The 72,089-nt window shown below is 36.3% G+C and overlaps 1 long non-coding RNA gene across 1 annotated transcript; it reads right to left on the reverse strand.

The window, feature by feature from the left end:
- Window positions 1–10,572: 10,572 nt before the first annotated feature.
- Window positions 10,573–46,349, reverse strand: LOC129524336 (uncharacterized). Its single transcript, XR_008668122.2, has 3 exons — window positions 46,195–46,349; window positions 23,724–23,931; window positions 10,573–10,673 (listed from the first exon to the last, which is right to left on the reverse strand). It is a non-coding gene; the product is annotated as an uncharacterized lncRNA (long non-coding RNA).
- Between the last annotated feature and the right edge of the window lie 25,740 nt (window positions 46,350–72,089).

Genomic DNA, 72,089 nt, shown 5'->3' on the forward strand with positions numbered 1-72,089 from the left:
TGAAAATAGCTTCACATGTTTAGTTTGTTCAATGTTAAATGTATTATATGTTATTTATATATTATGATATTTACATTAATAAACTTAGTTAATGATGTTTGATGATTATACACACAGCAGCATTAAAATATATATGGTGGTGGTTATTAAAGTGGATGTAATATAATCTGAATCCAGTAGAATGAAATGAAATAAAATGAAACTAACAAAGAAAAAAAATGTATGGAGGACAAAAGGATTTAACCTTTCCTTAGAATCAGTTAAATGTGAAGAATTAAAAAAGAATGTCTACATGAAAAAGGACGTCTTTCCTGCTGCTGAATATGTTTCTCAGTTCAGAGGGGGTGGCATTTCATCCTACATCCTAGCTCTACCACAATCTGTTCCTGACAGGACCCTCCATCTGTTTAGCCTGAACAACCCTGCAGTTGCTTATGTGCTTATTCACAGATGTAAGTAGGAGGTTGACTACAGGTTTTTTGACTTATACTTGAATCCAAGCTAATGTGACACATTTGCAAGCATAGCTGCACATGTTCTGGTTTAATTGGGAAATCTCTCCTTTGACTTTCAGGATAGCACAGAAGCAGAGACTTTAAGTCTAAACAGACCTAGATTCAGAGCCGACCCGATGCTGCTTGAAGAAGGCTGGAGGTATGTTAAGGAGACAAGGGCTGTCAAGAAGCAGGGATGTCTCTGGAAAGGGTGAGCAGCTGACGTCCTTTGTAAGTTCTCTGGGCAGCATTGATGGGAGGTGAAAACCTTGGGAAGAGTCTTGGTTTAACGTGGACTCTAAATGGTACAAAGTAATTAGGGCCTCCTTTGTTTCCATAAACTATCATAGACACTCTTCTAAAATTTCTGTGTTATCCTAGCTGCTTTTCTATGATATTTTTGGACCCCTGACTTATTTACACAAATGGAATGATAGCTTTTGGTTGGAAATTTTAAATGTCTAAGGCACAAATTAGACATGGGACTTCATTCACACTTTTCCTCTAGATCTTAATCAAGACACCCTACAAGCTACATTGGACATTGCACGTTTACAAGTGCAAAATGTACGGAACATGTGTCAAGCATTTTTAAAATTTGCCATTGTGGAGCAGTGCTCCAGCATGATTTGTAATAGTGCATTCTGCCTTCCAAAATGTTTTGACTACTGGTGGTAATTGCTTTACAAGTGAAAATTAGCCTCCTCAGTTTTCAGAATACTTGTAATCCGAGCAAATCACACCTCCACATTTTGCTTGTGATGCTCTCTCTGTACCTTTTATCTTCTTAGGCTGTTGAAATAGTTCAGGTTTCAGCTCAACTGTCATCTACTCCATGAAGCCTTCCTTGATCCTCTCATTCAATACTGATCACTTAATGCCTTTGTATTCCCATAACAAATGCCTTTGTTTCCATCTGTTGATATTAGGCGGCACAATCTGAATTGAGTCATTGTTGTGTACTTGTTTATATTTTCTAGTGGATTGTGACATTTATATTTGGGTGACTCTGTTTCTTAGTAAAGGATCTTAAAGAAAGTATGCTCTCAATAAATGCTTATTCAGTTGAATTTTGGGTATTAATAAAATGCAAATTCCAGTAGAGCCTTTGTATAATTATATCCAGATAGTTTAATTTTAAAAACTAGTAGAGCTCTTATAATTCTTATAATACTTTATATTTCCTTATCCCTTTATGGTTTGAAAATACTTATATAATAAATATGTATGTGCACATGTAAGAGTCCAGTAAAAAAATTCAAGCTGCTACAGCTAGAGTGGGTGAAAAGTGGGTGGTGCAATGTAACTTGGAAAAAAAAAACAAAAAGTAAAAATCTTCTAAGAAATGGGAAAACATTATTTTTTATGGAGTACTTGGAATATAAGTTGTTCTCTTCCTGACAGAGAGAGAGAGAGAGGGTGAGAGAGAGAGAGAAAGAGAGAAAGATAATTCACTTTACAATAACAAAGAGGAGACAGTATTCTCATTCCCACAAACCTTAGCAAGCCTTTCTGCTGAGTTTATATTAGAGGAGGCTCACATCTCAGAAGGTCCTGCATGTTTACAAAGATGTGAAGTAACAAGGAGCATCAGAAATAGAGCACTTATTTCCAAATCATCTTCTGAGCAGTAAGCTCTATGGTTTCCTAAGATGTACTTCAGCATTTCCCCCAAGGGAAAGCAAGATGAAAAGGTAGGATTCCAGATGAGACACACACACACACACACACACACATTGTTACTTCAATTTAGCAGCTCTTCCTATACTTAAGCACGTTGCTTTCCTTCTTAGAATGTATTTGAAGAAATGCTTCCTTCACCAAAAAAATACAATTTTGAAAATCACTGACCTAAGGACACTAAAAATAAAATTAACAAATTCTTAAGGAATTTTAAGTGTTATTACAGCTTTCTGGAAAGCCAAGAATAAGATACTAAAGATTTTCTTGTGAGAATGTTTAGGGCAAAAAAAAAAATCAAGACTAGAGATGCTAAGAAAGATGCAAAACAATGAGAAGCATGACTCCTAACTTCACAAGGAGCTACAAAAAGGCAAAGCAGGTCACTCAGCAGGGTGATCACTTGTTTAGTGGAACTCCAGATTTCTGGAAGAGCAAATGGCAGAAGAATTTACTGACCATCTCTCTCCCTACACATATTTTACAGATTAAGTTTCATCCCACAGGGAGTTTAGTCACTGCAGCTTCAAGCTGCATCTGACTTTCTTCCAAGTCTAGAAATGAAGAGGTCATCCAGAAGAAGTGGAGCTTCAACCAGGAAGAATTAAGGTGAAGGCAGTTGAGGGAGTTTGGAAAGGTGTATGAGACCTACATCCAATGCAAGTATAATTTTTTAGAAACTTTGAGTTGTAATAGTGAAGAGTTTTACTTGAATAAATATGATCAGCAGAAAACTTAGACTCACACCATAGAGATGGAAGTTTTGGAATAAATACAGGTGAAGGAAAAAGCATAATGAAAGACAGACCTATAAGAATATTACACTAAAAGTTTGGTTTGTCTGAAGTATAAAATGTATTATTTTTAGTTATACCTTCTTTTTATTGGACAGTATCTAGGAAAAAGATAAGCATTGAATCTGTATTATGAAATTATAAGTTACATATAATGTTAGCACAAAGGCATTCCCTTAACCATTCCTGTCTGGGTTTACCTAAATATCTCATTGAAAAGAGAATAATTTTTGATATTAAAACAAGATTCAACAATATAGCAAGCACCACACCAAGTATGAGGAACTCATATTCCTTATCATTATTTTTAAAGCACTAAGGGATACGTGATAGTTTACAGAGAAATATACCTGCTGCTATATACTCAGTCTGAATCATAGTGGCTATTAGTGGTTTAAAGACAGGTCAACCTGAATCCAATTTGGGATTCTTTCATTTTGAGTGTACTACTTAACATCCTGAAATATGGTACTTTTCTTTTGTTTTGTTTCATTTTAGTCAGCAAAATGGTGATAAGAATATCTCAAGCATAGGTTGTAGAGAATAAATTAATAATCCATAGTACTGTTCTATCATGGTGCCTAATGAATGATAGATATTATTACTTGATGTTACTTAATATCATTATCATCCTTATTTTTATAACTACTTATATACTTGTTAAATATTTAGTAATCTGTGTACAGTTAATTCCCAGTAGAAGTTATATTTTTCTCAACTAATAGCTTATACTGTTCTTGTGAAATGAAGGGATATGAAAACTAAGTTACTGGGTATTGTTAAGGATTAATTTCTGAACTGGGTGGACCCCAGCAACAATAAAGTCACAATCCTTGTGCTCCTGGTATGGGTTGATCAGTTACTAACATTTGACATAGACTAGAGACTAGAAAGTGAACAAAGTTTCTTCATGCCTTCCAGAGTTTCTTTTCACATTCATCAATTATTGTGATTGTTACAAGATTATGTGAAGAGGGTAGACCAGTTATTGTTACTTCCTTTTAATAGAGAACTGAGACTCAAAGAAACTGTGACTTGGCAAACTCCTCTTTCAAAACCACTGTTTAGAGCTCAAAGTATACTACGCTTCATCACAAGACTCAAATGGATGAATATATTACATGTAAATATATAATATAATTAACATCTTTGGAATTATTGAGCGGTTGCTGTTCTAGACAGAGAAAAAAAGGTAGCATTTCATTAAAATGTTGGTGTTAGAGAACCAGAATTACAATGCCATTCAGTATTACATAATAGGCCTATTCTGACCTGCCATTTTGTGGACTAGATGATATAGGGAAGTAATCTAAAGTAAAATTTTACTGTAAATAAACTCTTCAGTAATCCAGGAAAGCATTTTATGAACTAGTGCTCCAAATTCAGTAAATTAAATTCTGATGTAATGACCTGTCTGGTTCCTTGTTCCCAAATCCATCAAATGAAGCTCTACCTGCAGGCCCAGACAGTTCTGGCCCAGGCTTGGGATTCAATCTGATTTCCTAATCAAGGGAATAAAAAACAAAACAAAACAGCAGATTCAATAATGCAATGATTTAGCTGAATTATTTTTTTTTCCTATGTGGCTCTGAACTTATACTGCACTTAAATTACTATGTTCTGATGTTCACTAACAGCTCATTTCAATTAAATCATTAAAGGAAATGACAAATTTTCTGTTGTGTTCTAATACCCATTCCTAAATTCCAAGACTTTCCTCTTAGAATTCTGTGGGTCCTTCCCCTGAGACCTGGTTACCAAAACTTTCTTCTATAATTTAGATATAAATTTTAGTAAGATTGCTAAATGTTATTCCATTGCTATTTTAATCTACCAATCTGCTAGCATGTTAATTCTTGTTATTGACTATTGAACTTCTTTGATTTTAGTGGTCTGTCTACTGGAACTATTAGATTATTTTCTATCATAGTTGTCTGATACTACACAATATTTTAAAATTCTGTTGTATTCTCTTTTTGTATACTTTAATTGCCAAATTGTAAAAGCTACATTTTCTGGGCAAATTTAAACCTAACAAAAATAAAGTTGAGAGCTGATTCTGTGACCACATCAGAAGTATATTGTTGCATAAATAAATGGGAGGAAGTTTCAAGACCACCTGGGAGCATAGAAGATATGCTTATCAAAGGTGTGCCTAATCCAAAGTTAGAAGATATAGTAGTTATTTTCAATAATTACATTACATTGAAGAATAATCTTAATAGATTGTCATGATGGGGATGACTAAAGCTTTCTTGGGATAAATATATGGCTTAAGTAATTTATAAAGAAAAAATAAAAAATTATAGTTATCTCATCACTAGAATGTTTAAACAGATGGTTGTTTGGCAGGAATATAGTAGAAAGCACTCCTTCATTGATTTATGGATGACCTCTTATGGGCCCTCCACCAGTCTAATCTTTCAGTTTATAATTCACAGGAGTCTCATACTAGCCTAATGTTGACCAGTATTGTAGTCAGCAGCCCAGTGAGACTATAACATGTGTTGTCTCATCATCCCATCTCTTTTCCTGTAGCAATTATTTTTATTTATCTGCATTCATAAGATCAAATACTCTCCCTGGAGGACAGTAAACTCATTGCTATCTCAAATGGAAAACATCACATACTGTTCCTAGTAAACCAATTGAATTTACTTTAAATAGAAGACAGGACACACACAATCATGACAATAAAAAGACTGTTATGATATTATGCACTTAAAAAATTTTAGTTTTTCACACCTAGTTAGTCCTGCGGAAATGTTAGGTATTCTTTAAACCATCATATTCTTACTTGAATTTATATTCTTAGTCATTTTATTTCTAGCAAGATAGATAAATGCAATTGTTATAGGTTGGAAGTCTTGAATGTGGACAATGTTTATTTAAGATGATGTTCTATAAGAAACTTTGAAAAATAAAATCCAAAAAGAACAAATTAAATAATATGAGCTTATTGAATTAGTGATATATAACATGGTGAGAAAACACAATAAATATCCTCAAAGATCAAATGCCACCTGCTGTGATTCTCTTGGCAGAAGACCCATTGGATAGTCATTGATCTCTTCCATGTGGTGTAAAAGAAATTCTAACCAAGGGCCATTTCCCCAGTGGCTATACAGCTTTTCCAATAAAGCTTTTTCTTTATAGCCACAGAGAGATAATGCATTTCCATTGGGAAGTGAGTGTATGAGAATATAAATCACCTGGGAATCTTTGAGCGAAGGATTTTTCTCTAAATTCACTACAGCCATCTTCACTTTTGCCACTTTCTGAAGCCTGGGTTCTCCTAGGAATTTTAACTAACTTTTTCCAATAGAAGGTGGATATATTGTAATCTAAGTAATCTTCCCAACTAGCTTTTTGGAAGAGATGTCTTAAGAGATACAAGAAAAATTCTTAGCAAAAATCACTATTTTTATCAAGCGGTCAATATTTTTCACTTCTGTCTTCTACTGTGGTGAAAATGCAAGCTTTCAATTACCCTCTTATGCACACTCATCATTTGATGCCCAGTACTTCTTCTGTCTGATTTTTATTTCCCCACCACTCTGCTCTAAAACTTGTATATAGCTTCATGATCTAAATTAACTATTTCCTTCTTCCTTTGCCTTCACTAAGACTCAGTTTTCCCTCAGAGAGCAATTAGCCCTGTTACCTTCTGGAGTGGAAATGGCTCAGCCTCCCACTCTAATGTATTACAGGCCAGGGAGAAATACCGGTACCAATGGCATTAAATCAACACCATTGTTTTTTTAATTGAAAGAGAACCCATTTATTCAGACTCATGAAATTTAGCACTAATCAATTTGAAAACTTCCTTTACTATCATATTGTTAGGTCTTTCTGCTCCTTAGCTTAGCTATGTCTGAGTTCTTGTCTCACAACCAGGAAGAATTAGGTGAGTGGACATGGGAGAGTGAGTGGAGTAGAATTTATTAAGTGAAAGGTAAGCTCTCAGCAAAGAGGTGACACAGAGGCTGTTTTCCCTACATGAGGGTGGGAATGTCCCCTATGTGGCTGGGTCTGAGCCCTTTTATGGCCTCAGAATGGGAAGTATGTGCTGATTGGTTTGTGAGTATGCAAAAAGGTTAAAGTTAACAAACCACTCAAAGGTGAGCACAACAGTGTAGAAAACCAATTAGGAAAGGGTGGGGATCAATCAGAGGAAAGTACACCAAACAGGAAGAAAAGTTCTTCATCTGTTCCATGGATTTAACTTGCAGGTTGGCTTTCAGGTTTTAAACTGTCTTTGGCTTGGAGGTGGGGTTTCACTGGGGACCCACCCCTATCTGTCTAGGCATTTGCCTGCCTCCTACTGCTCCTAATATTTAATCTCCCAATTATTATATTTTCCCCAAGTATTAGAGAGAGAAATGAGTCCCAGCTTATAATCTTTATGATGTTAGTTCTAACTGTCATCAGGGAAATAGTCTAACATTCATGTGGTAAACATGCCCAACAATATAGTTCTAAAGAGCTATCCAATTTCAGCACTAGCCTGAAGACTCCAATCCACAGCTTACTACATGGACATATTCTGGAACTTAGATGTGCTATGACTCTTCCATTTTTTTCTCTCATAATCTCTAAAGTTGAAAATAGATGTATTTTTTCCAGCTGACTTTTCAAATCATATTGCAGCTGAATACTGCTCCAGGAAATAATAATGGCTTATAAACTAGTGACAGCTCAAATCATGGTCTCTAAGCTACCTTATCCATCAGTACCCCCAAGGCAATCAAACATTTTCTGAGATCTTAGCCAGCTTTTTCTTTCCAAAATACTTATCCCAAACCTTTCAACTCCTAAGTCTCTTTATTCATCTGCTTAATTCTGTCTCTTAACATGGCCTGGCATACATTATGGAAAATATTGATATCTTTAGGAGTAAAAAGTGTGCAATTTTCTAAAGCTAGAAACCATAGAAATGGAGTCCCACCAGAAATCAAGGAACACTTACCTGAGGAAATGCTGGATTATGCAGAATGCTTTGAAGAATGTGGTAGATGGTTAAACATGACTTGAATATAATTCAAATCCGACAGGAGATGTGGGTGGAAGGATAGGTTGGAAGCAAACAGAGCAAATTTTAACTTGATGTTTTCGCCATACATGTCTTTCACAAAGATAAATATTATCCTTTTGAACTTCCAGCTATCCATAGGAGTAAATTTATACAAATCCACAGAAGACTGGATGAATAGCATGAACATTTTAGTAGCAGGAAACATTGGGAGATGTCAGAACAAAAATGATCAGTTTAAAGAGACAGAAGAAAAGGAGGTAATTCATCAGTTATATTATTTGAGGCCATTTCAGAGTAGTTATTCATTCAAAAGGTCAGTTTGTAGATTTGCTTTGCAAATGGAACAAATTAAGAAAATGATAGGCTGAGAGGTGATTACACACTGAATGTTAGCACGGTGTTCCTGCCAGCAGGGCACTGATGAGCCTTTGAATAGAATGGGATTAGGAAGTGATTTTTCAACTGTTAAATGGTATCAGAGCAGGTAAACATATAAGGTTGTGTGGTTTGGAACAAAGCATCATGAATAGCTTTTTAAATTATTAATGATTTCTCCTTTTGTTAGTGCTCTGTTAGCAAGGCCTGCACTGTTATTTAGTAATTCCTTTTAATTAGGCTTCTCAAAGCTGCTTTTAAGTTATATTCCATTTGAAATGAAAATAATTGACTACATAAAAGAATTAGAAACCACCGTATTAAAACCACATGTTTAAGTACAACTGTTTTGTTCCTTTTTTGCTTTCAAAGTATATTCTTCCTGTTAAGAAATAAAACTAACAGAAAAGCAATAAATTAACCAGGTTATTTAATATACAATAGCTAACAAAATTAATTTGCAACAGTGCAATCCAAGAATACTTTAATCCAGTAAGGAAGTACAGAATGCTGTGCAATATGATATGTGATAAGAAAGAAGAGTAATTAAGCCATGTTGCTGTTATACAGTATCTTAGAAGCTGATAAAGAGAGGTTTATTTAACAGAATACATTTTTAGCTAAAATGACACTAGCCAGATTTGCAATAGGATGTCTTGTCTTACATTCTCTAGTAATGATTGTTTTTTTGTTTTGTTTTGTTTTGTTTTGTTTGAGATGGAGCCTCGCTGTGATGCCCAGGCTGGAGTGCAATGGCATGTCTCAGCTCACTGCAACCTCTGCTTCCCAGGCTCAAGCAATTTTCCTGCCTCAGCCTCCCAAGTAGCTGGGACTACAGGCATGTGCTACCACACCTGGCTAACTTTTGTATTTTTAGTAGAGATGGGGTTTCACCATATTGGCCAGGCTGGTCTCAAACTCCTGACCTGAAGTGATCTGCCCACCTCGGCCTCCCAAAGTGCTGGGATTACAGGTGTGAGCAACTGTGCCTGGCCTCTAGCAACGATAATAAATATCTAATGTCTAGTGTTTTTATTTTTCAGATGGTTTAGTAGACATCTGTTAATTTGTCTGCCTGGCATTCATTCATCTTCCTCATAGTAGGTGTACCCCAATTTTCCTTGAGAAACCAGACCTCATCAACTATTAGCCTATGAGGTCTAGATGGCATTGATTCCAGGGATGATCACACAGTCTAGGGATGGTTTATTAGAACATATCATTCTTTCAGCCATAGTGATTGGATCAAAGATGGATAGAAGATAATGTTATGTGATTCAGAACCAATAACATTCCGTTTATGGACTGACATGGTATGGACAGCAAGATCCATTCATGCCTGAAGTAAGAAAATGTAAGCCAAATACTACTTTGATTGAGCCGTTTTGAGCTGAGTTGCTGTCTTTTATAAAAGGAAGTGACTGAACTGAAACAAATGGCTTCTTGGAGAAATCCCTAAATTACTATGATGTTTTAAATTCTTATACTCTTAAAGTGGCACGGGCCCATCCCCACTCACCTTTTTCCCTGGTAACACTCTTTTCTGTTCTGATCGTATAAAAGAGATAATGGTCACTTGCTTTTTATAATTTTCCTTTATGAAGTTGAATGAAATTTACAAGTAAAAGGATAATAATATCTCAACCAAATGTTACTGATTCTAAAACTAATCACTCGGTGCAATTAATCTGTGCTTATTGTAATGTTTGTTTGTACCTCCTCCTCCCACACCAAGTCTATTTACTTTGTTTACTTACCAACATGGATCAAAATACAATCAAAGCCTTCAAAAACAATTACAACAGATGTGTGTCAAATTATACTATAAAATTTATCAAGTCATTCCTAAGGTTACATTAAATAAATAATAGAAAATCTTACCTTTGCTCATGATTGAACTGAAAAAAGAAATAGTCAATACATGATATACAATATGGAACTAACTTACAGAATCAAATCACAGGTAATGTTCTTACTACAGGCAAATAAATTAAACAAAGGAATAAACAAACAAAGCTGTAATATTTGTAAAATATTTGAGGGTAGAGTTCAATATAATTAACATAAAGTAATTAATTTCACCCTAATGAGACGTCTAAATTGGATCTTAAATATTAGCTCATTGCTTTGAGTAATGACAAGGAGAAACAGAAAAATATAGGGTCCACAATGAAACTGACTTTCAACTACTTGAGCAATATTTAATGTAATTTTAAACCTCTTTCATACCCTTAAAAAGATGGAAATTGATCCCTCCTTGGAATAAACTTGGTCTTCAGACAAAGCTTGATTTTTCTACAAGAAATAAAATGGCAAAAAGAAACCTTGTAAAAAAGACTACTCAGCCTGTACTTCATCTTTTTTCAGTTAGAGAAAAAAACTCATGCTGTATATCCATTAAAACATACTTGATAGACAGTAAGCTTCCTGCTAAATCCTTAACAATTGAACTGTTTAAGAATCAGACCTGAAATTCTCCTCTTGTAATGCTCTACATATCTTTTCTTTCAACTTTGTTATCACCATCATCATAACATCATTAGTGATAGAATTTAATTTTATAATACTCATTAATATTAATATGTCCTATTCAATATGATATCCTCCATATTCAATTTAATTAGATGATACCATAGACTCAGCATTGTGTTTAGTACTATGTATATTTAAAATAAATATTAGCTGTAATTATTATTGCTATTTTTCTTACTCTTTTGGTCTTTTTTGAGTAGTATAGTAAAGTAAGATATAATATATATGATTTAGTAAAAATTGAATATGAGACTGGGGTCCTGACTCACTTGTACCTGAATTCTGGCTGTAACTTTGGATAAGTTAACAGATTTTTTTTAGTCTTATTTCCCTCAACTTAAGATGGGAAAATTGATATTAGTATTTACGTAGTACAATGACATTATTCGCCCAAAGAATTTAGCAAAGTGTTTGGTCTTAGTAAGCATCAATAATAATTAAATTAACAATAATATATTTTAGGCTCTTTTGTTTTAATGAATGTAAATGTTTTGACAGACATTGACTTTGTACCTCACACTTCTTAAGGTTTTTTTTTTTAACTTATAAAATTTAATTATCTTTTTAACATAAGATATAAAATCTTCAATCTTTTTTTTAACCTCTTTTCGTTTCCTTGGGTCTAATCTAGGAACCAAAGAAAGGTCTACTTTCTATATCAAAATAGAAATATAATGTAGACTATATTATCATTTCTTCACATATACAAAGTTTTTTGTACTGAAGAAATACTCTCCATAATCTCAGAATGCATTACAAATATTGATATTATTATATTATATTATTGATACTAATGCTATTAAAGCACTAGGTGAACAATTTATTGGGGAGTGAAAGGAAATGCTCGATATGCTATGTATCAAAATGCTATGCTATGTATTAAAATGAACCCTGCAGTACTCTATTTGAGGTTAGGGTGACAAAAAACAACCTAAACTCATGCATTGTATTTAACTGTATACCTACTGGAAGATTTTCCTCTTAGTATGCTCTAATTCATATGAGCTATTAACAATTGAATATGTGACTGACATTGTTTTCATATTTTTCTGCAAAATATTTGCATGTGTTATTATTGTCCCCTTCTTGCACATGATAGTTTTAGAACATGAAACATATAACTATTACTTGCCTACCTAATGCTCATTGCATTGCAATATCTTTGAAGAGAGGGAACAATACTATATCTCACCACCTTTGTTTTTCGTAAACACTTTCATGATTTGTCATACCAGTTTTAGGGAGGTATAATTTACATGGCATGATATCTAACTGCGCAATTGAGTGCTTTTTAGTACTGTATATTCATTCTGGGAAAGGTGATCATGTGGCCTAAAGACACTTGCATACTTGCACAGGAACATGTATCACACCTGGAATATTTCTTTAGTGGAGATAAGAAGCTGAAATATACCCAACATGTGGGTATATTACCTTGTTTAGCAATATCATTTCCTCTTCCAGGTTTGATGTGTACTTCTTTGTTCTACTCAAGTGTGTGTGTCATATGACACCTGACCAACCCCACTGCTATATCTGTTACTAATAGGCAGAAAATGGGGTCCTTCACCTGCCGTATAAGAAGGATTATGTGCAAACAATTTTCCATGATGACCATCAGGTGACACCCAATGGCCACTGGAGACCAATGCTCACTGTTGAAGCTGATTTTTCTCTGTCTCATCTTTATGTGGGTAAAGTGCTATTCCTTCCAGTGCCTCTGTGAGCCATGTCTTTTTTGGCAGCCCCAACACCTACCTGCAAACTATGCAATGGGTTGACATCCTGGGACTGCCGCTCCTGTCGGCTGGCATTGTTATGATCTTTGCTATCCCCCATGCAGTAAGATTTCTTCTCTGGAGAGTTATTTTATTGGTGTCATTTTACTGACAATTCACAATGTTATGTAACTAATCCTACTATCTAATTGTGGAATATTTTCATCATCCCCAAAAGAAACCCCATGTTCTTTAGCAGTCACTTTTTACTCCTTTCTCCCCACAGCTCCTGGCAACTACTAATCTACTTTCTGTATCTATAGATTTGCCTATACTGCTTACATCATATAATTGGAATAATACAATGTGTGTTTTTTATGACTTCTTTAACTTAGCATGTTTTCAGGGTTCATGCATGTTGTAGCATATATTAATACCTCATTTCTTTTTATGGCCAAATAATGTTGCATTGTATGGATATTTGATTTATCCATTCATCAGTGGATGGACATTTGGGTTGTTTCTACTTTTTATCAATTATAAATAATGCTTATATAAACATTCATGTGTAAGTTTTTGTGTTAACCTAAGTTTTCATTTCTTGTGGGTATATACCTAGGATTGGAATTGTTGTATCATATAGTATTCTATGTCTACCATTTTGAGGAACTGCCAGACTTGTTTTCAAAGAAGCTGCACCAACTTAGGACAGTTCCACAATCAATCAATATATGAGAATTCCAATTTCTCTACATCTTCACCAACACTAATTATTGTCTATCTTTTTTATTATAGCCATCTTAGTTTTTGCGAAGTGGGACCTTGTTTTGGTTTTGATTTCCATTTCCTTTATAGCTAATACTGGTGAGCAACTTTTCATGTGCTTATTGACCATTTCTATATCCTCTTTGGAGAAATGACTATTCAAGATCCTTTGTCCATTTTTAAATTGGGCTATTTGTCTTTTAATGTTCAGTTGTAGAAGTTCTTTATTCTGGATACAAGTCTCATCTGATCTTTGATTAGCAAGTATTTTCTCTACATTTGTGGATTACCCTAAGCATCTGGCAATATGCACATTGCAGATCCCCAATATTTTTTGTTGAATTGATGTTCGATACATTCCCTTTTCAGTAATGAATTCACAACCTGGTGTAAACTCCGTGACTCCTGTGATGGTTAATTTTAGTTGTCAATGTGACTGGGCCATGGAGTGTCTGCACATTTAATCAAACAATTTCTTCTGCATGTCTGTAAGGGTGATTCTGGATGTATTTGAGTCAGCAGACTGAGTAAAGTGGATTTCCCTTCCTAATGTGGATGGACCTCATCCAATTACTTGAAGACCTGTGTAGAACAAAAAGGCAGAGTAGGACGGAACTACACACGTATGACTGCTAGAGCTAAGTATCCATCAGACCAGAATTTACGCCATCAGCTCTCCTAGGTTTCTAGCTTGCTAAGTGCAGATCTTAGGACTTCTCAGCCTTCATAATCAGTGGCTCAATTCCTTATAGTAAATCTATGTATGTATGTATGTATGTATGTATGTATGCATGTATCTATCCATCTAATCTATCTACTTACCTAATATATACAGACAAATTCAGGGAACATGTGTGGGACTGGATACTAAGAGTATGCAATAATGGTGGTAGAGACATAAAATTGGATCAGGCTGAATTCATTGATATGGATTCACTAAGCAGAGATTCTGCATTTAATATTACAGTTGGAGGAGTTAGAAAAGGCTTAGACAGTTTGATTGCTTTACTGAAACATGGACCAACAGGTGGCCCACAATAAATATGTTAAAATGCTGAACCTGGCTTGATTTATCATAGAGGAAAGGATTTAGAGGATTAGAGAGATTGGGATGTTAGCATGGATTTGTCATTTAAGACCTACTCACCTGTGCTGGGAGGGTCCAGAAGACATACCTATTACCACCACTGTGAGAAATAAACTCGTGAGTGGAGGCTTGGCATCCTAGAAAGCTCTGTGATCTTCTCTGCAGGCCACATCTTACAGTGGGAACTGCAGTCACTAAACTGGGAAACCTAATAGCAATGGAGTAATCGGATCCTGGGATGGCAGGGCTGAGTAATAACACTCAACCATCAAAGGCAAGGTGGCTGTGGTTACCGTAATGGACAGAAAGTCAAGACAACAGTAAGAATAATTTGAGTTTTTAGAACTATGGTGTTTGCTGGTTGATCATAGGGTGATTCTAGAAGTGAAAGACAGGAAGCTGACTAAAATCTTACTTGACCTATATAAGCAGAAAAGTTCTAGGTCAATGAATAAAAGTTCAACCCGAGGCCAGGTGCAGGGGCTCATGCCTGTAATCCAGCACTTTGGGAGGTGGAGGCAGGTGGATCACTTGAGGCCAGGAGTTCGAGATCAGCCTGGCCAACATGGGGAAACCCTATCTGTAGTAGAAATAAAAAAAAACTAGCTGGGCATGGTGGCACATGCCTGTAATTCCAGCTAGTCAGGAGGCTGAGACATGAGAATCACATGAACCTGAAAGACAGAGGTTGCATTGAGCTGAGATCACGCAACTGTACTCCAGCCTGGGCGACAGAGAGTCAGACTCTGTCTCAAAAAAAAAAAAAAAAAAAAATAGGAAAAGAAAAAGAAAAAAAAAGTTCAACCCAAATTATAAAAACAGAAAGTCATGTTCCCTCAAGCAATTTGCATAATTAAGCCTTTGTAGACTGAGAACTCCTTGAATGGAGAGGCTAGATCTCCTCAATGAAAAACCCAAGTATACTAAGTAAAATTTATACTATTAAATGTTTCTTTCGGCCTTCCCCAAAGGGACCCATGGCCTTTTATTAGGGTTACTAACTGTACACTGGGGAAAAGGAAATAATCACATGTTTCAGAGACTGCAGGGAGTTGTGGCCCTCCAGTTACAGTAAGGAATTATGGGGATCAGGTGATCAATAGAGTGTTTAGCTCAGGTATGTTTCACAGTGGGGCCAGTGCATCCCTGAACGCATCTTATGGTTATTTCCTTAATTCCAGAGTTCTTAACTGAAATAAACACACTTAGTAACTGACAGAATCCTCACATTGGTTCTATAACCTATGAATTGAGGGTTATTACGGTAGAAAAGGCCCAATGGAAGCTACTAGAACTGCTTCTATCGAGGAAAACAGTAAATCAAAAGAAAAACTCTATCCCTGGGGAGATTACAGAGACTAATGACATCTTCAAGGATCTGAAAGATGCAGGAGTGGTGATTCCCACTACATCTCCATTCAACACTCCTATCTTGCCTGTGCAGAAGACAGATGGATCTTGGAGAATGACAGTGAATTATCATAAGCTTACCAGTCATAACTTCAATTACAGCTACTGTAATAAATGTGGTTTCATTGCTTGAGCAAATTAATACATTCCCTAGTATTTGGTATCCAGCGATTGATCTGGCTAATGCTCCACCTCCCACCCTCATCTGTCAATAAGTACCACCAGAAGCAGTTTTCTTTCAGCTGGCAAGGCCAGCAATGCACCTTCACAGTCCTATCCTAGTTGTATAACAACTCTCCAGCCCTATGCCATAATTTAGTCTCTACAGGGATCTTGATCACCTTTCCCTTCCACAAGGTATCACAGTGGTCCAATGCATTGATGACATTATGCTAATTTGGCCTAGTGAGTGAGAAGTAGCAACTACTCTACATTTATTGGTAAAATACTTGTGTGTCAGAGGATAGGACAACTCTTATCAAAAAAATATTCAGAGTCTTTCTACCTCAGTGAAATATCTGGGGGTCTAATGGTATGGGACATGTTGTGATAATCTTTCTAATGTGAAGGATAAGTTGTTGCATCTGCCTCCACCTCCCATAACCAAAAAAAGAGGAACAACACCTAGTGGGCTTCTTTGGATTTGGGAGGCAATGCATGCCTTATTTGGGTGTGTTACTCCAAACCATATATGGAATGACTTGAAAAGCTGCTGATTTTGAGTAAGACCTGGAACAAGAAAAGGCTCCATAACAGATCCAAGCTGCTGTGAAATCTGTTCTATCACTTAGGCCATATGATCCAGCCTATCCAATGGTTCTATCACTTAGGCCACATGATCCAGCCTATCCAATGGTAGATTGTCAGTGGTAGATAGAAATGCTGTTTGGAGACTTTAGCAAGCCTCTATAGATTAATTGAACTCTAGGCCCTTAGGATTTTGGGGCAACACTTTGCCATCCTTTAAAGTTAACTACTTCCCTTTTGAGAAACAGCTCTTGGACTGTTATTAAGTAGAACTGAAAACTTAACCATGGCCACCAAGTTACCATGAGGCCTGAGCCTGTCATGAACTGCATGTCATCTCACCCAGCAAATCATAAAATTTGGCATGCACTGCAGCACTTTATTGTTAAATGAAAGTGGTATATACAAGAACAGGTCTGACCAGGCCCTGAAGGGACAAGTAAGTTACATGAAATAGGGGCCCAAATGCCAATGGCCCCCACTCCTGTTATACTACGCGCTCTCTCCCAGCCTGCATCTATGATTTCACAGGAGTTTCATCATGATAAATAATCAGTTTATAGAGGAATAGAAGTCTTGGGTTTATAGGTGATTCCAAACACTATGCAGGCACCATCTAAAAGTGGACAGAGGCAGCACTAAAGCCTATTTCTGAGCTATCACTGATGAATAGTAATGAAGAAAAATCCCCTCCAGTGGGCAGGACACTAAGTGAACTTCAAGCACTACACTTAGTTGTCCATTTTGCATGGAAAGAGAAATGAGAAGATATTTGATTATACACCAACTCATGGGCATGTCCAATGGTTTCTTTGGATGATCAAGGACTTGGAGAAAACATAATTGGAAAATTGGTGACAAGTAAGTCTGGGGAAGAGGTATATTGATAGGCTTATCTAAATGGGTAAAAAACAAAGATATTTGTTTTCCATGTGAATAAGTAACAAAGGGTGGTGTCCACAGAACAGAATTTCATTAATCAAGTGGATAGAATGGCCCAGTTATAAATACCAGTTAGCCTCTTTTCTCAGCCACCTCTGTCATCACCCAAATGGGCTCATGATGAAACTGCCTTTGCAAAATTATGACAGAGACAGAGAAAGAGATCTAATTTAACCGACTCCATCTTGCTTCTAACCTCCAAGCTGTCCTTGTTCATTCCTGGGTATAGGATGAGCTAACTTTGGAAGAAACTATTATAGTTTATAGTTTAAAACAAAGAAGATAATAGCCCGTTCCTAAGGCAGACCTCCTTCTTGCCTGGAGACTAGATTGCTTTTGTAGGACTAACATTAGCAACAAGATTAGAAATTATGGTTTAGGAGTCATGCAGCTGGAGACTACAAGATTCTGACCCTCCCTAAACTGCTCCTAAGACCAGTGCTTGAGGTATTTTGCAGATCCCGTACTTGATGGGTCAGCTGGCACCACCCAGATCGAAAAACTGGCTCATTGAATCTTGTGACCCCCACCCAGGAACTGACTCAGCACAAGAAGACAGATTTGACTCCTTATTATTTCATCCCTGACCAATCAGCACTCCTGGCCTACTGGCATCCCCCACCCACCAAGTTGTCTTTAAAAACTCTGCTCCCCATATGCTGGGGGAGACTGATTTGAGTAATAATAAAATTCCAGTCTCCCATACAGCTGGCTCTGCATGAATTACTCTTTCTCTATTGCAGTTCTCCTGTCTTGAGAAATCGGCTCTGTCTAGGCAGCAGGCAAGGTAACCATTGGGTGGTTATAATGAATGAAATGGTCATGGTGGCAAGGATGGAGATTATGTCTGGGCTCAGCAACATGGACTTCCACTCTCAAGGCTGACCTGGCTACTGCTACGCTAGATGCCCAGTCTACCAATAGTAGAGATGAAGATTGAGTCCTCTCTGGGGTGATAAGCCTGCTACGTAGTAGCAGGTTGATTAGATTGGACCACTCCTATATGGGATATGCAGCATTTTGTTCTTATTGGAATAGATATGTACTCTGGATGTGAATTTGCTTCCCATGCATGCAATGCTTTTGCCAAAACTATCATCCATGGACTTATGGAATGCCCTATCCAAAATCATGTCATTCCACACAGCATTGCTTCTGATCAGTGAACTCATTTCACAGCCAAAAAAATGCAGCAATGGGATCATGCTTATGGAAGACACCAGACTTATTATGTTCTACATCATTCTGAAGCAGCTGACTTGATAGAATGGTGGAATGGCCTTTTGAAGACTGAGTTACAGCACCAGCTACATGGCAATACCTTCCAAGGAAGAGGAAAGGTTCTTCAGAAGGCTGCATATGCTCCAAATCAGCATTCAATATGTGGTGCTCTTTCTCCCATAGCTAAGATTCATGGATCTGTGAGTTGGGGAGTGGAGATAAGGGTGGAACCACTCCCTATGTTCTCTATGACACGTTAGCAAAAATTTTGTTTCCTGTTCCCATGAACTTATGCTGGCTTAGAGGTCTCGTTCTAAAGGAGACTGCTTCTGCTAGAAGACAAAACAATGATTGCATTGACCTGGAAGTTTAGACTGCTGTTCAGCCACTTTGGACTCCTTATGTCTCTGAGTCACTAGATAATGAATGGAGTTACTGAGCTGGTTCGAGTGATTGAGCCTAACTACTGAGTGGAAGTTGGCCTGCTATTTCACAATGGAGTTAAGGGAGAATGTAGTTGAAATACAAGAGATTTCCTGGGGTGTCTCTAAGTATTATCATACCCTGTGATTAAACTCAATGGAAAACTACAACAACCCAATCCAGGCAGGTTGACAAATGGCCCAGATCCTTCAGGAATACAGACTTGGACTATCCTGCCAGATAAAGAACCATAGCCAACTGAGGACCTTGTTGAATGCAGAGAGAATACAGAATTGTGATGGACGAAGATAGTTATAAATACCCATTATGACCACATGATGAGTAACAGATATAAAGATTAATATTCTTGAGTGTTTCCTATTTGTTTTGTTATGAATATGTTTGTGAGGGCTAATTTTAAAATGTCAACTTGATTGGGCCATTGGGTGCACAGACAGTTCGTCAAATATTATTCTGGGTGTGTCTGTGAGGGTGTTTCTGGATATAATTAATATTTAAATCAGTAGACTGAGTAAAGCAGATTGCTGTCCCTAATGTGGGTAAGCCTCCTTCAATTACTTGAAGATATCAGTAGAACAAAAAGGCAAAGTAAAAAGAAATTTCACCTGTGTGACTTCTTGAGCTGAGACACCAGTCTTCTCTTGCTGTTGGACTAGAACTTAAACCATCAGCTCTCCTGCTTCTCACATCTTCAAACTCAGACTAGAACTTGCACTATTAGCTCTCCTGGTTTTCAGATCTTTGGATTTGGACTGGAACTACTACATCACTAACTCTCCTGAATCTCCAGATTGCTGACTGTACATTTTGGGACTGCTCAGCCTCCATAATTGTATGAGCCAATTCCTTATAATATCTATCTATCTATCTATCTATCTATCTATCTATCTATCTATCTACCTACCTACCTATCATCTATGTATGTATATATGTATGTATGTATCTATCATCTATCTATCTATCATCTATCTACATCTCTAGCTTTTTGATAGAAAAGATAGATGATAGATAAATAGATAGATTATATGTATAATATTGGTTCTATTTCTCTGGAAAACCTTAATATAGCATCTATTTTCGGGGTTTTATTTACCTCCTAAGAACCATTGTATGTTTTCTTCCCTAAGATTTTAAAAAAGATAAATTTTAGGGAGCATATTGCCTACATTTATAAAAGAAACTTTCAGCTTCCTTTGTAATACTAGTTGACCAAGTTACTGTGATTGATATGTGAATGAAGGTACTATGTAGAACTTCTGAGAACCTTGAGATAGCTGGCACTCTAGCAGCCATCTTATGGCAGGGTAATCAAGGCTATAACCTAGAGTTTGCAGAGAGATGGACTGGAAGATAACTTGGTCGCTGATGCTGATGTCTTCATGGAGCTATGAAACCAATCTAACCACCCTACTTAAGTATTTATTTCACTTCAGAAAAAAATTCTAGTCATGCTTAAGTCACTGTTTTGAGGGGGTCTATATTACTTTTATCACTGAGTCAGCATCTGAGAAAATGCATCCAATACTCTTCTCTTATTTCTAGTAAAAAAAGGTTTTGACTAGTTAAAGGTTAAGTAGCAAAAGGGCAGTTTTTACTGATTTTACTCAAAGTTCAAGACTTATCATATAATTCTTCATTTAGTCCTTGTTGGGTAGCAGCACACTGTATTTAGTTTTGTATTGATTCTTAATAGACAAAGTGAAGCTTTGTCTATTAAGGAGTAAAATGGGGGAGGTAGTAAAGGGGTAGAATGAGAGAAACAATGAGAAAGCTTTCATCAGGTGAATTAAGATAAAATGAAGTCCAATTTTCTTATCTTAAAAGGTCTCCTGAAAATAAAAAAAAAAAATGGTCCCTGGCAGTAAGTTTTAGTTTAACAAGATGCAAAAATCAATATTGCATCTAAGTTTGAAAATTGGGCAATGTGAGGGATTTGTCTTTTCCTCAGTGTTCATGTAATCAAGATTTTCTTTGGTTACTGTACTTATTTTATATAAATGACATCCACTTTTGTAAGCTTTGTGTATGTTATACTTTGATTATCTTAAGAACTCTGAGAATTAAGAATTGATTTATCACAAAGGTGCCAAGAACATACATTGGGGAAAAGACAGCCTTTGAATAAATGGTTCTGGGAAAACAGTATATCCATATGCAAAAGAATAAAACTAGATCCTCATCTTTCAACATATACAAAAATCAGCTCAAAGTGGATTAAATATTTAAATGTAAGACCTTAAACTATGACACTACTAAAGAAAACTTTGGGGAAGTACTAAGGACATTGGTCTGGACACAGATATTTTTGGGAAGACCTCAAAAAGCACAGACAACAAAAGCAAAAACAGGCAAATGGAATTACATCAAGGTAAAAGCCTTCTTCACAGCAAAGGAGACACCATTTAAAAAGTGAAGAGATAACCTACAGAATGGGAGAAAATATTTGCAAACCATCCATTCAGAAAGGGATTAATAACCAGAATAATAAGCGACTGAAACAACTCAATAACAAATAATCCAGTTAAAAAATGGACAAAAGACCTGAATAGACATTTCTCACAAGAAGATACAAAAATGGCCAACAGATATATTTAAAAATGCTCAAGTCACTAATCATCAAGGAAATGCAAATCAAAAACACAATTAGTTATCATCTCATCCCGGTTTGAAGACCTATTACCAAAAACACAAAAAATAACAAATGCCAGTGAGGATGCAGAGAAAGGGAATGTTTATGCACCACTGGTGAAAATGTAAAGTAGTGCAGCCAGTATGAAAAGAACTGTGGAGGTTCCTCAAAAAAACTAAAAATATGATCCAGCAGTTCTGCTTCTAGGTATATATCCAAAGGAAAGAAAATTAGTATATCAAAGAGATATTTGCACTCCCATGTTTACTGAGCACTATTCACAATAGCCAAAATATGAAATCAACCTGAGGGTCCATCAACAGATAAATGGATAAAGAAAACATGGTGTGTGTGTTTGTGTGTGTGTACATGTATATATATATAAAATACACATGTGTATTATATATATACACATGTGTATTATATATATACACATGTGTATTATATATATACACAACTCAACTGTAGAAAACTCAATATATATGAATATATATAAACTCAATATATAATATATAAAATCACTGTAGTATATATGATATATATAAAATCAATATATATAAAAATTAACTCAATATATATATCATATATATATATACACACATATGATGAAATATTATTTGGCCATAAGAAAAATGGAATCCTGTCATTTGTAGCAACATGGAGGGAGGTCATTAGAGGTCATTATGTTAAGTGAAATAAGCCAGGGAAAGAAAGACAAATATTGCATGTTCTCATTATTGCATGTTCTCATTATATATGGGAGCTAAAAAAGTGGATCTCTTGAAGGTAGTGAGTAGGATGATGGTTACCAGAGGCTAGGAAGGGAAGGTGAGTAGGGAAGGAATAAAGAGAAGTTAATGGTAAAAATGCAAAATTAGAAGATGTGAGTTCTACCCTTAGAGATGGAGATTTAGTTTAATTCTTCTTCACGTAGATATTTAATAGTACAATAAGAATATTACAGGTAAAAATAATTTGTTATATATTCAAAATAGCTAGAAGAGAAGAATTGTGATGTTCTCAACACAAAAAAAAGATAAATGAGGTAATGGGTATCCTAATTATCCTGATTTGATCATTAAACATTATACACATGTATGAAAATATCACATGTACCTCCAAAATATGTACAACTATGATATATCAATAAAAAACAATTTATTGTCCCAGTCTTATCAATGTCTTGAAACTAATTTGCTAAGCTCTAAGATGCATTGATTGCATATCCATTACAAAAGTTAGAACTGGACAATAAATATTAAAACCATTCTGAACATGTTATATATATGTTAATTGTGAGATTGAATTTAAAGATGCTGCTTTTATTATTTAGTAAACTTTTTTGTAATTAACTATTTCTTGAGTGTCTCCAGTATGCTGGATGCTGTTAAAGCAATTAAAAAAACAGACAATATTGTTAGCCTATATACCATGCATCGTTTATTTTCTTTTGAGTGACTTTTTTTTCTAACTTTTTGTCTTGAAGTAATTATAGATTCACAGAAAGTTGCAAAGAAGGCTACAGGGAGGTCCCATGCATGCAGACCCCCTAGTAAGGAAGACTTACCAGCCTCCCCTATTGTTAAATTAGCATCTTGCCTATGTATAGCGCAATACCAAAACAAGAAAACTGACATTGGTAAAACTACAGAACTTATTCATAATTCACGGGTATAGATACAGTGATTATTATAAATGTATATATTTCTTTGAAATTTTATCACATGTGTAGCTTCATGTAACTTACCATATTTAAGATAGAGACTGTCCTATCATCAAATGGCTCCTTTGTTCTACCCAACTTTAGCCGTCCTTACACACACCCGTCTTAACCCCTGATAACCACTAACCTCTTTTCCATTTCTATGGTCTTGGCATTTCGAGAATGTTACGTAAATGAAATCATTCACTAGGTAATCATTGTAGGTTGGCTTTTTCCACTGAGGATAATTGCTCTGAGGTTCATCCAAGTTGTTTTATGTATCAGTAGTCTGTTCCTTTATATTTCTAAGTGGTATTCTGTGGTTTGGTTGTATCACAGCTTGTATAGCCATTCACCTGTGAAATGAAATCTGGATTATTTCCAGGTCTTGGATATTAAATATAAAACTGCTATGAGGATTCATGTACAAGTTTCCGTGTGAACATAAATGTCATTTCTCTGGGATAAATTTCTAAGAGTGCAATTTTTGGGTCTTATTTTCGGTCATTTTTTGTTTTAAAAGAAACTGACAAACTGTTTTCCAGAGTGGCTGTATCATTTTACATTCTCTCTGGTGATATATGAGTGATTTAGTGTCTCTGCTTTGCCAGCATTGGGAGTTTTCACAAGCATTTATTTTCGTCATTAATACAGGTGTGTAGTACTATCTCATTTTAGTTTTAATTTGCATTTCCCTGGTGGCTAATGATATAGAAAATCCTTTTATGTGCTTATTTGCCATCTGTATATCTTTTTAAGTGAAACATCTGTCATGTATTTTTCTCATTTTTCTAATTTAATTTGTGTTGTTGTTTACATGGTTTAAAGCCTTCTTTTTATATTCTAAATATGTGTTAGATGTATGATTTACAAATATTTATTATCTCCCAATCTGTAATTTACCTTCTCTTTTCATGGTGTTTCTAAAGAACAAAGGTTTTTAAAATTCATTTCAATGAAGTCAATTTATACTCTTAATTAGCTGCTAATTTAATAAGATTGACTTGGGTATTTCTTATATAGTTTAGTGAGAAACTTATACTGTACTTACTATTTCATCAGACTGCTTTTTCAGCAATATTTCTATTATAGAATGAGCAAAAATTTTATTCATTAAAAGAAACAATTTTGGCTATATCATAACTTCTCTTAGAAAATATGCCACCCTTTCTATATCACTTTTCAATAACACTTATATTTTAATCCTTGGAAATTCCAGTTTTTACACATGGGAAGTATTAAAACATTGTTTTATTTTCTAAAATAGAATGATTATCATTGATTTTGTTGCCCTTTGGTTTTGCCTCACCTATCAGTATCGGTAACTTGTGTACTACTGAAGTATTTTACTATTAACTCATAGTTAATATCTAAAAACCCTCAGGCCATTGAAGATGAATTATGTAAAACTCACTTATATGTCCTGAAAAATGTCATACCAAAGCTAATGGTCTGTAGTTAGATTTGTGCTTCATTTAACAAACATATATTGAAGGCCACAAAGGGCCAGATACTGTTTTAGGACCCAGTGAACATATTGGTATTACACATAGATAATAAAAATGGTTTGCAAAACATAATTTGAAGCATATTTTTAAATAAATTTAAATGGAATGCATCAATAGATACTAAGTTCTGCCGTTGGCTTAATCTGTAAATGATATCCTGTTATGGACAACTTCAGGTTTTATTTTTAATTACCTAGGTTACATGTCTGTCTCCATATAATCTCCAGCATTTTCTAAGGTATTTATTTAGAGATTTTGTTATTTTGTTTTCAGAGATGCATTTGCACTGAGTCATGATTTTTTCCCTAATGTGTTTATTACTATTCTTCAGAGCAAGTATGTATTAATATGATACCAAAAAGTAAGCTACTAATTTTAGGGATCCCCTCATCTGGCTGAGACGTCATCAGAGGAAGCCAAAGGGTAATATAATGATCACCTGTAGGCAACTTCACAATATTCTGAAATCATTTCTGGTAATATGATATGATATGTATTATATTGTCCTTATTGGAAAAATACTACTTCATGAAAGAATGACGTAATGCAAAAAGTGACACTTATGGTCAGAAAAACAGTCTTCTAGTATCACCTCGTTGCTGTCCTCTTAAAATAATAAAGAAAACTACAGGAATCAAAGGTTTCTACATTTCTTTGACAGGTCAATTTCCTCAACACACAAGTCTGATTTTTAAAATATGTAATAAAATAATGCCTTGCACCAAATATCTTTCCTTCTTCAGATTCATCAAATGAACATTTTCCAACATGTATAACCAAACATGCAGTGCCCTTTGCTGTAAGCAAATGTGTTTGGTCAATGTTTCCTGTTTTCCCCAAAAGCATGTAGAGTTCTGAGAAGGCTTGTAGCCAAGAACTTTATCTTTTACCTGAAGTTTCTTAAACTTGCTAGATGACTTAATTTTCCTTTAGACGGAAAAATTTCAGTTTCAAATTATGTATTAACAGAATGTGTTGTTTTTCCAGTATCTACATCAATATGGTGAATAATGATGTATTTATTTTCACATATTTGCCATAGAAAATGTAATAATACTGGAATATAAACAGCTCAAATTTGCTGTGTGCCAAGGATTATGTCAAGTGCTTTTTAAATATAATGTTAGTATGTGTTCATACCAATTTTATGTCATAGGTGTTCTTAAAATCCCCATTTCATGTTATTGGAACTGTAGCTCAGCATGTTAGGCTCCTTGATTAAAGTTATACCGTTCATAAATGTAAACTCAAACCAAAGTAATCTGATTCTAGGCAAAGTACAATTAAAAGGATATTGAAAGCTAAAATATGTGAGTTAATTACTAGGAAATATAAAATATTGCAATATTCACCAAAATAAAACAACTCCTAAATGTCTTTCTCCCATGTTGATGCAGTTTCTATTTTTAAACAGAAGCTACCCAATGAGTGTGATCAAACTCACTTTCCGAATTTAAAAACATATTCCAGGAAAAAGCACAAATTGGAAGTTTTGTATGGAAAGCAGAAAAAATGTTTGGGGTAAAACTCAAATCAGCAATAAGAAGGATGACTAATACAGAGTCTATCCAGGAAACTAAAAGAAAAGTGTAAGGGAGGCTAAGGGGGGTATCTTATGCATAAGATAGAGTGCACACCCTTATATAAGCGTCTAAGATAGAATATGCAGAGATGGGGAAAAATAAGCAAGAATCTTTGTGGGAAAAAATGAACTATGATAAAACTTGAATATTTACTAAAAAATTCAAAAAAATGAGATTTATAGTGTGTCTCCTAAGTAGAGATAAAAAAAAAAAGTCAGTAGAAAAATTTACTGTCAACAGCAACTTTGCACAACCTCAGTGTGCATCATTTAATCTGGACTGTGCAATGTGGTGTGATAAAAAGCTTTCAGCAACTGAAAAAAATATGTATTTGAGGGCATAGATTTTATTAGAAAAGTATAATTAGTTAATTCTAGGGGAAATAAATTGCTAGTTATATATAAAATAACAAAGGAAAACATCCAGTGTATAGAAGAAAAAGTTGTTCTTGCTGTTAGGCAAAACCACGTATTAGTTCATAAATATCAAAAAGAATATTATAGAAATTACATGTAGTGAAATATTGAAGAAAGACTCAAATGAAATCGTGATGTTAAAATAGGAGATCATAATAATAACAATAAAAAAGGTAAGTGAAGATAGAGTAGTGTTATATACACTTAGATGCATTGTTCAGTAACTGCTTAAAGCCTGATGAAATCTAGTATGAGATTGTAAAAGTGGAAAATGGTTTGTTTAAATACAGTGGATGAATAAAAAAGAGTATTATCTAATATTTCCCATGTTATGTGTAGAAAATTAATGGCATTTAAAATAGAATGTGAGTGGAGTCTTGTGAAAAATAATGGGTCACAAAAATTCTAGATCTAGGAGCTAAAAAGCACTAACTATTGAATAAAATGATTAAGTAGAAAGATTATTCTTTATTCTGGGAAACTAGATGATTATATGATGATATACTTGTGACCTGCAGCAGAAAATCAAAGCAAATCGATATGAAGTATTCTATGTCTTATATGGTTTCTCATATCTGGCCTATGGTCCTTCAATTTTTTTCATTCCCATTAAGTATTTATATGAAGGCTCAGGCTCAGTAAGGAATTTTAACTTGTTAGAACCATAAAATATTGTTTTACCAAGCTCCTTTGACCTATCATTTTAAAAGATCTGTCTGTGGGAAAGAAATTATTCTAACTTATCCAGGGCACTGTTCTTCTAGTGTTGGACAGGAGACAAGCATTTTAGCAATTAGGCTGTGTATATTTTAAAATAAAATGTCATCAAAGGTTGGTACGACCAGCCCTGCCCTGCTTTGAACTGCACTGCAACTTCCTGAGTTTTCCTGCACTGATCTTTTAAGACCTAGCACCCTGTGTGTTTTCCATCATATTAAAGTCATTTAAAAAACATATCTGTTCCTTCAGCTTCACCAAAAGCCTCAAAGGAAGTAACAAGTTTTTGTTCATCTCTGTATATACAAAGCCTATAAAATAGCATTGAAAAAGTATCTGAGTTGAGTTGACCTAACTGGATGATCCTGAGGTCAAAGCACTGAAGCGCTTGTGTTTTGGGTGGAGGCTTGTCTGAGAAGATAATAAGAGCTAAGCCAGGGCATGCAATGAAATAGAAGAATTTGTTCTACTGTTGCAGAAGTAGTGTCACCCAGAGTAAGTCTTGTAGGATTTGGGGCTATAAATTGCTTTGCGGGAGTTATTGTTCATCTGAAAACTGTCATTCTTAAAGCCCTGAACTCATTAGGTAGATACAACACTTCCTTCTAAATATTTTGGATACATGAAAGTGATAACCCGCCTTTTATCTAGGCAAAAGTGTATAAGCAGCAGAAGAGTTTTCCCTCATACGTGATTTGCATCACTTCTTTGGAAGGGAATACCACATCTGCCATGCTGAGGATTTTATGAGGGTGCTGTGGCTTCAAAATTTCTGAAAGTCTAAAAACCCTAGAAGAAAACCTAGGCAATACCATTCAGGACATAGGCATGGGCAAGGACTTCATGTCTAAAACACCAAAAGCAATGGCAACAAAAGACAAAATTCACAAATGGGATCTAATTAAAGAGCTTCTGCGCAGCAAAAGAAACTACCATCAGAGTGAACAGGCAACCTACAGAATGGGAGAAAATTTTTGCAATCTACTCACTGACAAAGGGCTAATATTCAGAATCTACAATGAACCGAAACAAATTTACAAGAAAAAAACAAACAAGCCCATCAAAAAGTGGGCGAAGGATATGAACAGACACTTCTCAAAAGAAGACATTTATGCAGCCAAAAGACTCATGAAAAAATGCTTATCATCAGTGACCATCAGAGAAATGCAAATCAAAACCACAATGAGATACCATCTCACACCAGTTAGAATGGCAATCATTAAAAAGTCAGGAAACAACAGATGCTGGAGAGGATGTGGAGAAATAGGAACACTTTTACACTATTGGTGGGACTGTAAACTAGTTCAACCATTGTGGAAGACAGTGTGGCAATTCCTGAGGGATCTAGAACTGGAAATACCGTTTGACCCAGCCATCCCATTACTGGGTATATACCCAAAGGATTATAAGTCATGCTGCTATAAAGACACATGCACACGTATGTTTATTGTGGCACTATTCACAATAGCAAAGACTTGGAACCAACCCAAATGTCCATCAATGATAGACTGGATTAAGAAAATGTGGCACATATACACCATGGGATACTATGCAGCCACAAAAAAGGTTGAGTTCATGTCCTTTGTAGGGACATGGATGAAGCTGGAAACCATCATTCTCAGCAAACTATCGCAAGGACAAAAAACCAAACACTGCATGTTCTCACTCATAGGTGGGAATTGAACAATGAGAACACATGGACACAGGAAGGGGAACATCACACTCCGGGGCCTGTTGTGGGGTGGGGGGAGTGGAGAGGGATAGCATTAGGAGATATACCTAATGTAAATGATGAGTTAATGGGTGCAGCACATCAACATGGCAGATGTATACATATGTAACAGACCTGCACGTTGTGCACGTGTACCCTAGAACTTAAAGTACAATAAAATACATACATATATATGTGTGTATATATATGTGTGTGTGTGTATATATATATATATGTATATATATATAAAAGAAATCTGAAAAAGAAAATTTTTTGTGAGTCATCCAGAGGGTTCCTCTGGGGAGTCTGATTTTCTGGAGGGAGAGATAGGTTTGATCCTAGTCTAGAATCTGATAATAAAATGCATCCTTTTGTTCTTTGCATAGTGTTAATAGGCTTATGGAAAACTGCATGAACTTTATTTTTAAGTATACAACACTATTCACTACTATTGCATGGATAAATCCATTTTCTTTATTCTATTTTAAAAGTCAGATTTTTCTTAAAATGTCTGCACCCAAAAAGACATTTTAAAGTATTTAAGTGTGATTAGAGACTAAGCATGTTATAAATAAGTTAAAATAGGATATCCAACTATTCTATTATTCTCTTTCTTCCTTTCTTGAGTCTTACTCTGTCACTCAGGCTGGAGTGCAGTGGCGTGATCTCGGCTCCTCCATATCCCGAGCTCAAGTGATTCTCATGCTTCAGCCGCTTGAGTATCTGGGACTACAGGTGACGCCACCACACCTGGCTAGTCGTTGTATTTTTAGTAGAGACAGTGTTTCATCATGTTGACCAGGATAGTCTCGAACTCCTGTCCACAAGTAATCCGCCCACCTTGGCCTCCCAAAGTTCTGGGATCACAAGCATGAGCCATGATGCCCAGCCTATTTTATTCTTTTCTTTAGAGAGCAAATATTGCTACTTACTCATACAGCTCCTGTGCATTTAACATTTACACAGTGCGGTGAAATTTCTCTTTAAAATTGTCTAGTAAAACATAGCCACCTCCTAAAAACCAGCTTGTACTGTTCTCCACTGTCACCATGGTAGTCTCATTGGATCTCAAAATTTCTCATCTAGATCACTTTCATTTTCTGCCTGCTCTAACTCTACTGCCAAAAAGATTGCTCTTAGAATTTTACCTTCCATGAGATCTTCTTTTCATTTTAATCTCCAGCAATACCAACCTATTTGTTATGGTCTGAATGAATCCTGAAACTTCTTGTCCACATACTTTCACTTGCTGCTTCCTCTGCCTGGACTGCCTTGCCCCACTTGTCTGTCTGAGGTCAAGTTTACTATAATTTTTAAAATTCTATTTCCTGTATTCAAAACAAATTATTTCCCTTTTATCAGTCTTGAAGTTTCGTATGCATTATATTGTAAAATATAATTGTATTATCACCTATTGATACAAGTTATAATTATGATTTATACCTGTGTCTATGCCACCCAGATACGACTTACTATGTTCCCATTTTGTGGAACATATTGATTGATGCCAATAAAGGTATATTGAAGGGGCTTTAATATGTTTTCCATCTGTCCACACATCCATCACATTCAGTGTCTTCAGCAGGTTGCCAAACTTCAGCCAACAGGGCTGAGTCCCATTACCAGAACTTAGTTTGAACCACGTCAGGGTAGTAAAAGTGCGCATTATTGCTCCTACTTAAAACATTCTCTTTCCTCTTCTTCACTTGACAAAATCCTCGTGCTTTAAATACCACATTAAATGTTACCTCTTCTACTTACATTTTCCACAATCCTTATGTAGAATTAGTCCTTTCACTCATGTTTGCTTCACGTAGAACACGAACACTGGTAAAAATTTTTACCTACTTTGCTAACATGTAATCTCAGAAGACACAGAATTTTTAAATTGCTTTTTAAACATCTACAATGCACCTTAGTAATGTCTAGTAAGTTCTTGATAATAGTGGAAGAGACAGACAATTAGGTCTTATCATGTTCTGACATTTCTCAAACTCTCTTGCAGTTAGGATAGGACAATACCTAGTTTTTTTCCAATGAACTATGATTAAATGTGATGTGGGTTCCTTTGAGTCAAGTCAGTTAAAAGCTGTTGTGCCTCTTGCAATTCCCTTGTCGTCTCAACAACCTTAGAAGACATGTTCAGATGGTTGTATCACAGAATGGAGGGAGCTAAAATCCTTCAGTAACTTAATAGGGAAGTTTCCACCAAGTGGCTTAGAACTTTCTGTAAGAAATACTCAAGCATCAACTATGATTAGGCACACTTATAATTTGAAAAAATAAATGAATACATTAATAAACTTAATAAAATTTTGGAGCCACTGCCTTCAGAGGTAATGTAAACAATAATGAGCTATAAACATGATATCAAACTTTACTTTGAAATAGAGGCCATCAGATGGAGCCAAGATGGCTGAATAGGAATAGCTCCAGTCTAGAGCTCCCAGCATGAGCGATGCAGAAGATGGGTGATTTCTGCATTTCCAACTGAGGTACTGGGCTCATCTCACTGGGGAGTGTTGGAAAGTGGGTGCAGGACAGTGGGTGCAGTGCATCCAGCATGAGCCGAAGCAGGGTGAGGCATTGCCTCACCTGGGAAGTGCAAGGGGTCAGGGAATTCCCTTCCTAGTCAAAGAAAGGGGTGACAGATGGCATCTGGAAAATCGGGTCACTCCCACCCTAATACTGCGCTTTTCCAATGGTCTTAGCAAATGGCACATCAGGAGATTATATCCTGAGCATGGCTCGGAGGGTACTATGCCAACGGAGCCTCACTCATTGCTAGCACAGCAGTCTGAGATCAAACTGCAATGCAGCAGCGAGGCTAGGGGAGGGGTGCCCGCCATTGCCAAGGCTTGAGTAGGTAAACAAAGCAGCTGAGAAGCTCGAACTGAGTGGAACCCACCACAGCTCAAGGAGGCCTGCCCGCCTCTGTAGGCTCCACCTCTGGTGGCAGGGAATAGCCAAACAAAAGGCAGCAGAATCCTCTGCAGACTTAAATGTCCCTGTCTGACAGCTTTGAAGAGAGTAGTGGTTCTCCCAGCACACAGCTGGAGATCTGAGAATGGACAGACTGCCTCCTCAAGTGAATCCCTGACCCCCAAGTAGCCTAACTGGGAGGCACCCCCAAATAGGGGCAGACTGACACCTCACACGGCCAGGTACTCCTCTGAGACGAAACTTCCAGAGGAATGATCAGGCAGCAACATTTGCTGCTCACCAATATCCGCTGTTCTGCAGCCTCCGCTGCTGATACCCAGGCAAACAGGGTCTGGAGTGGACCTCTAGCAAACTCCAACAGACCTGCAGCTGAGGGTCCTGACTGTTAGAAGGAAAACTAACAAACAGAAAGGACATCCACACCAAAACCCCATCTGTACATCACCATCATCAAAGACCAAAGGTAGATAAAACCACAAAGATGGGGAAAAAACAGAGCAGAAAAACTGCAAACTCTAAAAATCAGAGCAGTTCTCCTCCTCCAAAGGAACGCAGCTCCTCACCAGCAATGGAACAAAGCTGGATAGAGAATGACTTTGACGAGTTGGGAGAAGAAGGCTTCAGATGATCAAACTACTCTGAGCTAAAGGAGGAAGTTTGAACCCATGGCAAAGAAGTTAAAAACCTTGAAAAAATATTAGACAAATGGCTAACTAGAATAACCAATGCAGAGTAGTCCTTAAAGGACCTGATGGAGCTGAAAACCAAGGCACAAGAACTACGTGATGAATGCACAAGCCTCAGTAGCCGATTTGATCAACCTCAGTAGCCGATTTGATCAACTGGAAGAAAGGGTATCAGTGATGGAAGATCAAATGAATGAAATAAAGCAAGAAGAGAAGTTTAGAGAAACAAGAATAAAAAGAAATGAACAGGCCTCCAAGAAATATGGGACTATGTGAAAAGACCAACTCTACGTCTGATTGGTGTACCTGAAAGTGATGGGGAGAATGGAACCAAGTTGGAAAACACTCTGCAGGATATTATCCAGGAGAACTTCCCCAATCTAGCAAGGCAGGCCAACATTCAAATTCAGGAAATACAGAGAATGCCACAAAGATACTCCTCAAGAAGAGCAACTCCAAGACATATAATTGTCAGATTCCCCAAAGTTGAAATGAAGGAAAAAATGTTAAGGGCAGCCAGAGAGAAAGATCAGGTTACCCACAAACAGAAGCCCATCAGATTAACAGCTGATCTCTTGGCAGAAACTCTATAATCCAGAAGAGAGTGGGGGCCAATATTCAACATTCTTAAAGAAAAGAATTTTCAACCCAGAAATTCATATCCAGCCAAACTAAGCTTCGTAAGTGAAGGAGAAATAAAATCCTTTACAGACAAGCAAATGCTGAGAGATTTTGTCACCACCAGGCCTGCCCTAAAAGACCTCCTGAAGGAAGCACTAAACATGGAAAGGAACAACTGGTACCAGCCACTGCAAAACATTCCAAATTGTAAAGACCATCGAGGCTAAGAAGAAACTGCATCAACTAATGAGCAAAATAACCAGCTAACATTATAATGACAGGATCAAATTCACACATAACAATATTAACCTTAAATGTAAATGGGCTAAATGCTCCAATTAAAAGACACAGACTGGCAAATTGGATAGAGTCAAGACCCATCAGTGTGCTGTATTCAGGAAACCCATCTCACGTGCAGAGACACACATAGGCTCAAAATAAAGGGATGGAGGAAGATCTACCAAGCCAATGGAAAACAAAAAAAAGGCAGGGGTTGCAATCCTAGTCTATGATAAAACAGACTTTAAACCAACAAAGATCAAAAGAGACAAAGAAGGCCATTACATAATGGTAAAGAGGTCAATTCAAGAAGAGCTAACTATCCTAAATATATATGCACCCAATACAGGAGCATCCAGATTCATAAAGCAAGTCCTTAGAGACCTGCAAAGAGACTTAGACTCCCACACAATAATAATGGGAAATTTTAACACTCCACTGTGAACATTAGACAGATCGATGAGACAGAAAGTTAACAAGGATATCCAGGAATTGAATTCAGCTCTGCACCAAGCAGACCTAATAGACATCTACAGAACTCTCCACCCCAAATCAACAGAATATACATTCCTCTCATCACCACATCGCACTTATTCCAAAATTGACCACATAGTTGGAAGTAAAGCACTCCTCAGCAAATGTAAAAGAACAGAAATTACAACAAACTGTCTCTCAGACCACAGTGCAATCAAACTAGAACTCAGGATTAAGAAACTCACTCAAAACCACTCAACTACATGGAAACTGAACAACCTGCTCCTGAATGACTACTGGGTACATAACGAAATGAAGGCAGAAATAAAGATGTTCTTTGAAACCAATGAGAACAAAGACACAACATACCAGAATCTCTGGGACACATTCAAAGCAGTGGGTAGAGGGAAATTTATAGCACTAAATGCCCACGAGAGAAAGCAGGGAAGATCTAAAATTGACACCCTAATATCACAATTAAAAGAACTAGAGAAGCAAGAGCAAACACATTCACAAGCTAGCAGAAGGCAAGAAACAACTAAGATCAGAGCAGAACTGAAGGAAATAGAGACACAAAAAACCCTTCAAAAAATCAGTGAATCCAGGAGCTGGTTTTTTGAAAAGATCAACAAAATTGATAGACCACTAGCAAGACTAATAAAGAAGAAAAGAGAGAAGAGTCAAATAGATGCAATAAAAAATGATAAAGGGGATATCACCACCGATCCAACAGAAATACAAACTACCATCAGAGAACGCTATAAACACCTCTATGCAAATAAACTAGAAAATCTAGAAGAAATGGATAAATTCCTCGACACATACACCATCCCAAGACTAAACCAGGAAGAAGTTTAATCTCTGAATAGACCAATAACAGGATCTGAAATTGTGGCAATAATCAATAGCTTACCAACCAAAAAGAGTCCAGGACCAGATGGATTCACAGCCGAATTCTACCAGAGGTACAAGAAGGAGCTGGTACCATTCCTTTTGAAACTATTCCAATCAATAGAAAAAGAGGGAATCCTCCCTAACTCATTTTATGAGGCCAGCATCATCCTGATACCAAAGCCTGGCAGAGACACAACAAAAAAAGAGAATTTTAGACCAATATCCCTGATGAACATCGATGCAAAAATCCTCAATGAACTACTGGCAAACCAAATCCAGCAGCACATCGAAAAGCTTATCCACCATGATCAAGTGGGCTTCATCCCTGGGAGGCAAGGCTGGTTCAACATGTGCAAATCAATAAACGTAATCCAGCATATAAACAGAACCGATGACAAAAACCATATGATTGTCTCAATAGATGCAGAAAAGGTCTTTGACAAAATTCAGCAACGCTTCATGCTAAAAACTCTCAATAAATTAGGTATTGATGGGACGTATCTCAAAATAATAAGAGATATCTATGACAAACCCCCAGCCAATATCATACCGAATGGGAAAAAACTGGAAGCATTCCCTTTGAAAACTGGCACAAGACAGGGATGCCCTCTCTCACCACTCCTATTCAACATAGTGTTGGAAGTTCTGGCCAGGGCAATCACACAGGAGAAGGAAATAAAAGGTATTCAATTAGGAAAAGAGGAAGTCAAATTGTCCCTGTTTGCAGATGACATGATTGTATATCTAGAAAACCCCATCATCTCAGCCCAAAATCTCCTTAAGCTGATAGGCAACTTCAGCAAAGTCTCAGGATACAAAATCAATGTGCAAAAATCACAAGCATTCTTAAACACCAATAACAGACAAACAGAGAGCCAAATCATGGGTGAACTCCCATTCACAATTGCTTCAAAGAGAATAAAATACCTAGGAATCCACCTTACAAGGGATGTGAAGGAACTTTTCAAGGAGAACTACAAACCACTGCTCAATGAAATAAAAGAGGATACAAAGAAATGGAAGAACATTCCATGCTCATGGGTAGGAAGAATCAACATCGTGAAAATGGCCATACTGCCCCAGGTCATTTATAGATTCAATGCCATCCCCATCAAGCTACCAATGACTTTCTTCACAGAATTGGAAAAAACTAAAGTTCATATGGAACCAAAAAGAGCCCACATTGCCAAGTCAATCCTAAGCCAAAAGAACAAAGCTGGAGGCATCACACTACCTGACTTCAAACTATACTACAAGGCTACAGTAACCGAAACAGCATGATACTGGTACCAAAACAGAGATATAGATCAATGGAACAGAACACAGCCCTCAGAAATAGTGCCACATATCTACAACCATCTGATCTTTGACAAACCTGAGAAAAACAAGAAATAGGGAAAGGATTCCCTATTTAATAAATGGTGCTGGGAAAACTGGCTAGCCGTATGTAGAAAGCTGAAACTGGACCCCTTCCTTACACCTTATACAAAAATTAATTCAAGATGGATTAAAGACTTAAATGTTAGACCTGAAACCATAAAATCCCTAGAGGAAAACCTAGGCAATACCATTCAGGACATAGGCATGGGCAAGGACTTCATGTCTAAAACACCAAAAGCAATGGCAACAAAAGCCAAAATTGACAAATGGGATCTAATTAAACTAAAGAGCTTCCGCACCTCAAAAGAAACTACCATCAGAGTGAACAGGCAACCTACAGAATGGGAGAAAATTTTTGCAATCTACTCATCTGACAAAGGGCTAATGTCCAGAATCTACAATGAACCGAAACAAATTTATAAGAAAAAAAAAACAAGCCCATCAACAAATGGGCAAAGGATATGAACAGACACTTCTCAAAAGAAGACATTTATGCAGCCAAAAGACACATGAAAAAATGCTCATCATCAGTGGCCATCAGAGAAATGCAAATCAATACCACAATGAGATACCATCTCACACCAGTTAGAATGGTGGTCATTAAAAAGTCAGGAAACAACAGATGCTGGAGAGGATGTGGAGAAATAGGAACACTTTTACACTGTTGATGGGACTGTAAACTAGTTCAACCATTGTGGAAGACAGTGTGGCGATTCCTGAGGGATCGAGAACTAGAAATACCGTTTGACCCAGCCATCCCATTACTGGGTATATACTCAAAGGATTATAAATCATGCTGTTATAAAGACACATGCACACGTATGTTTATTGTGGCACTATTCACAATAGCAAAGACTTGGAACCAAGCCAAATGTCCTACAATGATAGACTGGATTAAGAAAATGTGGCATGTATACACCATGGAATACTATGCAGCCATGAAAAATGATGAGTTCATGTCCTTTGTAGGGACATGGATGAAGCTGGAAACCATCATTCTCAGCAAACTATCGCAAGGACAGAAAACCAAACACTGCATGTTCTCACTCATAGGTGGGAATTGAACAATGAGAACACATGGACACAGGAAGGGGAACATCACACACCGGGGCCTGTTGTGGGGTCGGGGGAGTGGGGAGGGATAGCATTAGGAGATATACCTAATGTTAAATGATGAGTTAATGGGTGCAGCACACCAACATGGCACATGTATACATATGTAACTAACCTGCACGTTGTGCACATGTACCCTAAAACTTAAAGTATTAAAAAAAAACAAAAAAGAAATAGGGGCCATCATATATAGTGATTGTGGCTGTAAAGATTTTTATGAAAAATATGGTAGTTGATATTTAAAAGGTTTTTAAGTATTCAACCCCACGATAACAAATTAATAATCGAAACTTTATATTTTTTGGAAAGGACAATGTATGGTATGTATTTTTGTTGTTTTTTCATTATGTTTCAATAACATCATTGCTTATTTTAATAGTCAACATTTAAACAAGGTTATACTAGAAAATTATAAGTAATGTATGATGAAAATTTATAGCATTGTTCAAAGTGCAGCAGTTAGAGGGATAATCAGGTTGCTAGAGTTTGAGAACAATTGGATTTGTTAGTTTTATTATTTATGTAAGCATAGTATAAAATGGTATTTAATTAATTTACTTCTATTTTATTGTATTTCAAAATTTCCTATACAAATAAAGTACAGTGACCTGTATGTCCTCAGGAACTCTTAGTTTGTAGAGATGTAATTCTCTATTAAGATTTGCATTTCCTATTTTGGAAACATATATTTTAAAGGTCACCTTTACTGAAAGCGTGAGTTCAAAACGTTATATAAAATCTACCAAGGGAGAATATTATATATGCAGAAAAATATTAACATAATAAGAAAGTAATAGTCATTTTAAGAGACATGCCCAAGTAGAAGGAATTTATTGTGGTAGGAAATCTTGCTTGCCACCACACTGACATAAATTTTGTATATATATATATATATATATGTAAAAGACATTTAAATCACATTTTAAATAATAAGAATATGAATGTAGATATTTTGTTTTGCAGTATGACCCATGGCTAATCGTTTTAATTAAAAATGAGTCTTCCTTATAGTGTAAGGAAATATTTCCAAAATACAAATGTACAGTTATACATTTATTATATATAAGGTTTTTCAAAGGCAATGCTTCCAGCTTTGCCCTTTCAGTATGATATGGGCTGTGGGTTTTTCATAAATAGCTCTTATTATCTTGAGGTATGTTCCATCAATACCTAGTTTATTAAGAGTTTTTAACATGAATGGATGTTGAATTTTATCAGAGGCCTTTCCTTCATCTATTGAGATAATCATGTGGTTTTTGTCATTGGTTCTGTTTATGTGACGGATAACGTTTATTGATTTTCATGTTGAACCAGCCTTGCATCCCAAAGATGAAGCCAACTTGATCGTGGTGGATAAGCTTTTTGATGTGCTGCTGGATTCAGTTTGCCACTAGTTTATTGAAGATTTTTGCCTCAATGTTCATCAGGGATATTGGTCTGAAGTTTTCTTTTTTTGTTGTGTCTCTGCCAGGTTTTGCTATCAGGATGATGCTGGCATCATAAAATGAGTTACAGAGGAATCACTCCTTTTCAATTGTGTGAAATAGTTTCTGAATGAATGGTACCAGCTCCTCTTTGTACCTCTAGTAAAATTTGGCTGTGAATCCATTTGGTCCTGGGCTTTTTTTTGTTGGTAGGTTATTTATTACTGCCTCAATTTCAGATCTTGTTATTGGTCTATTCAGGGATTGGACTTCTTCCTGGTTTAGTCTTGGGAGAGTGTATGTGTCCAGGAAGTTACCCATTTCTTCTAGCATTTCTACTTTATTTGCATAGAGGTGTTTATACTATTCTCTGATGGTAGTTTGTATTTCTGTGGGGTCAGTGGTGATATCCCTTTTATCATTTTTATTGTGTCTATTTGATTCTGTTCTCTTTTCTTCTTTATTAGTCTAGGTAGTGGTATATTTATTTTATCAATTTTTTCAAAAATCAGCTTCTTGATTTATTGAAGGGTTTTTTTGTGTCTCTATCTACTTTAGTTCCACTCTGTCTTCTGGTAGCTTTTGGATTTATTTCCTCTTGCTTCTCTAGTGATTTTAATTTTGATGTAGGGTGGTGATTTGAGATGTTTCTGACTTTCCGATGTGGGCATTTAGTGCTATAAATTTTTCTCTTAACATGGCTTTAGCTGCATCTCAGAGATTCTGGTATATTTTCTTTGTTCTCATTGGTTTCAAAGAACTTCTTGATATCGCCTTAATTTCATTATTTACCCAGGAGTAATTCAGGAGCAAGTTGTTCAATTTCCATGTAGTTGTGTGGTTTTGAGTGAGTTTCTTAATCCTGAGTTCTAATTTCATTGCCCTGTGGTCTGAGAGATTGCTTGTTATGATTTCATTTTTCTTTGCATTCGCTTAGCAGTGTTTTACTTTTAACTGTGTGGTTGATTTTAGAATAAGTGTCATGTGGCACTGAGAAGAATGTATATTCTGTTGAGTTGGGATGGAGAGTTCTGTAGATGTCTATTAAGGTCCACTTGATCCAGAGCTGAGTTCCAGTCCTGAATATCCTTGTTAATTTTCTGTCTCATTGATCTAATATTGGCATTGGTGTGCTAAAATTTCCCAATAATATTGTGTGGGAGTGGAAGTCTCTCTGTTAGTTTCTAAGAACTTATTTTATGAATCTGTGTGCTCCTGTATTGGGTGCATGTATATTTAGGATTGTTAGCTCTTCTTGTTGAATTGATCCCTTTACTATTTCATAATGTCCTTCTTTGTCTTTTTTGATCTTTGATGGTTTAAGGTCTGTTCTGTTACAGACTAGGATTGCAACCCCTGCTTTTTTCTGCTTTCCATTTGCTTGGTAAATTTTCCTCCGTCCCTTTATTTTGAGTCTGTGTGTGTCTTTGCACAGGAGATGGGTCTCTTGAATAGAGCATACTGATGGATCTTGACTCTATCCAATTTGCCAGTTGGTGTCTTTTAATTGGAGACATTTAGCACATTTACATTTAAGGTTCATATTGTTATGTGTGAATTTGATCCTGTCCTCATGATGCTAGCTGGTTATTTTCACAGTAGTTGATGCCATTTCTTCATAGAGTCATTGGTCTTTATACTTTCATGTGTTTTGCAGTGGCAAGAACAGGTTTTTCCTTTTCATATTCAGTGTTTCCTTCAGGAGCTCTTGCAAGGCAGGCCTGGTGGTGACAAATTCCCTCAGCATTTGCTTGTCTGAAAAGGATTTTATTTTTTCTTTGCTTATGAAGCTTAGTTTGGCTGGATATGAAATTCTGGGTTGCAAATTCTTTTCTTTAAGAATGTTGAATATTGGCCCCCACTTTCATCTGGCTTGTAGAGTTTCTGCTGAGAGATCCACTGTTAGTCTGATGGGCTTCTCTTGTAGGTGACCTTGCCTTTCTCTCTGACTGTCCTTAACATTTCTTCTTTCATTTCGATCTTGGAGAATCTGATGATTATCTGTCTTAGGGTTGATCTTCTTGTGGAGTATCTTAGTAGGGTTCTCTGTATTTCCTAAATTTGAATGTTGGTCTGTCTTGCTAGGTTGGGGAAGTTCTCCTGGATAATATCCTGAAGTGTGTTTTCCAACTTGGTTCCATTCTCCCCATCTCTTTCAGGTACTCCAATCAGTCGTAGGTACAGACTTTCCACATAGTCCCATATTTCTTGTAGGTTTTGTTCATTTGCTTTCATTCTTTTTTTCTCTATTCTTGTCTGTCTACCTTCTTTCAGCAAGATTGTCTTCCATCTCTGATATTCTTTTTCCAGTTGATCGATTTGGCTACTAATAATTGTGTATGCCTCATGAAGTTCTTGTGCTGTGTTTTTCAGCTCCATCAAGTCATTTATGTTTTTCTCTACACTGATTATTTTAGTTAGCAGCTCTGGTAACCTTTTATCAAGGTTCTCAGTTTGTTTGCATTGGGTTAGAAGATGTTCCTTTACCTCAGCAAAGTTTGTTATTACCCATCTTCTGAATCCTACTTCTGTCAATTCGTCTATCTCATCCTCCATCCAGTTCTGCACCCTTGCTGGAGAGGTGGTATGATCATTTGGAGAAGAGACACTCTGGCCTTATGGGTTTTCAGTGTTTTTTTCATTGATTCCTTATGTTCATGAGTTTGTCTAGTTTTGATCTTTGAGCCTGATGACCCTTGAATGGCGTTTTTGTGGGGACTTTTTTTGTTGATACCGTTGTTGCTTTCTGTTTGTTTTTCTTTCAGTAGTCAGGTCCCTCTTCTGTAGGGCTGCTGCAGTTTTCTGGGGGTTCACTTCAGGCCCTATTCATCAGATTTTCTCCTACACCTTGAGATGTCACTTGAGGAGGCTGGAGAACAGCAAAGATGGGTGCCTGCTTCTTCCTCTGGGATCTATAACCTCATGGGGCATCAACCTGGTAACAGTAGGAACACTCCTGTATAGAGTGTCTGACAACACCTGTTGGGGTGTCTCATCCAGTTGGGTGGCATGGGAAGCAAGCCCCATTTAATGAAGCATTTTGGCTGTCCCTTGGTGGAGAGGGTGTGCTGTGCTGGAGGGAAACTCTCTTATCTAGGCTGCTCAGATTCCTCAGAGCTAGCAGGAAGAAAGACTAAGTCTGCTGGACCATGGAGACTATGGCCACCCCTCTCCCTAGGGGCTCAGGCCCAGGGAGATCAGAGTTCTGTTCCTAAGCCCCTGGCTGGAGTTGTTGGTGTTCCTTCAAGGAGGCCCTGCAACTACAGTGTTTGCTGCTGCTCCTCCTGCAAGGAGTTTAGCCAGCCTAGATAGCAGACAGTGATGATGGCTACCCTCCCCGCCGGGAACTCGGCAGGCTTAGGCAGATTCTAGCCCAGTGACCCTGGTGGTGTGAGCTCACAAGTGGGATATTCCGATCTGTGGGTTGAACAGTTTCATAGAAAAAGCATGGTTTCCCAGGCTGGGTAGCATGCTCACTCATGGCCTCCCTTGGCTAGAGATGGGGCCTCCCCTCCCCCATGTGGCTTTCAGGTGGGCTGCCGCACCACACTGCTGTTCCTTTCTTTCTGTGGTCCACACAAGCTGCCTAGTCAGTTCTAATGACAGAACCTGAATATCTCAGTTGCTGGTGTAGGATTAGCATGAGTTTTGGATCTTATCAATGGGAGTCTCTGATTGCTGCTGCTTCCAGTCAGCCATCTTGTCCTCAGTGTTTTATACTTTTGATAACAGAGATCCTTGATTTATTTGGTTAAGTTAATTCTTAGGTATTTAATTGTATGTGTGACTATTATAAATGGGATTACGTTTTTTTCTTTTTCACGTTGTTTACTATTGACATATATAAATGCTACTAATTTTTGTATGTTGGTTTTGTAACTTGCAACTTTCCTGAATTTGTTTATCAGTTTTAATAGTTTTTTTTTTGTGTGTGTGTGGAGTCTTTAGGATTTTCCAAATATAACATCATATCAGAAGTCACCAAGCATAATTTAACTTCTTCCTTTCCAATTTGGATGCCCTTTATTTTTTTCTCTTGTCTGATTGCTCTAGCGAGGACTTCCAGTACTATGTTGAATAACAGTGGTAACAGTGGGCATCCTTGTCGTGCTCCAGATCTTAGAGGAAAGGCTTTCAGTTTTTCCACATTCAGTATAATACTAGCTGTTGGTCTGTCGTATATGGCTTTTATTATGTTCAGGTATGTTCCTTCTATCAAAATAATTATTTTTAATGAATAGAATTGATTTACATTTTAGTGAACAAACGAGTCCTTAAAATCTCAACAATAAGATTGTATAGTTCCAATATAGTTTTTCTCTACTTTTGACTTTCTAAAGTTGATTTTTTCCTCTCCTGATAAAAGTTATGTTATTGACTCTTTTGATGGTGAAAAAAATCAAACAAAATAATCACAAGACACATCTTGGAATAGTTTTACTTCATCATTATCAATTGTCCAGGACTTGTTAAGAATGATTTTCTACCTCTACTCTTTTATTTCAGTTTTTATTTACTTTAATCTTGATTATTTTTATGTTTTCTGGGTTTTGACTTATATCATGGACAATGTGATTAATTAAGAAAGAGAAAAAGAAAGAGAGAATACCTTCTGTTATTCTTTTATATTTTATGGTTATAATCAGTGGTCTTCAGGCCATATAATCCTAGGATAAATAATATCAAATAGCAAGGACAGTGACAAAATTTCAATGCTTGATTTCCAACTTATTTTTTAATAGTAAATTCTGAAAAATATATAGGGTATCATATATGTTTCATGATGCAATTCTGATGAATACATTTTGGCAGTTTCTGTTTGCATTTGGAATTTAAGAGGCATACCAAATGAAATGGTATTGTACTGTAGTCACTAAGCCTAAAGGGCAGAAAAGACAACCTTTCTAAGTATGTATTCTCTTCCCTTTATATCATTGGAAGTTCTGAAAACTTGACTTAAAAACAATTGGATTGTCTTTTCAATAGATTAGTCCACCCAGTGAGTTTTCCATTCTGCATTCTAATTTATGATTATATATTGAGCCATGACCTTCAATGCTGAGGTTTTATTCTCTATATTATATGTAGTAATTGTATAATTTTTCTTATTTATTGATGTTACTTTATTTCAAGATGTCCCTTGTTTCCAGTTCCAACTTAAGGCTTTACCAATGATGGATGCTTTTTGTCATGAGATTTTAAGAGCCCATAATAAAATGAGAATTCCAACATGGTCCTTACAAAATTAAGCACTTTGAGTGTTGATTCATGCCATTACTGAAACTACTAAAACCCGTTCACTTTTTTTTTTTCAGATGAACACATTAATGCTTAAAAAATTTAAGTAGTTTGCCCTGATTTCATGTCTGTTAATGGCAACTCTAGCTCTAGGTCTTCAAGGTTCACTTTGGACTAAATCCAGGTTCCCACATGCTGTACATTTTGCCCATGATTTTCTGTATTTTAAATAATTACTTACATTTTGTTTTAGCCTTAGTTTCCCAATCTCCCTCTCCCCCATACACTTCAATTGTAATTGAGTTGCAGACAGAACTAAATCAATAGCTCCTGGAAACTGTAACCTCCACCTACCCATGTTAACAAGTTCTTTTCCTCTTGTCCACAACTGCAAGTAGTGATAAATGTGTAGTTCAATTGACTACTTTATATCCCCAGCTTAAATTCATAATGGAACTGCCAGTCAATAAGACAGTATTTGGTGGTCACATTCTAACTGAAAAATTTATTTCCTGACTGCCTGTCAATATGTCCCAAAAGATAATGTTTTAAATCCTGAATGTGTGGTACATGTCTTTAATAGCATACAATTAGTAACCTAGTTAAAGATTTCTATAGTGATATTTTTCCCTCAAATAATCTAATATTTTTTATGACATGAATACTGATTCATAGCAACCAGGCTGTGTAGGAAATCACTTCCAGTAAGTAGTCAAGGTGGTTGCCCCTTTAAAGCACTTGCTATTTCTCAGAAAGCACAGAAGATAGGTTTTTAGGGTATGGAGGAAAGATTTTTAGAATTAAACCCAGAAAAAATAGCACTTCTGAATATCATTTACAATTATTAGAATAAATGAAGTTAAGCTGAAAAGGTTATTAACTTATCTTCCTGGGTTCTCAAGTGTAATGGAAAGGAGACAACAGCCAAAGACACACAAAAAGAATTGTATCTGGCTTGCTTTGCCTACTGCTATGCTGCACATTTTGTATTTCAATTAAAATTTTTAATTAAGAAATTTCAACTGTTGTAAGTATGCTTAACAACTAACATATTCATATAACCTCTAAATGGAATAAGTCTCTGTTAAGAGGTAATAAACTTGGATATTAACATGATTCTGATCAAAAGATATGGAGATGTATTTAAATTGAAATTGGCATTATGTTAATGTAAAATGGTAACTCTCATCTAGTTTGGGGCTGTTGTAATCAGTATATTAAAATGCATTTTAATATTTCATTACTCTAAACCCATGGAAATAGGAGGCATTTCAAACTTTGATAATATTCTTAATAATATTTTAATACATAAAAATTTAAAAATAACTTGTGATCTTCTTTGTCATTTGTAGTATCTGGAGCAAAGATTCATTGAGTGTAAAATATGTTTTAAAATGTTACATATTGATGCATTTTTGTAAGTTTTCATCTATATTGTATCATCCTGACCTGTCTCTGACCAAGATGTATCATATATTATAAGTACACTAAATTTTTCACTTGGTAACCGTATTCCAACCCTTGCCTCATCCATTAATTAATTCATTCATCAATTATTAATTTCAGTCACTTAAATAACTCACAGTCTGGTTCAGAATGTAGACAGTTAGGTAATTAAAATGCTGCAGTTACCTTTAGAAGAACCTGCCCATCCCATGGCTTCCTTCTCAGTAAAATGATCACCACTGGCATGGAATGCTGAACCTGGCCACTGAAGCCTGGTTTTTCTAGGTGGATCACTCCTTCATGTGCAGTCTTGAAGATAAGTGCCTCCTGATATTTTAAAAGATATTCTTGTGCCTCTTATGGGTACTATGTAAGCAGAACCTTGATTTAATTTCCAGATTGTTAACCTGTAGCAATTTTTATTACAGAAGAAAAAAGATTGAATTGTATTATAGTTTTAATATATTCATCAGCATATAAAAAACTTGCATATGTACTTCCTGAATCTAAAATAAAAGTTGAAATTATGTGGAAAAAAAATGACAGGGTCACCAAGCAGGCAAGGGAGGAAAAGTCAAGGGAGGGAAGGAACAATACATTTAAAGGCACTGGGGGAATAAAAGCGCATGTATGAGACTATCGGGCATGACAATTAATGTGGGATCCTACAATGGATCCTGGGACAGAAAAATGACATGTGTGGGCCGGGCACGGTGGCTCACGCCTGTAATCCCAGCATTTTGGGGGGCCGAGGCAGGGGGATCACGAGGTCAGGAGATCGAGACCATCCTGGCTAACACGGTGAAACCCCGTCTCTACTGAAAAATACGAAAAATTATCTGGGCATGGCGGCACACGCCTCTAGTCCCAGCTACTCGGGAGGCTGAGGCAGGAGAATGGCGTGAACCCGGGAGGCGGAGCTTGCAGTGAGCCGAGATCGCGCCACAGCACTCCAGCCTGGGCTACAGAATGAGACTCCATCTCAAAAACAAAAACAAACAAACAAACAACAAAAACAACAACAACAACAACAACAAAAAATGACATTTGTGGAAAACCTATTGTGAAATCCTAATGAATTCTGTTTTAATAGTATATATGTATATACTCACACACTATTGTATATTCTATATATTTATGTATATGTTTATGTATTTGTGTGTATGTTTCTGAAATAGAGTATGTGTGTGGCACACAGCTGACATATGCTCTATTTCAGAAACATATTTTTGAATAATTTTTTTAAAACAACATGTTTCCTTCTCTGACCTGGCTTTTGCCTTAACCCCTATTCCTCTTGTTCACTAGTTTAACTAACAAAATATTAGAAGATCCTAGTTTTCTTACACAGAGATTTGTTTTTAATAGAATATTCTTTTTCAGATAAATTGCCTTTCTTCCTAAGACACTGCTAAAAAATACAGAAAAAATAATATAATTCCAAACTGATGCATATTTACTGACAAAGCATGCTATTTGAATTCAGACAGAAGTACGTTTGAATTTCATACATATTATTTTGCTTCTGGTCACTTCTGAATTCCAGATTCCTCATCAGTAGAAATGATGAACTTACCTAACTGGCATCCTGTGAGGAATGAACCAAGTTATACACATGACTACACCTATCCAGTGCTCAGCACATGGTGGAATCTTAATAAATGAAAACATCTTTTCTCTTTCCATTTGTTACCTACTTGCTACTAGTCTCTAAATTCATGGCACATTTATTGAATGAATTATCCTGTATGTCCTTTTGGACACATTTGTTGACCTCATTGCTCTCTGTTTCCTCACCTACTAAATAGAGAAATGGAATCAGATCTGTTCTAAGTTTCCTTCTATCTCAAAAACTATTTTAAGAACAGGGATATAAATAAGATTCACTCAGAGAGAGAATATAACTAATGCCTTGGGATAAGAAATTTCTGGTTTTGAATATATAATTGATCACTTGCTAACTGTGGGACTTTGGATTAATGGCTAATATTGTGAAGGCTCAGGTTTTTTTCCTCAATAAAACAGAGATAATAATATTGTCTATCTTAGAAGTTTCACTTGAAGATTGGATGGCATAATATGAGGATTCAAGGGATTTTCAATAAATAATAACAATTATATGATGTTAATGTTATAATCATTATAATTTACCATTACCATGTTATCATTATCACATTACCACTTTAATTTTGCAATAGAGAGGGTTGGAAAAAATTTAAGTTTACTGTAGCTTTAGCAAAATTATTGTCTAGGAAATTTATGTGTTCTAATTTTTAGGAACTGTGAACCATAAAGTAAATATTTAATTTTATTTGAATACTTAATTTGGGGCAATATTAATCTAAGAATATATTTAACCTTTTTATTTATTGAAGAATAAATTGTTGAATATCTAAAATTTTCTAGACATGGAGCTACAGCAGTGGAGAGAAAAATTTTATCTTTGTCCTCATAGGGTTTACAGTCTAGCAGGAGAATTGGGTGATGTAATCTTTATTAGTTAGCTTTTGCAATGTAAAAGAATCCACTCTATGATTAGAGATTTAAGACGATAAACAGTTACTGGGTCTCATTATTCTATGGATTAGCTAGGAAATTCTTTTTTTTGCTCTGGATTAATTTGGCTAGAGGTGGGGAAGATGAACTCACTGAAATATCTAGAAGTTTGATGGGGGCCTGTATGGGCAATGAGATGACTTTACCAAGGGCCTGTGGTTAAACAACATAATTGCCTGGGCTCTTACACATTCTAGTGGTTGTAAAATTCCCATAAACAAAGATAGAGCCAGCCCCAAGTGTCAGCAATTTGCAAATGCCTACTTGCATAATGTTTGTAATTACTTCATTAGCAAAGCAAATGACTGGGACAAACCCAGTGCCAGTATGGGGGTAGACCACTCAATCTATCACATGGCCTATTGACATGTGATTCAAAGCTGGGTTTTGTTGTTGTTGTTGTTTGTTCTTGCTGTTTTTTGGAGGACGAGGAGAATGGACTAGAAGAGGCAATGTGAGCATAGAGGACACTTTGAAGCCCAATGTTCTGAGGTTGTTTAAGGAAAAGATAGCTGCCTCCTCATGGGTCTGGAGTGATGCAGAGTCATCAGGGCAGAGTTAGGTTCTAGTTTGAACAAGAAAGAGAGAGGGACTTTCCAAACAGATGAACAAAAACCTGCAGGGAATAGGAGATTTGGATAAGAATTGACAATAATTTCCTGAGGGTCTTGGGAGTTGAGGGGATATGCTAGATGAGATCAGATTAGGAGATTAGAGGCCAGGTAATCAGGGTAAGCTGGATTTTCAGATTCATTCCGGAGACCAGTGTATTCCTTGCTTAGGAGGTATCAAATGGAATGTTGTGTTTTTCCATACTTGGTTACTTGGTTCTAAACAAATAAAGTTATTAAAGGACCAGAGAATTGAGTTATTTCAAGTTTGTCAGAAATTTAATGGCCCTAACTGGAGGCTTTTTCATGACAAATAACAAATAGATGTTGTTGAGCCCAGCTGTGTGTAGATGTGTAGGCTGTTTTGTCTGATAGAGTGTTAGTTTTTATTCCTTAACAAGCACAGCCACCACAGACTCCTCACCTTTCTAGCACTTAAAAAGCTCACCCTTTCCCCCTCATTATCCTACTCAATGCCTTTCTTCTTCTAATGTGTGTTCACTTGATTGACAAGTAAGTAAACTCAGCATTGCTGAAAGGGCTCAATTTTCTGGAGTATAAACACTGGCTCTTGGTCTCAGCCGAGAAAGAATTCAGGACAGGGACACACATGAGGAGTGAGTTTAGGAGTGGAAAGTTTCATAGAAAAAGAAAAGATAGAGAAAAAGCTTCCTGATGCTGCGAAAGCAGGTCGCCCAAAACGGGGTCTCCAATTTGCCAGGGAACACAATCGGTTTTGTACAGAGGCTTGAGGAGGTGGTGACTGATTTACATACGGCTCAGGGGTTGACCAGGTGTGCTATTTACCTAGCCCTGGAAAAGACTGGCCCTCCCACCCTAGTCTTTTATTATGCAAATACGGCCTCCACCTGGCAGCAGCCATAATGCCTGCACAGGTTGTTTTACCTGGAGGCTGCCATGATACCTGTAAGGAAAAGAGGGCAGGAGATGCCATATTGAATGTACCTGGCTTCTAGGTACAGCTGCCAGTATTTACATATAAAAGCTCCTACTTTGCATATCTATGCCTGACTTCTCAGGCTGCTTTCTGTTTAGACAGGAAATGGTTTTGAGCTGCTTTTTATGAAAGGAAAATTCCACCGAGAACTTTCACCCTTTCTAGCTGCCTAAAAATTATTTCTTAATAACTCCTGTATTATTGTCTTTTTATTGTTTATTTATTTATTTATTTAAGATGGAGTCTTGCTCTGTTGCCCAGGCTGGAGTGCATAGTGTGACCTCGGCTCACTGCAGCCTCTGCCTCCCGGGTTTAAACGATTTTCCTGTCTTAGCCTGAGTAATTGGGATTGCAGGTGCGGGCCACCAAGCCCATGCAATTTTTTGTATTTTTAGTAGAGATGGGCTTTCACTGTGTTGGCCAGGCTGGTCTCGAACTCCTGACCTCAAGTGATCCGCCCGCCTTGGCCTCTCAAAGTACTGGGATTACAGGCATGAGCCACCATGCCCAGCTTGTCTTTTACTTTTTAAATAGGATCTGAGGATCTTGGGTTTTTTGTTTTTTTTTTTGTTAAGAGCCTAAGAAGACTAACGCTGGTGGTTGTAGTACAAATGATCGTGGTGACTCAGTGAGTGTTGTGAGTGGGGTTGGGGAGGGGATTACTGGGGACAGGGAGGGACACTTTCCAGGAGCGTGTAGAGTTCTGCCAAGGATATGTGAGGGCAAGGTGGAAAAAATCTATCATATCCAGACCTCTAGACCTCACATCTAACATCCAGAGCACAAAGATACAATTTTTATAAAGGGTAACATGCTTGCTGTGATTAATAAAATGTTCTATATAGCCAGATATTTTGTGAATAGATGAAGTGGAAATTTTCCCAATTTACTTATCTCTACATTTAGACATAGATTTCTAAATATTCTTACCTTACTTTGTTAATTAAATCCAGATTTATCATCTATGAATAAGTCTAAATTTATCCTCTATGAATATATCTAAAATTCCTTAAATTTATTTACGTGCATGAACTACTTGTTACTGCTCTGTATAAATAGATGACTTGCAATTTAACAGTTTTATTGTTATTTTTAAGTAAATCTCAGTGAATTCTCCTGATGTTAGTAGACTAAAATTTGGGAATAAGTTTATGTCTACCCCATCCATAAACTTCATTATTTTAAAAGTCGTTATCTTATTTCTCAGCTTTTATCTTTCCAGTTTAAGGAGCTCTCATTTGTAGTCTGTCATTATCCAGAAGGCTCTCCATATCCTTGATCAAGAGTAGAAAGGTTAAGCTTCACTTTCTAAATCAGAACCTGAAGGAACTTGATAAGAGACAGCCAAAGTCAGGGATCATTAATCACTATCATGCAAGAAAAATTGAGAAAAGTATCAAGAAATGCAGCATTGTCATTTGGGGCCCACTTTCTTTTTTTTCCGTTTTAATTTTCTTTCAAAATTTGAACAACATACATTAAGATAATTAAATTAAAAAAATCTTGAGTTACTAAAGGCTTATGGTAAAAATTTGTTTTTGAAATGATATAGTCTCAAAATAGCACTTTTTAATAAAATGTTATTTTATAACATTTTATAATAAATTTGGAGTTAAATTATTCTTCAGGCTAAACACAGTCACACAAAGATGTGAAAATATGGAATTTTCTTGTATTTCTCTCTATCTCTTCATATTGCTTCCCATCTACATCCCCCAACTGACAAAAAAACATATCAACCATCAAACTAAGTGTAGTACTTGTGTAATATTTTTCATGTCTAGGTTCCGAGAGAAAAATCTTTACAATTCATTTTTATAAATATTTTTATGGAAGTAAGTTATGGGTTATAAGGGGATCTGCAATCAGATAGGGATGAGATTGTTTTGGGGGTCAAAAAAGGAAAGGAAGAGAGAGAGATATAGTGTTAGAGAGAAAGAGCCAGAGGGAGAGCAAAAGAGAGAGATTTAAAGAGGTTCTTCAAGGGAAATAGCACCTATGCTGGATATATTGTTCTGAGAGATTTTAGGCAATGGGAGATTATGCATGGGTGGTTGTTGACAGTTACGGGTGTGGAGCTCATCCAAGCAGAGTGTTGGAAATGCGAATAAGAAAAAAAAAATAGGAATAATTTTAGAAGCTCTAAATCAGCGGTCCCCCACCTTTTTGGCACCAGGGAGCGGTTTTGTGGAAAACAATTTTTCCATGGATGGCAGGGGGAAGACAGTTTTAGTTTTGGGATGAACCTGTCCCACCACACATCATCAGGCATTAGATTCTCATAAGAAGCATGAAACTTAGATCCCTTCCATGCACAGTTCACAGTAGGGTTCGCACTTCTAAGGGAATCTAATGCTGCTGCTGATCTGACAGGAGGTGGAGCTTAGGCAGTAATGCTTCCTAGCCTGCTGCTCACCTCCTGCTGTGCGGCCAGGTTCCTAACAGGCCACAGACTGGTACTGGTCCATGGCCCAGGGGTTGGGGACCCCTACTCTAAATAATATGAACTCAGTTTGGACCAATAGATAGAAAGTCAATGATGGATAGCTAGGAAAATGACCACCACTAAATGTTGTTAGTAGTTTTGCATACTTATTGAGTAAGTACATACCCAATATTCTAATGGAGAGAAGAAATTGTGACAATTGGTAAGGAGTGAGAATATGATTATCTCTGTGCAAACGAACATCTACTTTTTCTTCAACTTGCTTTTACAAAGGCTCTGCAATATCCCTCACACTGTTTGCTTGTATTCCAATCATCCTTTTAGGTTTCAGGTTAATTTTGAAGTGAGAGGACATAATTTGAACACATTCAAGCATCTAAAGATACTGCTTTGCATTTGTTGGTCTCTTCTAGTCACTTTCTTTTCATAACTACCATTGATACCTAAAGAAAATCTTTGTCTTGGTTGGGCACGGTGGCTCACGCCTGTAAACCCAGCACTTTGGGAGGCCTAGGTGGGTGGATCACGAGGTCAGGAGATTGAGACCATCCTGGCCAACATGGTGAAACCCTGTCTGTACTAAAAATGCAAAAAAATTTGCTGGCCATGGTGGTGCTCATCTGTAGTCCCAGCTACTTGGCAGGCTGAGGCAGGAGAATTTCTTGAACCCTGGAAGTGGAGGTTGCACTGAGCTGAGATTGAACCACTTCACTCCAGCCTGGCAACAGAGTGAGACTCCGCCTCAAAAAAAAAAAAAAAAAGAAAATTTTATTCATATATTTTAATGGTTATTCTCATTGAATTATTTTGTATTACCTGGTTAAGTGCATGATTTTTAAAAATATATTTAATATAATTATATTCACAAATATTATTGTGAACTTTTTTATACTGGGTAAATAAATGGAATCTGAAAACAGATGTAAACTCCTACGTGATTACCTTAGACTCTTTGTGAAGTTTCTTCTCTTAAATGTAGGAACATAATCCTGCTGACTGAAGGTTGGGGGACATTTTTTAAGATTTTAAAGTTGTAAACTTTCTAAGGCTTAAAAATGATGGGTTTGGCTACATCAAAAATAACAATATATATTGAACAAAAATTCCACAGATAAATTTGGCAGATTATGACATGAAGGAAGGACTTTTGCAATGTTTAAAACTAACAAGTTACTAATATGTAGACTACAAAAAAATACCTTACACGTCACCAAAAAGAATGAAGATCCAAGAGAAAAATGAAAAAGGAAGCCTGAATGGCTGACAAGTATATAAAGAATTGCTTTAACTCATTAGAGAAGTACAAATTAAATAAGTTAAACAATAGGAGAAGTTACTTCATAATGTGACAAGTATTGGAAAGATGGATAATGATAATTACTCTTGGAGGTGTTGATAGATGGGAGCTCTGAACTGGGAAATGTACATTAGTGAGACTGTACTGGACCAACCTGACTGAATTTAATAAAACCATGTATTTGCATCCTCTAAGGCCCTGTATTTCATTCCTGGGTATTTAGCTTAGAAATGTTTTCACATAGGTCTGTAACGTGGCATGTGAAAGGATGTTCACTAAAGCCTTATTTATATTGGCTGGGAATTGAGGGTGACCCTGGGTATCAATCATTATAGTAATGGATCAGTAAAGTGCTGAAAATCTGTAGTATTGAACACTTAGCTGCAGTAGGAAACAAAAATTTAAGTATTTGTAGAAGAATATAAGTCTCAAAAATGTAGATGAATGATAAAGGTAGGTGACAGAAACAGATTTGGAAAACATTAACATATGTAAATTTGAAACCATACTTCCTCTTCCCACAAAAACTGCATATACTATAGGACAAATTCATAGATAAGGATATATATTAAATACACTGGTATAGGTACTTATGGGGGAGTAGGATGTTAAGGGAAGAAAGAGACATAACTGAGCTTAAAATGCATGAAACAAAAGTGAACAGAAGAGGTGCCATTACTGGAGATGTGAAATACAATATACTACTAATAGAAAGATATGATGAACTCACTGGTATTCCTTAGGATTAAATACTTTTCTTTACAAAGTATTTTTCTTAATACCTGACCAAACTTGAATAAATCAATAAATCATAAAAATATAAATTACACAATTAAAAATACATTATAGTATTTAAAAGACTCATCAAAAAGATAGAATATTATATTTTCTAATGCAGTCATTTGAACATGCTGTGTTTGTGTGACCGATCTTTTAACATTCAATAATTCATACAGCAAAAGTGTTTTAAATCATAGTGTGAAGGAACAAATATAGTAGCAAAATTCATCTCGTTTAACAAAAGATGAGTAAAAATCGACTAATCCTTAGATGCTTATTAAACTTTGAGTTAGAACTAGATGACCAATGATAAACAAATGATGCAACATGAGTCCAGTCAAAAATCAGATGAAAAACGTAACACCTGTATAATTTCCACCCAACCTCTTGGAGCCGTATAATCTCTCTCTTTTCTTAAATGGCAGTGAAATTCACACACATTCATTTACAGCTGCAATCAATATTTATTGTTAATACTCTTTATATTTAGTTTCTAAAACTTCCTAGTAATCACTATAATGCGATTTTAAGTAACTGCCTAAAGCAATACAGATTTTGTCATAAATAAGAAATTAGCTATGGCAAAAAGAACAGCATATGAACATGCACTGGGCAACTGTTCCAATTCTTGGTGTTCTTTTAAACCTCAATAGTATTACTCTCTGCTATTATCCCACATTTTGCAGGCAACTTGTCAAGTTTTGGTTGTGGTTGTGTTTTCTCTTTCTGGTAAATGAGAATTTTCATATCTTCAAGTTACTAAAGAGAAAGGTGGAAAAAAAAGAAACAAAACACACTTGGTTTACCAAATTGCAGAGTCCAGAACTAAATTAAATGGAAGCTGGGGTGAGGGAAGTTGGCTTTTTTGACAGTGTAAAGTTGAAGATTTGATAGTGGATATAATTATATTTTTCAGAACCTGTAATAGTTCTGTGCTATGCCAGAGATTATTTGAAACAGCTATAGAATCTGATAGCTTCTTTAGGACCAAGGAGTAACATGCTGACATGTGAAATGCTGTCAATCTGCTTCCTCTTCTCTATCTCCCTTCCACAAATAGGGTGTGTATTATTTTCTCTTTCACGTCACTTTAACTCCTACCTCCTCCACAATCTGATAAATATTTATATACACTACACATATTGTTTAAGGAAAAAGCTTAATGCAATGAATCTTTCAGTGTTTGAAACTCAAAAAACCATACTCATGCATTTCCTCCTACTTCGGGCACTGTTATCTTTTCTCTGAGACAATGGCCACCACAGACTAAATTGAAGATGAAGCTCATGGAGAATATCTTAGTATATTCAAGCTGCTATAACAAAAATATCATGAACTGGGTGACTTATAAACAAGAGAAAATTATTTCTAAGAGTTATAGAGACTAGAAAATCCAAGTCAAGACTCCAGGAGATTCAGTGTCGATGAGGGTTCTCTGTTTGTTTCATAGATGGCACCTTCTCACTATGTCTTTACATGGCGAAAGGGACTAGTTAGATCTCAGGAATGTCTTGGGTGATGGCACTAATTCCATTCATGAGGGCAGAGCCCTAATGACCTAATGACTTCCTCAAGGCCCCACCTTCTAATACTGTCACAATGAGGGTCAGGTTTCACTATGAATTTGAGAGGCACAAAAACATTCAGACCATAGAAGAGAGCAAATGTTTCAAGAAAATGTGGGGAAAAAATCAGCATTCGTTAATATGTCAAAATACTATAAGATTTTAGCAAATACTGGTAGCTGTCTTCCTTGAGTCCCAATACCTGTTTTGCCCTTCTTATATATTGTAATGGAATATTAAGCTGGGAACTTGTCTGACTAGCTAAATAATATATTCCACAGCCCTTTTGCAGCCAGTGCAGCCATGGAACTAAGTTCTGTCCATCAGAGATGAATAAAATGATAAATTTACATGCCAGGGCAAGCCCTTAAGGAAAGGGTTGTGCTCCTCCTGTCCCTTCAGTTTTCCATTTTGTGGCTTGGAAACTGGACACAACAGCAAGTCATCTGGAACCTTATAGATGAGGGCAATAGCACAACACAGCAAAAGAAGCTGTTGTGTCAGCCCAGTGACATCACAATGGCAATTACATTTCAACGTGAGTTTTAGAAGGGACAGACATTCAACAACAACATTCTACTCACTGCTCCAAAACCTCCTCTCCTTCTCACAAATAATATTATTTATTCCATCCCAATAGCCGCTTAAGAATTCATTCCAGCATCAACTCAAAGTCCAAAGTCTCATCTAATCAGGTATCGGTGAGACTTAAGGCATGACATAATGCTGTGCTTAAGCTCAGACTGTAACATCAGAAAGCTATACATTTATATAACACTTCAGTCAACTGTTATCCTGACAACCTAGCTATAAAAGATTTTTATATTAATCCTACAATTTGGAAAACACTATTAAATATTCTTCATCAAAACTTGCACATTGTCTTTGTTTTGTGTTACTATAACAGGATACCACAGATTGAATAATTTATAATAAACAAATTGATTGGCTCATGGTTCCAGAGACTGGGGAGTCTAAGATTAACAGGCCAGTATCTTGCAAGGGCCTTCTTGCTGCATCATCCTATGGTGGATGGGAACAAAGAGAGTGAGATAGAGAGCAAGAAAGGGAGAACCCACTTCCAGGATAAAGGCATTGGTTCATTCATGAAGATGGAGCCATCATGACTCAAATACCTCTTAAAGGCCCCGCCTCCCAATACCATCACAATGGCAATAAAATTTCAGCATGAGTTTTGGAGGAAACAAACATTCAAATCATAGCACTTGTTTAATTCCACTTTCAAATTATCATTTAGGTTTAATTAATCTTATATATGGCTTTATTCATTTAAGGCAGATCCTTAATACATTCGACTTCAGAAAGTGGTACATCTTGATTCTTTTATAAATACAAGTTAAGAAAATTAGAAGATAACTACCTTATTACAATTATTTCATATTGTCATAAAATTTTCTTTAATGCATAGACAATAAATATTAAGAATTAAAACCTTTCATAACCAAAAACCAGTTATCTTTATTTGAAGACTTTCTGATGGCCTAAACAGAAAACTCAAGGGAATAAAATGAAAATCTATTCAAAGTAACAAAAGAGTTCACTAAGATGTTTGTTTCCCAGATGAATACAGAACAATTAATAGCTTGTATATACCAATAGTAATCCATTTGGAACTCTTATGGAAATAAGACTCCTTTCGTGAACAGAATAAAACTCCAGTGAAGAAACTTCTAAACTTTATTAGGAAATAAAGAGGAAATTGAAATAACACATGAGGCAGATGATGACATTTTTGAATGGAATGACTTGAATGTTATTTACATGTCAATTTCCCACAAGTAATTTGTGTTTGATTTAATTCCTCTGAAATTCCTAATGGATGTTTTGGAACTTAAAAATTCCGTTTTATTCTGTGTAACAATAACATATTTTTTTATTTGGTTCAAATAGCTTTGTTTTAGATTCAAACATATTGAATTATCTTTTAAGAGTTCTGAAATTAGGTTTAGATTGCCTCTTCAAGGCAACTGGCTTATTGATTGCTCATAATATAGTGGCATCAGCAGTGTTCAAAGAGCATGCATGAGTGGAAGTCTTATCTTAGGGTCAAGTGGAGAAGAGGAAATTGAAAAAATAACCTAAACTAAAACAACAGATAGTGTTGGTCCTCAGTTATGAACTAAAAATGAATTTCTTTAAAAAATATTTTGGAACATGTCACATTTTATTTTACTGTTTATACTGTATTTTTAATATCATTAATATTTTGAACAGTCTTTTACCACTTATGGAACATATTTACATATTTTATCTGACATTTTTTCCTGTTAAGCCTGATTATAGAAATGGTTGTCATCCCATGGTTATACTTAAAGAAATTAAGAATGAGAGAAGTTAAAAAATTAAGAATGAGAGAAATTAAGAATGAGATAAGCTTCAAGTGAAACAGGGAGTAGTAACTCTTGATTCCTAATCCAGTGCTCATTCTGTTATCTCATGTTACATCTGAATAGTCATCTTTAATAATAAATAGCAGTGAAATTGGGCATCAAGCGTTTCTTCTCACAGATCTGGCCTTTAAGTCAAAGCCATTGATTCTCCTTTAGCTTCTGTTCCTGTAATACATAATGATTCTCCCTTGATTTCTCTTCTATCACCACAAGCAGCTAATTTTTGTATTTTTTTTCAGAGAAAGGATTTCACCATTTTGTTTCATTTTATTTATTATTATTACTTTTTGAGATGGGGTTTCACTCTGTCACCCAGGCTGGAGTGCAGTGGCACTGTCTCAGCTCACTGCAGTCTTGACCTCCCAGGCTCAAGCGATCCTCCTGGCTTCAGCCACCTGAATACCTGTGACCACAGGCACACACCACCACACCCAGATAATTTTTGTAATTTTTTTAGAGAAAGGATTTCACCATGTTGCCCAGGCTTGTCTTGAACTCCTGAACTTAAGTGATTGGCCAGTCTTGGCCTCCCAAAGTGCTGGGATTTTACAGGTGTGAGCCACTACACCTAACCCTCTCTTAGCTATTCTGTACTGGCTTCTTCTGTTTCACCCACTCCACACATGTTGATGTTATCCAGAGCTGGCTGTATTCTTCATTTTCCTCTCTTCTAATTATAGTGTTCTCCTACGTACTTTTTTTTTTTTTTTTTTTTTACTGTTTATATACCTGTATCTTCTAAGTCAGTGTATTTACCTTCAGGTCCTCCCTAGAGACACATCTAGATCTTTAATCTCATTGTCTTCTCAAAATAGGCCTCTTCACCAGTTATATTATTTATGCACACTTTATAGATGAAAATGTCCCAGAAAGCCTAAGCAACTTGCTCAAGTTCTTTAAGATAGAAAATGACAGTGTCAAAATTTAACCAAGACTTGTCTTTAAAGCTTGTTTTATTTACATTTAATATTGCATAGCACATATAGCATCATGTTCTCTCTCTCTCATTATTCAGTAGACTTCCCTCAGGCATAAATTATATCTTGTTTATTTTTGCATCCTAAAGTCTAACAAATTGTCTAGCACATACAAGATGTCCTCTAAAGGTTTTGATAATAAATGATCATAATAATACTGGGGCCTATTTTTATGTGAAAGAGTATGATCGTAAAATGTAAAATACCAATTTATGCTTTTTATTTCCCATTCATTGCTAACATTATTTTGTTCCACCTGTTTTGTGCAGCCTATTCCAGTGACACATCACTTCTTTTTCTTTCTAGAATAAAATAAAACAGCCTGGGACATTGGCTGCTCTAAATTACAGAAGGTAATTGATCATGTACACTTTCACTAAGCTGAAGCTAGGAAATGACCTTACTGCTTAATCTGGATTCTTCCTGTAATACACCTGCATACAGTAACTGAAAATTAGTAGGCTAAATAAGCAACATAGCTCATGCCATGCAATGAAGGATTAACTACAAGAAACACGATAATAAAGGATAGTCTGCCACAGCTGTGATGGCCATTGTAGCTCTACATTTTTACATGGTTTCACCTCTTTTAAATCAATGAGCTCTTTGGGGAGCTGTCTGTGTGAGAGAAAATGTATCACACGGTGCATTTGCCTTCTATTCATTTTATTGTCTCAGTCACAGTAGAATGACCTCATTTGTCCTCTAATTTGCTCACCTCTTCCAATATGCTTCTTGTTCTAAAAAGCTAAATCTCATGCAAATACTATAAGCCTGTAGCAATTTTCTGCCAATTACACTGAAGTTGAGTAACATTTCCCAACTCTTCAAAAATTACCTCCTTTCTCATATATAAACTGATATTAATCTGTCCCTTTGGCCTACCTCTATCCAAAATTGGAGCCAGTCATGCTGAGCTCCCCCAGCATCACTTACATTTCATTGTCAATATCATTCCTTAGATAAAAAATAAAATGTTGAGGTGTTTACCAACTGCAGCCAATGCTTGAGATGATAATTTGTAAAAAATGCAAATGTGTGGCTTTATTTTTTATGTGTCATTAATTGCATAATCCCCCTTTGACAACTTTATTCATTTGCTAACAAAACATTAAACTGAGAAATCACAATACCTACAAATGAGGAGTAGGAGGTGGAAAGTAATTTTAGCAGGATTTCTTCTTATGTGTCTTGATCTTAGCTTTAATGACTGAAGTTTGATTTTCACTTATTGACTGGGACATGAACACAAAAGGTTAAAGTATAACTTACCTAATGCTAATATTTGCAGTCTCTTGGTGTGTCAAATTCTCAAGCTACTGAAACATGTACATTTTATTCTTTGGGCAAACTATGTTAATCATAGTTTGCTGAACTTATTATATGGCATCGTAAATATGAATCTTTGTAAATGCCTCTTTTCTCTGCTTAGACTATCTCCTCTGATTTTCAGATTTCTATCACTTCAAATCTCAACACCAAGAATATTTATATATTAATGTATGCTTCTTATAACTTCTATGAAACTGTTGTTACTTGAGAGCAGCTTTTATACATTCTTCACATTTTAATCTACTGAAATATTCAGAAGAGTGCTTTGAAATAGTTGATACTCATTGTCACCATGAATGGAACTAATTTGTCTCTGTCAAAAGAAAACTCTTACATATTATGTTATAGAAAATAGAGTTACTGTCTTCATAAAGAAGGCTACATTCCTCAATTAATATGTAAAACAGTATTAGCCAAAGAGTAAAAATAAACGTACAATTAAATGGAAATGGCTGTATATAGAGATAAAATATGCAGATCAATAACAGGTGCTATTATTTTCTAATTTTGGTTAGTAGGAAAAGGCAGGCTGTGGGAACAATGGGGAGGTATTAATTTCAGCTTGGACAAACTGAAAGAAAATTAAAAAGGTGATTCAAGGTTGTAGATTACTTTTAATTATACAGTTGGATGAGAAATAAAGACATCAATAAATGAATTTATTTGATATTCTTATAGGTTCCGATGCAGGGAAGACAAATCTCAAAATTGGGGCTTAGCCCTGGACGGTTCTTGACTTCACTGAGCAAAGGATTCAATAGTTAGCCGGTGATGTTAAACAGCAACTTTTATTGAAGCGGCAGTGTGCAGCAGCAGCAGAGGTACTGCTCCTTGCAGAGTAGAGTCACCCCTTAGGTAGGGTGTCCAAAGCTGAAAAGCAGTTCTGCTGTCATATTTATACTCAGTTTTAATTACATGCAAATTAAGGGGCAGGTTCTGCAGAAATTTCTAGGAAAAGGGTAGTAAATTCTAGGTTGTTACCATCGAAAGGGGAGGTAACTTCAAGGTGTTGCCATGGCAATGGTAAACTGACATGGCAAACTGGTGAGTGTGCCTTATGGAAAGCTGTTTCCACCACCCGCAACCCTGTTTTGGCTAGTCGTCACTTACTTGGCCTGGTGTTTGAGCCCTGCATTCAGAATTGAGCCCTGCCTCCTACCTCAGTTCTGCACTTCAATTATTTGTTTACTTAGCCAACAGAGACCTTTTGAATGCTTTTATGTGCCATGCACTGTCCTAGCCTCCAGTGACACAAAGGTGAATAAGACTCAAAGCTGTCTTCAAAAACAGTTCACACCACAGTAAAGTAAAATATAATCAAAGACAGCTTTATTTTTCAAAATCCAAATAAAAAGCAATAAATATTCAATATCCTTTTTTTTTTTCTTTTTGAGATGGAGTTTCACTGTCTCACCCAGGCTGGAGTCAGTGGTGCGATCTCGGCTCACCGCAACCTCTGCCTCCTGGGTTCAAGTGATTCTCTTGCCTCAGATTCCCAAGTAGCTGGCGTGCCACCATGCCTGGCTAATTTTTGTGTTTTTAATAGAGACAGGGTTTCACCATATTGGCCATACTGGTCTCGAACTCATGACCTCGTGATCTGCCTACCTCTGCCTCCCAAAGTGCTGGGATTACAGGCATGAGCCACCAAGCCTGGCTCAATATGCTTTTAAAATGTCTTGTTTATTCTCAGACATATTCTAGGCCAGCTGAACTAATAGAGTTGGTTGCTAGAAGAATTCTTCACTCTTAAGTCTCTTTTCTTCTTCATCAGGAGGTTCACTTGGAAAGGAAAAAGCTATGTCAAAATACTTTTGCTATATTTCACATTAAGCTGTTCTTCATAGCCATCCTACAGTGTCCAGATGTCTGAGGGCAAAAGATCTATATATATTGATGAGACAAATCTGAGCACATGGGGAGTCTACAATTGAGAATTTCCCTCAAGGGAGTGAATGTGTGGATACACTTTCCCTGTCCTATCAGGGCACTCACGGAGACATTTCACAATTGACAATGACAGCAGGATGTGATTCCTGAGGTGTATTCTACAAAGCACTGAGACTACTTAAAATACGTGTATGTGGGCTTAAGTCAAATAGTGTGCAGACTAACAATCAAACTCTGAGGGGCCTGCAAGGAAGAGGTAGGCAATTGAATTGATGTCATTTTTCTTTGAAATATAAATAATTCTAGCTTAGGAGAGAGTTTGATTTTGATAAGATGGCCTCAACTCCGCTCCTAACAGATCAAGAAGGAAGAAAAATGTTCAGAGTATTTTTTGTATATCAATAATATGCAGGGCACTTTTACTAAGATTAACATATTTAACACTTATAGGAGTCATGGGAGATAAGAATAATTGTCCCCATTTTATATGTATTGAAACCAAGCTCAGTTAAACTGTTAAATAGAAATTAGGTTCAAATCTAGGCACATTTCAATGTAAAGTCTTAATACTTATTCATTACATAATGAAAGTTTGAACTATGGAGAACAATGAGTAGAAAGTACTTAATCACCAGTTACCCAGTGACATGGTCAAAAGATGATTTATTTCCACAAGAAGGTAACATTCTTTAAAAATATACCAGATCTGCAATTATTACCAGCCAAAGAATCTTCTGTTGGGAAATCCTATGATATCATCTGTTATTTAATCACTTCACACATAGAGATTTTTGTTCAATTATGTGGAGTAACACATCAAAAGCTGTAGAAGAATACCTGTAGGTTAGTTAGGAATCATATTAGAGTTAGATATCCTGGGTATCAAACCCAAAAGCTAAGTAAAGACTACATAATATTAAAGACATTTATGAAATCTCCTTGCCAAGAGATATTTAAAAGTAAGAGAGCTAAACAGAATTTCCTGGAATGCTTTACATCTAATCCATGGAGATACTGGAAGATTACTTGATTTTTCTCTAAAGCATTTTTTATTCTATTGTCTTAAGAATCTTCAGTATTAAAAACTTCTTAGTAAAGATTTTTGTGTACTATATCATATTCTTAAATTCTTGATTAAAATTGATACACATTAATTTAAATGCATTGTTACCATGTTGCTATAAATGTTGAAACAGCTAATTTAAGAATTATTAAAACTTTCACATAGGTCAATATGATAAGCTCTTATTTTTGTATTATTTTTAATTACATAGGCATAAAGAGTAAAGCTTAATGATATAAGTGGACACTTTTTTTCAGTGTAGGATTGTAAAATTAGCTTTTTCCTTACATTCAGGGAACTTAATCATAGTCACTTATGGTCTTTTTCAGCAAGAGAAGAAAGCTATCATGGGTTCAACAAGCTTTTACTTGGCTTTGAAAATACCTCTTGTTTAAAATAAATTGAAAACTTAGCAGCCCTTCTGCATTTTAGATAACACACATTTTAAAATATTTTAAAAATGGAATCGTTTTTCAAGAAAAACATTATTCACAGTCTTAGTCTGATGTTTGGAAAAAAACCCAATAAATTCAAATTTGGCATAATACAATGCGTAATGTTCCACTATGTTATAAAATGATGGCAGAGTGGAATATGATGAGCATTAATAGATTCACCCTTAGACACATCATATGCAATTCTGAATTTTTGGGGGGACATTTTCTGCTGCATTGAGTTTTCATGTTTGGAAGGCATATACTTGTAAAGATATTTAGTCATATTTTTAGAGAATGGTATGTGATCTTTGCAAACTTATAGTTTAAATTATTGCTACACTACATCTGTGGCAAATACAATACATATGTGGCAAATACAATACATTTGTGGCAAAGATGTAATATTTTACTATGGGAGCATTTCCCCCCCAGAATAAACCCTCTTAAACACAAACCTTCTTAAGCACAAAAATGTTCTCCATGGCTCAAACTTTGATTATGTAATGAATAAGTTTGTTTTTGTAGTACACCTCCAAATAGTAATTGTTATTATTAGCAATAATAAATAGAAATAAATATATGAAGAGTCAAAATTGTTCATAAACCATCTTGCTCTAATACATTTGCACAGATAATTTAATGTCCTTTTACTAGTCATGATTTAAAAAGCCATATTTCACCCTGCTTTGTAAAAAGGCTACATTAAAAAATATAAAATTTTATAAAATAGAGTACAGATTTGTCTACAAGGTGTAACAAATCAACACGTAGATGTCTGTGTTTGCACCTCGTAGTTATGTTGGTGAGTAAAATTTAAGATATTTATGACACAGGGAGGGTGGAGTAGTGGCTAGTACTTCAGAAATTACTTTTCTGTCCTCTGAAAAAGCAGGGAAGCTGTGACAGGGCTTACACCAAAACTTGGAGATACTGACTTTAACAAACTTCCTTGGCTGTCTTTAAAGCTAGTATTACAAGCATTTTATCAGAAATCACTAACGTGCCCTTCTCACTTGATGACGAGTAGCATTTGACACTCAGGGGTTAATGCTCATCTCAGCTATAGTTTTTAACATTAAAAGTTACTGGAGATATGGTGAAGGAGAAAAACATGTGTGACAAATAGCCATCTCAAAATCATAGAAGCTGATCTTCCTCTTTAAAGTCACATGAGGATAAGAAAAGACTATAAGAAATTTGAGAAAGAAAATACTTGTCCTGAAAAAGACAGCATCATCCAGGCATTAATACTAATATGTCTCCCTTGTAAACCAGGACAGATGTTCAATAATTAGCAAATATAAATAAAAGTTTACTTTTTTGGTAGTAAAGTGTCTCCTTTATCCTGGGACTTCCATTTTCAACTAGACTGAAGGAAACTGTTCAACTATACTCCTGAGTTGTGGGATCCGTCCTGCAGACCATGACTGGTAGGAATGCCTCAGATTGTCTCCTTAATATGATGACACTAGTAATATTTAAATTAGATATTTTGAAATTAGTGATACATGAGTTGAACCAAACCTGTCCCTGCACCCGGGTCACAAATGCAGAGTTTTGGGGTGTAATAGAAATATCGGTTCCCATAAGGAAAACATATGGATGCGCAGTGCAAATTAGGCACTGATCAGTGTGATTATGAATAAAGGTTATAGTGTAGTCGTGACTGGAATTATGGTATGTCCCATGCCAGGTGTCAAAGGAGATTCTAAGATGTCCCAGGCACTGGGATATTCCATCCCCCCATCAGCCAAAATCATAGGGAAATGGGATGTGGCTACGAAACTGTGATTGATGCCACGATGGATGAGGACATCAGTAAGGCTGCCCTGCTAATGGCTGTGGGGGCTCCAGTCTAAGATGTTATAATTGCCTAACTGAAGGCTACAGGCTTGTCCCCCACGACAGACCTGCCAGTTAAAGTGGAATCCATTACTTTCTCGGCTTTGTTCTTTTAACACAGGAAGGAATGTTTGGGAAAGTAGCATTGATTGCACTGCCGGTTTGAGGCTACCAGCAGCTAAAACTGTTAAGGCATTTCCTTTGCCATAATGCAGCCATAATTGTGTTTGGGCAGGTACACTGTAAGGGTTAGAACTTTTAGAACTTACACACAGTGGGAGGATAGTAGAGTGATATGCAGTGTTACCTGACACCTTAGTCCCATGTGTGCCATGAATGAGGGACCCCACTGGCGGTAAATCTATCCCTCCTAGCCAAGCAGTTATGTTATTAAAGGCTAGGAAGGGGGTGTCTGCCCAAGTGACAGGGCAAAAGAAAGGCAGATCTAAGATATGAGCCCAATAGCAAGTACAGGTTGCAGACAAAGCGAGAGCATGAAAAGGATCAATACCCTATGCAAGTTGCGGTGTACAATAGAGAGCATAGCAAGGAACAAATTATCTGGAGTGAATGGTGTCTGTGTCTGGAGCAGGATTCGTTCAGCCTCCTGAGTTGTCTTCTTCAGCATCCCCTAGGTGATGTCCAGGGCTTGTGTCATCCGGGGAAGTCGCATCGTCCAGGGCTGTAGGTCCTGTAGGGTCATTTTCTTCATTTCTGGTACCAGGTTGGGTCCTAGCCATGCCACGGTATGGTTTAATGTGTCGTGCTGGAACCCAAAGAGGACCTGAGGGTATGTGAACACAAGCATATCCTCTTCCCACTTTAACAATTCATTTGGACCACACCATACATTACTGTTTACATCTTTCCATAAAACTGCAGGTTTTATGTCTTGAGAGGTTTTAGCAAAGTGCTTTTCTACAGCTGATTGAAATTTATTATCTAAATTCAAAAAATTAAGGGTAAATAAGGCTTTTGCCAATAGTGTTGCAGGGTCCATAGTCATATTCCCTCTTTTTTGTTTTTTGAGCATATTTTTAACAGTGGAGTGGGCACGTTCTACTATGGCCTGTCCTTGGGGGTTGTGTGGGATGCCTGTAGAATGTTGGATGTTCCACATGTGACAAAATTGTTGAAATTGTCAGCTGGGATAAGCTGGACCATTTTCAGTTTTAATTTTTGTGGGCTGCCCCTTAAATGCAAAAGTTAAAAGAAGATGTTTAATGACATATCGAGTGGACTCTCCAGGAAGAGCATGTGCACTAATTAGATGAGTGTTGGTATCAACGGATACATGCACATATCTAAGTTTTCCAAATTCAGGGATGTGTGTAATATCTGTTTGCCATAACTGATTAGGTTCTAGTCCTCTAGGGTTAACACCTGTTGGAGGAGGGGACATGCCTGTGAGCTGGCAATCTGGGTATTGCAGGATAATTTGTTTAGCCAGTCTTTGGGTAAGTTGAAATTGTTTAGATAAGTTTCTCCAGCTTTGGTGGAAGAATTGATGCAATTGACTGGCTTGGTCAAGCAGTGATGTCATAACCTGAAAGTCTGCTTGATCATTTCCATAACCCAAAGGGCCAGACAGTTAGCTGTGAACTCGAATGTGTGTAATAAAATAGGATGTGTACATTGATCTAGCAATTGCTGAAGTCGGAGAAAAAGATCACACAGGGTGAGCTCCAGAGTGGACTTAATTAGGGCTGTCTCAAGGTTCTACAACAAATAAACAGAGTAGGCAGAGTCACTAACAATATTGATGGACTGAGAGGGAAAGGTCTCCAGAGCCTACATTAAGGCCCCAACCTCAGCTCTTTGAGTGCTAGTAAACCCAGATCGAGTGAGGGAATTATGTGGTCTTTATTAAATAGCCGCTTTTCCATGTTTACCTGAACCATCAGTAAACAGTGTTAAAGCATTAGGTATGGGGGAGTGAACTATTTTTGTAGGTAAAATCATAGGAGTATAAGATAAGAACCGAAGGATTTTATCAGCAGGAAGGACATCCTCCATTTGACCTGTGTAATCGGAGAGCGCTATTTGCCAATCTACCCATAGGGCAAAACTACTTCAAATTGCTTTTTACTTAAAGGAATCCTGATGATATCAGGATCATAACCTAGGAACTGACTGCATCATCTGTGGCCTGAATAGATGACTTTACTGATTAACTGGATATAGGAACTGATATAGGAAGAGAGTATTTTAGTCCTGGTGTAAGAGCAAGAAACCCATTCTAGAAAGTGCAGCCCTGGGGTCATCTGTTCTAATAACCCTGCAGGGAAGTGTTTAGTGGGAAAAATAAACAACTGGACCGAATATTTCGGATCTATGCGATCTAGTTGCCTTTGAGAAATTGCTTGTTCTATCTCCTCAATCTCCTTCTGTACTGTGGGGGTTAAATACCTGGGAGAATCCAGAGTTATATTGCCTTTTAAGATAGAAAACACGTTTTGCAGCTTATAACTAGGAATGCCCAAGGTGGGACCAAGCCAGTTAATATCACCTAGTAATTTCTGATAATCATTTAAGGTTTGTAGGTTGCTAGTATTCAATTTAACCTTTTGAGGTCTTACTGACCAGGAAGTTAGTATGTACCCAAGATATTTCCAAGGAGAGGACATCTGTACTTTTTCAGGTGCTATGGTTAAAACTCTTAACTGTATTCTTTACAACAGATGTATATAAACTTAAAATTATTGGCTCCATTGGGGCTGCTAGTAGAATATCATCCATAAAGTGAACATTTTTGCAATCAGGAAATTCTTTTTTACTGGGGAGCAAAGCTTGATTTACATGATACCGACACATGGTAGGACTGTTTAGCATCCCTTGAGGAAGCATTTTCCTGTGAAATCGGCAAGCTGGCCTTTCATTATTGGTATCTAGTATTGTAAATGCAAACTCGTCTCTGTCCTGACCTGTTAGGGGAATGGTATAAAAACAGTCTTTTAAGTCAGTAACGATTATAGGCCAATCTTGAGGAATCACTGCGGGGGAGGCATCCCCTATTGAAGGGGCCCCATAGGTTGCAAATTAGCATCAATAGCACATAAGTCATGCAAAAGTCTCTACTTATCAGACTTTTTGGGAATGACAAAAATGGGTGAATTCCAAGGGCTGTTTGATGGTTCTATATGGCCAGCTTTTAATTACTCCTCAATTCATGGGTTGTCTGTAATTTCTCTCCTTTCAGGGGTTACTGTTTTACCTAAATTGGATTTGGAGAGAGTCACATTAGGGGTAAGAGATAATAACAGTGGCCATTATCAGAAAGAGTCTTTCAAATTCTTAAATTTTACTTAAATCTTAGCAGAGAATTACAATCTGGGATGTCACTTGTATACAAGGAACACATGAAATGTTGCTGTGCTCCGTCGCAAGGCAGCAGTCTGGGTCCCAGGGCGGCAGCTGCGTTGTGCTCGCCTAGGTGCCGCTTTTTGCCTGCGCCACTTTTTGCCTGTGCTGCTCCTTACTCCTGCCACCGGCTGGCTGCTGCTGGCTGGGTGGGCCTTCCTGTGCATACCTCCTGCCCCTCCCCAGCAGGCCAGCTCCAGCGCTGGGCCTGGCTCCCTGACTGAACTACCACACTGAGATATTTAAGGTAAGGAACAATTGTGAATAAGTTTGTAAATTATACTCTTCATTTACTGTTAGGTATGTATATTATATTTGTTTAATTTATAAATGATAATATATGCATAAATATATATTATCATATATAAATTATTATATATAAAATACAAACAATATACTAGAATTATCAATAAAATATTTACAGCACAATTTATTTCTATTTATTTATAAACATATGTTGAGAACATCCTTTTTGAAACGTGCTGGGCAAAGTGCTGGGAGGGGTTTGGAAATTATATAACATAATCCCTGCCCTCAAAGATTTAAGTGACACATTCATTGCAGGAATAAAGTTTATATGTCAGGAACAAATTTCAGCCCATGCTAGAAAATAGACTTTTTTTCTGTTAATTTTCTCTGATATTTTCTCTCTTTCATAACCACATCTTTCTGAAGGTAGGCATTTAATCTTAGAATAAACTCATAATATAAGGGTCTCTGACAATTTAATCTTCTCTCTACTTCCCTCAGTTACTTGGAGAGCTTATATAATGCCAATCAGTAATCACGCAGAGAGAGGTCTTGAGTACTGTGACATCATCTGATGTCACTTTTTGGATGCATTTTGTCTCACCTATTTGTTCATTTCTTTTCATTGCGTCTTGCTGTCATCCTCTGTAGGATCTTATTAAAATACAGGTTCAGGTTAAATAGACCTGGGGTAGTGCCTGAAATTCTGTGTTTATAACAAGCTCCTAGGAAAAGCTGCTGCTGCTGGTGCTTGTGTGGGTGGGGCTCATGCTCTGAGTAGTTAGACTCTGAGGAATAATCTCTGTACCACCATGATCCCTGACATTGCTTGATAATAGCATGTGCTCTGCATGCTCCTCTTTCAACACAAGATGGATTTCAATCTGGCTTTTTATCTCAGGTGCTTGTACCTTCCTCTCAAAAGGACAGAAGAAGAAAAACTGTCTCACAGTCTAGAGAAAAAATTTTCATATGCATCCATATGTCAAATATCCACTTGTATTTCATTTTTCTCACATCATATTGCATGGGATATACTGATATCCTGTTTCTGTCCAGGGGAATCCAGAAAATGTCTAGTCTAAGGTTTCATCCCATTTCTAATCAACTGTTGAGCAAAGTAAATGGGCAAGATACAAGTCCTCTCTTCTCAGAGCCTCATATGAGTTTTTATTTATTACTTTCAAAATTATTCTTAGCTGAGGAATCTAATTTCTTTTTAGGTGAGTAGGTGAGTTGGGTAGAAGAAACTGGATCCCCAAGTAATTTTCTAATCTATTGTTTGTCCGAGTTCCTTAGCCTTGAAGGTTCAAAAACAGATAATCATCTTCTTTTGTTCTATATTATCTATTATGTCTTCCATTCTCCAAGTTATAGATGAAAAATTCTAGATTAAATGAGAAAGGGTGAAATGTAAATGAAATGATCAGAATTAAAGAAAATATGTTTATTAATCTATTACCTTCCCTGTGGGAAACTAGATAGATGTTCAGACAAGTGCACAGTAATGGGTAATTTTTCAAATATATTTTACCGTGTGGCTGGACTTATGGAAAAATATATAAATTTTTCAGAAGCCATAAAAGACCAAAAAGCACAAAACCCCATGGATTAAGATGTGATGTTGGTGCTGGGGACATACAGCCTGAGAGGATATAGGTGTCTGAGTAGGTCTGTAGGTGTCTGAGTAGGTTTCTAACTAGGATTTCCTACCAAACGTTTTCCTCTGAGGTTTGTTAACTCAAGGTCACATTGTTTAAGATGTGATTTGGAATGCAAATAATGTCTAAAAAATGTTCTTTTGGACAAACTTCAAAAAATTTTCACCAAGTTTATGAACACTAACATAATCACACCTAAACATAAAAATTACTAAAAATAAATATTTAAACTTCCTGGTTCAAGAATGAGGAGAAAGAAAAATGTGTAGAAATGCACATGAAAAATCTGAAATGAAAAAATAAATTCCTTGAAAAATATTATCAAAAATAGTTCAAAAAAAGTTTGAAAACTCAAATGGGCCTATTTCAAAGAAAGAAATTAATTCAATAGACTAAAATCTTCCTTTACACCCTCCCCATATTCATATAAAATAACAGATCCAAATAATTTCGGATCGTTGCTCTAGAAAATTTCCAAGGAATAGGTAATATTAAGCTTTCTGTGGTGTCTTCAAAGACTAGGAAAAAGAAAGTGTGTTTCAATCTTAATTTGCTTTTATGTTTAAACCAAGGCCAGACAAGGTCAGTAATTGAAAGAAAATAAAATCAAAATTTATTGAACATAAATACAGATATAAACAAATTA

The sequence above is a fragment of the Gorilla gorilla genome, chromosome 7 (genome assembly GCF_029281585.2).
Source record: "Gorilla gorilla gorilla isolate KB3781 chromosome 7, NHGRI_mGorGor1-v2.1_pri, whole genome shotgun sequence".
Classification (NCBI taxonomy): Eukaryota; Metazoa; Chordata; class Mammalia; order Primates; family Hominidae; genus Gorilla; species Gorilla gorilla.